Source organism: Microcebus murinus, chromosome 5, assembly GCF_040939455.1.
Source record: "Microcebus murinus isolate Inina chromosome 5, M.murinus_Inina_mat1.0, whole genome shotgun sequence".
NCBI lineage: Eukaryota > Metazoa > Chordata > Mammalia > Primates > Cheirogaleidae > Microcebus > Microcebus murinus.
The window spans coordinates 22,363,923-22,436,011 of NC_134108.1; positions in this window are offsets into that span (position 1 = coordinate 22,363,923).

Here is a 72,089-nt window from a genome sequence, read left to right on the forward strand (position 1 = left end):
TGTGGAGTTATACAAGGAATAGTTACATTATAGAGATGTAATATATTTAATCTGTTAACAAAATTAATATAATTACATCTTATAGAGATTTTCATGTTCAATTTTAAATTTGTTTATATTGGTCTTTATGATTGAAAAATCACTATAATAAATTGTACAAGACAGAAAGAACTTACATGAGCTTTTTGGGGGGAATGTCACTAAATGTCAGGCTGTCAAGAAAAGAAGAAAATTAATATATTTGTGGCTTCACAGTGCTAAACATGTATAGGATGCTTTGGTTAGAGGCATCATCTATATATTGAACTAATTCAAACAGAATTGGGAGCAGACAGGCTATTCAGAAAGCATCCTTCCTTCTTGAATGTGATGGGAGATTGTGTGGTATGGGTATTTCACTATACATAGGAGAGAATATAAATCAATTTTGTTTAGTCTCAACTGGATTTGAAAAAAAGAAATCAATGGCAGTAGTAATCTCTATATGCAAATTAAACAGGAAGGATCTGTGATTTCCCCAGCTTCATTGCCTAACTGGAAAAATTTTAACTATTTTTTAAAAACATTCAGTTTTGGTAATGGATGGTAACTTGGCACAATATTGCATCCTTGGGGTTATGGGTGATTTACATTGTTAAATTTGTACATATCTATATTTGATATGTACTCAGCAATATTTATGTATTTTATAAAGAAAGTAACCTTTTGCCATTTATTATTTAATAATTTCAAGAAAATGATATTCATCACCATTTTGCTAGAAATGCAAAGTATACACATCTGTGATGCATCAATCAATTGGATATACAATGTATAATCAGTATCCTTCCCATAATTAACAAGTGAGTAGACATGTGGTTTAGTAAATGGGAAGTATTCTGGGCTAGATTAATATCTACCACTGCAGATGAGAACACATTGATTCAGTAAACATTTACTGAGTTCCTGCTATGTTCTACACTTCTTAGATGCAAAAAAACCTTTCAGAATTTATTTTCTTTTTTTATAAGTAAAAATCTTTTTATAAGTAAAAAATCTTTGATTTACCTACACTTATAAAAGTGTAGGTAAATTATATAAATTATATAAAGTGAAGGATAAAATTATAGAGTTTATATTCTTAATCTGGTGCCACATCTATCTTTAAGTAACTGTTAAATATAATTTGTATAGGATAGGAGATAAATTCCTTAGATAATGGGGCCTCAGTTATCTTATTTGTTCTAATATTATTGAAATTAATAAAAAAAATTAAGCCATTCTGTTGAAAAACACATACATACATATTTATAAAATGTGAAAATTTCACTTATGGATTTAAAACCATGGATAAAGATTCTAGTTTATGCTACTTACAAAAAATTACTTCAAATCTTTCACCCCAAAGTAAAAAAGGGAGTGCATATAATTTCAGGTTATTTTTTCAGTAACCTACTATTTTAATATCATTTATAACATTTGAAACTGTATCTGATCTCTAAGTTCTATTTAAAATTCTTTGTACCTGTGTTTAAGCACCATGCATATTCATAAGTATGTAAATCCATTTTCAGCAGATTATCTGGTTTACAAACTGCTCTTTTTAACTCCTAGAATTGAGTTTTTTAACAAGCCTAAAATAAAAATGTATTTTCTTACCACACCTTACAATTCTAGTATAACACACTATATTTGTTTTCTGTTACTGTCATAACAAATTACCATGAACTTCATTATTTATTGCCTAATAATTCTGGTGTCAGAAGTACAAAATGGTCTCTCTTAGTTAAAGTTAGATATTTGCAGGGCTACCATATAAAGTAATATATTTATTGGTTCCAGGAATTAGAGCATGGACATTTGGGGGAGTTTATTATTCTGCCTACTACAGACATAAACATCTAAACCTCATTCTAAAACACAAGCCATACTGGGAGAAAATATTTGAAAATACATATCTAATAAAAGATTAATATTTAAAATGTACAATGAACTTTTAACACTCAACAATAAGAAAATAAACAACCCAATTAAAAAATGGGCTAGAGACCTTAATGGTAAATAAATGGTATTTATTGGTAGATGGTAAATAAATGGTAAATAAATGGACCTTAATGGTAAATGGAAAATAAACAACCCAATTAAAATATGGGCCAGACACCTCATCCAAGAAGATATATAGATTATAATCATATGAGAAGATACTAAATATGTCATTATGGAACTACAAATTAAGACAATAATGAGATACTATTGCATATCTATTAATCGTTAAAATATAAAATGCTGACAATATCAAATGCTGGGAAGCAAGAGGAACGCTCACTCATTGCTAGTGGGAATGCAAAATGATGCAGCCTCTTTGGAACACAGTCTGGCAGTTTCTTATGAAACTACACACATTCTTACTATATGATTCACCAATCACACTCCTTGCTATTAACTTATATAAGTTGAACACTTATTTCTACACAAAAACCAGCAATGAAGATTTTTAGCTGCTTTATTCATAATTTTCAAAACTTGAAAGAAATCAAGATGTCTTTAAATAGGGGAATGGATAAACAAACTGTGGTGCATTCATATATCATAATATTATTAAGTGATCAAAAAAATGAGCCATCAAATGACAAAAAGACATGGAGAAACTTTAAATGAATATTGCTAAATGAAAGAAGCCAATCTGAAAGGGCTACATAATATAGGACTCCAACTATATTGCAGTCTAGAAAATGAAAGACTATGAAGATTCTAAAGAGACCAGAGGTTACCAGGAGTTTGCATGAAGGGAGGAAGTGATGGACAGGTGTAGTATAGAAGAATGTTAAGGCAGTAAAACTTCTCCATATGATATTGTACTGGTAGATACATGCCATTATACATTTGTCAAAACCCGCAGAAGATACAACACAAATAACAAACCCTAATTTAATCTGTGAACTGCAGCTAATAGTACTGTGTCAATATTGACTCATCTATTGTGACAAATATACCACACTAATGCACAATAACAATAGAGGGGAGTGACAGCTAGAAAATGGTATATGGGAATTCTCTGTACTCTTTGTTCAATTTTTTTTAAACCTAAAACTTTTCAAAAAATAAAGTTTAATAATCAAAAACAAGATTATAAAATTTTTCATTTAAAAATATTAGTAAGTTAATGCACAAAACACACACTACAAACTCTTTTTCAGGTTAACATTTTTACCCACATTTTGTTGCATAGAAATATTTCGTAAGGTATTAAACATAAGAGAGAAAATCGGGAAATAACTGGCCAGTTTGATAGTAGTTATGAAGAATAATGAAGAGATACATAATTATAAGAAACTTTAGGGTTAGATAAGGTAACTACTTCTCAGTCCCAAACAGAAAAAGGTAAAATTTAGGAATACTTTAACTGCCAAAGACACCTTAAGACCAGTGAACGGATTAGGCTGGTGCCAGTAATTACTTTCATTTGGATTCATGACAATGGGAAAAGAGCCTAAAGTTTTCTCTCCCATCAAAGATTGGCAGGCTCACAAAACCACAGTTAAATTGAGAAGGATAGGCACAAGGGCGACAAAACAAAAAATGTAACAATTATAAGAACTACCTTCAGAAAAGAATTATAGATAGATCTGACATGAATTCAATGGATAAGAATCTTCTTTTTTTCTGAAGGTTATCCCATCACAGAAAATATCCTTCTGAACTAAAGAAGCCATTACTTTTTGAGATTTACAAAGACGCTGGCATCCCAACCTTATAGGCAGACACAGGTTTAAAAAGTTGGTCAGTCACTCTACAAAATGTTTATTCTTCTGTGCTTACTTTAGATAAATTCAATGTAAAAAAAAAATAGATGGAAGAGTCTTCCAGAGAATAAAATAATGGCCTCGGTAAAAATTTAAATACAAAATTACTCCAAGGAGAAAATTGGACCATAATCAAGGAATGTTTTCCAAGTTCAGGATAAAGGATATTTCAAAATTATCCCAACATATTTCACAATTGTTACATATGAGTGACTACTATATGTCCATCTTTTTAAAAATGGAAGAGTTTTGAGAATTCAGAGGGAGTTTTAACTTATTTATTTATTAATTAATTTTAGTTGATTAAAAAATGCTTTGTTTTAGTTCATCAAGAGAATGTTTATATATTTTGTTTATTTTAGTTAGTTAAGAAAAGCCCCTATCACAGATTACCCAGGATTAATAGATTCTGACTTGATTTTGTGATTGGATAGAACTTAAGGTTTGTTTAATCTGAAAAGATACAAGTGATTTTTTTTCTGAGGAACAGAGAGTACAGTGAATATACTGCACCCAGAAATGGAGATCCTGGTAATTATTATGGCTGTTTATGAAATATTTCTGATTCTCCCACTTTGAAATGAATGGTAGCATTATGCTTCCCTGACTGCTTGAAGATTTTTGTGATGGCATATGTTATTTTGATCAATGTAGGAAACGTGATATATCTCACTTCTGGCTGGAAATGTTAAAAGCTGGTGTGCAATTTACCATATTCCCCCTGTCTTAACCAAAATACTGTAGATGCACATGTACAAGTGGAGGGTCCATCAACATCTGTCCTTGAATAACTTGAATAAGCATCATTGAATAAGTTTCTTGAATAAGCAGACTTTTCAAACTGCATTGGACATGAAGGAACGAACAATACATTTTGTTGTGTTAAACAACTGAGATTTTGTGGTGTGTTCTTACTGCAGCATAACCTAGCCCATCCTGATCAAAGATTATTAGATTAATTACTCAAGATGAAAGACTCACTGATGAGTCTTTTCAATATTTATTCCCTTCATTCATTTAATTTTTCTTATACAGATTCCCTTCTATCATAAAGAATGAGTGAGGATTAGAGTGAGTCAAAGTGTAGCAAACAAATTAATAATTTAAGAAAAACATTACTGACAGTTAAATATCATCAGAAGGTAAAATTCAGCATTAATTTTAATGCAATAAAATTTTAATGCAATGGTCTTAGAAAACACACTTCTGTTTAGGCAGTATATTTGTAAAAAATATATTTAATGAACTATATATTTACTCCTTTTTTTAGTGCAATAGGAGTTTACTCTTCCTCTACCTTAAATAATCCTATTGATATGTGAGAAACAGCACTTCTCCAACTATTGTCTTTATTTAGCACTATTTTGAAAAGTTAAATGAAGAATCTACTTTTTTATAAAGTTAAGTATATGGTATATTTTTATGTATATATTTGCTTTTCTTCCCTAATTTATCATGAAAAATTAGTTTATATATCAATCTAAAAACATTTGACCAATAGAAAGCCACATTCAAAATAATAATACAACATCAAAATACTTACACATTAGTTCTACCTTTTAACTTTGAAGTCATAGAGTGTTCTGAATGACCCACTTATAATGATAATCAATACATGATGCAGCATATTCCTACAAAATGTTGTCATAACTGCAGGATTTGGCCTATGTGTTTAGGCATTGAGCTAATCTGCTGTGCTTCACATATAAAAGCATTTGGAGATATTTTCCTATGTATAACTTCCCAGCATTGATGGATGAATTAGCTAAGCATAATAAATGTAGCACTTTAAGCATATTTGTATGTATCAGTTCTGTCATCTTTCATTTTGTTAAAAGAAATTTGGAAGAACTATGTAAAGGGAAGACAGATAAATTCTGGCATAAGAAATTAAACGGAGTTTACCTTTGAGATTTCTTAAAAAGTATTGGCAGAAGATTTGTCCACTCTAAAAAGAAAATGATACTAATCATAGTCGTAAGTCTGATAAGTTTTGTCTCAATTTATGGAAGTTAAAAATTGAAAGAATAAAACTAAAATTATGATTGATGAAAAGTACGTAATTACTATGCTTATTCACCAGACCAAGTAAGTATTAAACATGTAGGTGGTTTAAAATATGTTCTTGGGAAGAACATATGTTTGAGGTTAAATTTATTATATATACTGCATGTATATGTGTTAAACTGTTTATCAACTCTCATATTTGACTTCTTATATCATTAAACAAATAAGTCCCTTTGATAACAAGGGAGATAAATTATAATTCAAAAAGTACCAGTCTGTAGGAGGGAAGTAAAGAACAGGCCAATCTATTAAAATTAAAAAGTTTCAATGCCTATTATTCAGCCTGCTAGTGATTTAGACATGTAGAGCTCTCTTTCAAAAGTTACTTGCTTTTAGGTGTTGATCAGTGAAACCAATTTGATGAGAGTACATGTGGTGCTTATTTTTCCATTTGTAGGATACTTCACTTAGTAGAATGGGTTCCAGCTCTATGCAGGAAAATACAAGAGGTGCTATATCACCATTGTTTCTTATAACTGAATAGTACTCCATAGTATACATATACCACATTTTATTAATCCACTCATGTATTAATGGGCACTTGGGTTGTTTCCACAGCTTTGCAATTGTGAATTGTGCTGCTATAAACATTAGAGTGCAGATGTCTTTTTTATAGAATGTCTTTTGTCCTTTTGGATAGATGCCCAGTAATGGGATTGCTGTATCAAATGGTAGATCTACTTGTATTGCTTTGAGGTATCTCCAAATTGCTTTCTACAGAGGTTGCACTAGTTTGCAGTCCCACCAGCAGTGTAGAAGTGTTCCTATCTTTCCTCATCCACACCAACATTTGTTGTTTTGGGACTTTTTGATAAAGGCTATTCTTACTGGAGATAAGTGATATCTCATTGTGGTTTTGATTTGCATTTCCCTGATGATTAGAGATGTTGAGCATTTTTTCATGTTTTTTGGCCATTATTCTGTCTTCTTTGGAAAAGTTTCTGTTCAAGCCGTTTGCCCACTTTTTGATAGGGTTGATTTTTTTCTTGCTGATTTTCCTAAGTTCTATATACAGTCTATTTCTCAGTTATTTATCAGATATGTAGCATGAAAATATTTTATCCCATTCTGTAGGTTGTCTATTTGCTCTAATGACAGTCTGTTTGGCTGTGCAGAAGCTTTTTAATTTGATTAGGTCCCATTTATTTATTTTTGTTGCTGCTGTGATTGCTTTCAGGGTCTTCTTTATAAATGTCTTGCCTAAACCAATGTATATAAGAGTTTTACCAACATTTTCTTTGAGAATTTTTATGGTTTCATGACTGAGGTTTAAATCTGTTATCCATCATAAGTTGATTTTTGTGAGAGGAGCAGATCCTGTTTCATTCTTCTGCATGTGCCTATTCAATTTTCCCAGCACCATTTATTCAATAGGGATTTTTTCCCCAGTGTATATTTTTGTCTGTTTTGCCACATATCAGATGTCAATATGAGGCTGGTTTTATATCTTGGTTCTCTCAGTACTGTTCCAATAGTCTATGTCTCTGTTCTTGTGCCAGTTGTTGCTGTTTTGATTACTATAACCTTGTAGTATAGTTTGAAGTCTGGTAGATTGATGCGTCCCAATTTCTTTTCTTTTGCTTAATATTGGTTTGGCTATATGGGGTCTTCTCTGGTTTCATGCAAAGCATAGAATTATTTTTTCTAGACATGCAAAAAATGATGTTGGTATTTTGATAGGGATTGCATTGATTCTGTAGATCACTTTAAGTAGTATAAACATTTTAACAATATTGATTCTGCTGATCCATGGGCATAGTAGGGTTTTTCTATATATATACATCCTCTGCAATTTCTTTTCTTAGTGCTTTGTAGTTCTACCTATATAGGACTCTCAAATCCTTTGTTAAATATATTCCTAAATATTTTAATTTTTTGATGCTATTGTGAATGGTGTTGTATCTTTGACTTGATTCTCTACTTGACTGTTATTAGCATACATGAAAGCTACTGATTTGTGTGCATTGATATCATATCCTGGGACTTTGCTGAATTCATTTGTAAATTCCAGAAGTCTCTTGGTTGAATCTTTGGTATTTTCTAGATATAATATCATGATGTTAGCATAGAATGAAAGTTTGACCTCTCTGCCCCCATTTGGATACACTTCATTTCCTGCTCTTGTCTGACTGCTCTGACACGGACTTCTGGCAATATATTGAATAGAAGTGGAGATAGTGGGCAAATTTATCTGGTTCCAGTTCTATGCAGGAATGCTTTCACATTTTCCCTATTCAGTATGATGTTGGCTGTGGGTTTATTGTATATGGCTTTAATAATTTTGAGATATGACTCATCTATGCCTATTTTGTTAAGAGTTTTTATCATAAAAGTGTGATGAATTTTGCCAAATATTTTTTCTGCTTCTATTGAGAGGATCATATGGTCTTTGTTCTTGCTTTTCTTTATATGGCAAATTGCATTTATAAATTTGCATATGTTGAACCATCCTTTCATCTCTGAGATGAATCCCACCTGGTCATGATGAATTATTTTTTTCTTTTTTGATGTGCAGTTGAATTTGGTTTGCTAAGATTTTACAAAGAATTTTTGTATCTATATTCATAAGGGATATTGGTATGTAGTTTTCTTTTTTTGTTGTGCTCTTTCCTGGCTTTGGTATCAAGGTAATATTGGCTTCATAGAATGAGTTGGGGAAGATTTCATTCTTCTCAATGCTGTGGAATAATTTCTGCAGTATAGGTACCAGTTCTTCTTTGTAGGTTTGATAAAATTCAGGTGTGAATCTGTTTGGTCTGTGACATTTTTTATTGCTGCTTCAATTTGTTGCTTGCTATTTGTCTGTTTAGGAATTCTATTTTTTCCTGATTAAGCCTAGGGAGGATGCATGTTTCTAAGAATTTGTCCATTTTCTCAAGTTTTTGGGCATAGAGATTTTTATAGTATTCAAAAGTGATGTTTTGTATTTTCATTATATCAGTTGTTACTTCTCCATTTTCATTTCTAATTGAGCTTATTAAAGTCTTTCCTTTCTGTTTCTGGTCAATCTAGAAATAGGATGTCAATTTTGTTTTTATTTTCAAAGAATCAACTTTTTTATTTCATGCATCTTCTGTATATTTCTTTTGTTCTTGATTTCATTTAGTTCTGCTCTGATCTTGGTTATTTCTTTTCTTCCACTGGGTTTAGGTTAGGTTTTTTCTTCCTTTCCCAGTTCCTTGAGAAGGTTCATTAGTTTGTTGATTTGTTAACTTTCTCTTTTGGATGTGGGCATGTAAGGCTATGAGTTTTCTTATCTGTAATGCTTTTGCTATATCCCACAGATTTTGATAACTTGTGTCCCTGTTTTATTTTATTTCAAAGAATTTCTTGACTTTATCTGGATCTCCTCCTGGTCATTCTGCAATAGATTCTTTAATTTCCATGACTTTGTGTAGAGGTGTTTCTGTTGGAATTGATCTCTAATTTTATTCCACTGTGGTCTGAGAAGATAGATGGCATAATTCAGTTTATTAAAAGTTTTTGAGATCTCTTTTGTGGCCTAAGATGTGATCAATGTTAGAGAGGGTTCCATGAGCTGATGAGAAGAACGTATATTCAGTGTTGTTTGGGTGGAATGTTCTGTAGATGTCTATTAGGCCCATTTGTTCTAGAATTTTGTTTCACTCCATTCTTCTTTGCTAATTTTCTGCTTGGAGAATCACTCTAGTTCTGTCAATGGGGTGTTGAAAAGCCCAGCTATTATGGCATTGCTATTAATCATGTTATTTAGATTAATAAAGGTTTTCTTTATTTACTTGGGTGCTCCTCTGTTGGGTGCATAAATATTTGGGATTGTTAAGTCTTCTTGTTGGATTTTTCCTCCCACAATATATAGTGACCATGACCTTCTTTCTTTCTTTTTATAATTTTTTTTTGTCTTGAATTGTTTTATATGCTAAAAGTATAGCTATCCCCCCCCCCCACTTTTTGGGTTTCAATTTGTATAGAATATCTTTTTCAATCCTTTTATTTTCAAAATATGTGTGTCTTTATAGGTGAAATGGATGTTCAAGAAATTATTCCCATGACCTTTGCCATTTGGAAGGGAATCTGGGAATATAGTGCTTATCCTGAGTCTCCTCCCTCCTCTTCCTCAAGAACTCCTTCTTCCACATCCTCTCCTCCTTATAATTTAACTCAATTCCTGTATTAGTTAGGGATCTCCAGAGGTACAGAACCAATAGGATAGATGGATAGATGATGGATATATGATAGATAGACAGATGTGAAGGGACTTACTAAAGGAATTGACTTATGTAATTATGGATGCTGACATCATAAGACAAGCTCTCTATAAACTGGAGACCCTGGGAGTCAGGTTGCCAGGATCAGTTTAAATCTCAAAACCTCATATCTAGGAAAGCTGGAGGCCTGAGAACCCTGGATGTAGGTGGCAGTGTCCTCTGAGGCAAGTCTTAGAGTCCCAAGCCTAGAGAGTGTGGAGTTCTGATGTCTGAAGGCAGGAGGAGGAGAGTGTCCTAGCACCAGAAAAGAGTAAGGAAGAAAATCCATTTCTCTCCTTTTTTGTTTTATCTGGGCTCCAAGCATATTGGATGATGCCTACTCATATTGAGGAGGTATCTTTCCCACTCTATCCAATGATTCACATGCAAATCCCTCTACAGACACACTTATAGACACACCCAGAAATAATGCTTTACCAGTTCTCTAGGTATTTCTTAATCCAATCAAGTTGACACCTAAAATTAACCATCACACTTCCTTTCCATACACCTGATGTCTACTCCTCCCCACCACCTTCTTCTATTTCTCTTCACCAAATCCCTCCAGTTTGCTCAGCCACCTGTCTTCCTTAAATAGTGAGTCTAAGTAATGTTGACCAAGAAGAAGACATAACTGAGCACAGTGGATTTAAGAATATGGATTTTAAAGTTAAACAATGAACATAACAAATCAATTATCAACCAGAATTTAATTCTCTAATCTTTGCTTTGTCATAACTTTTTAAATATATAACTATATAATAAAATCTATGGTGATTCACTTATCTAGTGTATATTTTACCATATAGCAATTTTATGAAATTATAAAAAGCTTTATATTTAATATTTACTTCTATATACATATAATCCTTGATCAGGTGATTATTCCTGATTTGCCATAAGTAGTTATATGTCTTAGCTAAATATAAGGCCAAGATATAATATTATTCTCATTGCAACATTAATATTTCTGATGGCAATTTGGAGATACTGAATTTGACAGCCTCGGGCAGATTTTTGCCCATGGTCAAAAAGATTCAGCCAAAGTATCTGTTGCCATGGTATTTCACTGTAGGGTATCCTGATATACTGTCTATTTTATTATTCTTGTGGAAGCTAAGTTACTTTTCAAAAAATGAAAAACATTTTGAAGGACCTTGCCTTTGAAAGAAAATAAAAAATAGGTATAGTCAGTTGAAATGACTTTTAAAATACTGAGCTACCAAGATCTTCTTGTCAAAGTGCTACACTCTCTCTCTCTCTCTCTCTCTCTCTCTCTCTCTCTCTCTCTCTCTCACACATACACACAAATACCCCTAAGAAATAAAAATGATATATATTTTGATGATTTTATTTCTTTTTAAATAGCACCCTTTGTCTTTTTTAGAAATTAAAATTGCTTGTTAAATTGCAGACTGTATGTACATATAGATGAAATATTGTTGATACTACACATCCCATTATATATTACAGGTTAGTGAAACAATGAAAACCTTTAAGTAAAATTTATATTGAAATATCATACCATAATAGTACAATACCTATAATAATAGTACAATTCAGACAACATTCAAAGGGCAAATGTATCCATAGAATCAATGCTCAGATCAAGAACTAAAATGATATTTGCACTCTTTCAGTGACTATTCCCCAGCAAAAGGAGCCAGAATCTTGCTGTCTACCAATATTGACTGGTTTTGCTGAGTTTTTAATATATAAGTAGGATTATAAAATATGTCATCTTTGTGTCTGGCTTATTTATTTCAGCTGTATATTTGTGAAAGTAATCAATGTTTCATGTATGACATTAATTTCTCAATTCTCAAGATATAATATTTTATTATATAAATCAGGGTTTCTTAACCTTATCATTAGTAATATCTTTGATCACATAATTATTTGTTGTGGTGTCTGCTTTATGCATTATAAGATGTTTAACAATGCCCCTGTCTCTACTTCTTAGATGCCTGTGACACTGTTCTCCCCCACCCGCTTATGTTTATGACAATTAAAAACATCTTCCACATTACCAAATGCCCCGTAGAGGGACAAATCACCCTCTGTTGAGAACCATTGGTAGAGATATACCAAAGTATTTATTCAATCACCTGTTGATAGACTTCTAGATAGTTTCTGATTTAGGACTTGTATAAATAGTGATGCTATGAAATTCTTATATTTTTCTTATCCATATACATGTATTTTTTAGAGTATATAACATCAACATTGTTGGGTCATAAGAAATGAGTATTTTCATCTTCAGTAGATAATGCCAAACATTTTTTAGAATGATTATACCAGTTTATAGCCTCTCCAGAAAGTCCTAAGTGCACTATATCCTCACCAACACTTGTTATTTTTTTAACATATTCAGAAATAAGTGTTTAATGCAATCTTGTTATAGTGTTAATTTTCATTTGCCTAATGACTTTAACAATCTTTCATTGTTTATTGACTATTTGAATATTTTCTTTGTTGGTTATTTTGAAATGTTAAATTAAGTTTCTTGCCTATTTTGTCTGTTATCTATTGTGTTACTGATTTACAGGAATGTGTATATATTCTGAATATAAGATTCTTTGTTGGATACAGGCAAATGCTTCATGCTGATAACTAGGGCAGTGTTGGGCTTACTTCATTAGACTTCACTAATGAATGGGATATTAGCCCCTCAACTCTGTGTTGTTTTAACATCTCCATATTCCCATTGTTCTCTCCCCAGGTAGCTTTTCTTCATCATAGCTGTTTTCTTTTCTTGTCCTGCACAACTTCAACATTACCCAATGGCTCAAGGACAAAAGCATGGCACAGAGTTTTGACTTACTTTAATGAGCTTCCTATTTTATGGTTTTCTGTCCCCTCAAGTCCTGGATGTCTCAGTTCTCCAATGGTGTTAAACACCTTTATTCCAGTTGTACGTAGATGGAACATTGTTCTTCTACAAGGTACTCGATCATTGTCTGAAGTGAGATTTTATCAATAAGTAGTTCTACAATAGAGAAAGTGTGAATATGAGACAATAACTGATATTCATAAAAATCCTTTCACATAGTTTCCATAATGACATCCATTTTAATGTCAGAAAAATGAGTGACTGTAACAATTCTCTACTCAATGCTCCGGAGCAAATATTTTGGATTTGGATTTTACTGGTTTTACATTATTTCTTTATGGTTTAATTAATTAATTGATGGCACTGGCTTATTTAATGTATTCGACCTTGATATTCCTTGTAAGCTATATTATTTAAGGTAAACACTGTAAGATGGTGACAAATATTACTGTGACAGCTTTAAAGAAAATATTCCTTTTTTATTCTGGTCTTTTTGGAATTCAAAAAAGAACTAACTACTTGTTCTCTTACAGATATCTGATGCTTTTTGTTAGTCCATTGACTGTCTATCATGGATTATGTTTAAATCAAAATATAAAAATAAATAATAAAAGAGGAGAAAATGCATGAACCTTTAATCTTCCTAATGAGTAGAAGAGCATATCAAGATGTATAAATAGATCATTGTATGACTAATCACATTTTAAAATACTAATAACATTGGAAATAAAATGTTCAATGCAGCTTTGAAATTGTATGTTTACTTTTGTCTTTATCTTTTACTTTCCACATCATTCTTTTAGTCGGGGAAATGACTTTCACTAAGACTAAGGAATCCTTTTCCAATTATATAGGTGTATCTTTGAGAGTGCTTGTAATTATTATTGTTACATTACAATTAAAATGAAATATATTAATATATTATGCTATTAACTAATGTACACTGATATCTATTACTGAAACACAAACTTCATAATAATATGTTACACAGGAATGAAATATTATTGATATCTATTTTATGGATAAGTATGGCTCAGAATTTTAAATAAGATGAAACAGTTAATACATGAAAAGGTAGAACTGAAACAAAAGATTGAGTTATTAAGAGTAAAAAAATACATGAAAAAATTATTGTATAATCAGTATATGGTCAAGAGTACTTACACATGCATTTTTCTTATAAGGTGAAATAATTTATGGATAATTTAAAACATTACTCTAAATTGTGTTAGCATATCAAATGCCCTGTTTTATTCTCCATGCTGGGATGTATAATGCGCTAGGCCAACCAAAGGCTTGTGTCTGGTCTCTTTACTTGCTGGGAGGGAAAAGAGAATGAATCGAAAAGAAAAGCTTAGCTTAGGAAAAACATATTATGCTTTTTTACTGTGTGTTACTGCTGAAAATATGATTAACCAAAAATTTAAAAATTCAGGTAATGACAAAATCAAACATAAAAATGCATATAATGATAAACTCTGATACAAATACTAACAATTTTGCATAAACTTTCAAGTTCCTGCTATATCCAATTTTCTCATTTATTTCAATGTGCTCCAACTCCCCCCTCCCCCCAAAATTATAGCATTTCTGCTTCTTTCTCCTATTCATGGGTATTTGGACCCAGTGCTGGCCCAAATTATGCAAATCAGACTCCATTTTTAAAGAAAATTGTATCTAAGCTGAAAAAAGATTTTTAATGGAGAGTGTGACCACTTGAATTGAAGATCTTGCAATGTTGGTGCTGTAGTGTACATCTCCATCATTTGCATACCATGCACATGTCAGTATGATGTGTGCACCATGCAAATAGTCACAATAATAAACCAGAACACCTGGGACTACTACAAACCATTAGAGGTCCACATTTACTTAAAACTCTTTGTGACTTTCTTTTATTGTTAAGAATCACAGATAATTTCTTCTAATCCAGAGCTGCTTACTAAACTTATTAATAGTTTATAATATGATATAGTAGTTTTCAGAAAGGAGAGTTACCTGGTGATGACTATTTTACTTGTCCTCATCATTTTTTCTGCTAACCAGCAAGTTAAGATTTTATATAGGCAACAGTACAGATTGAGTAGCACAAGTTTCTTTGAGAGTTCAGAATAACAGACTGAACTAAATGCTGATTTTTCACAAATAATTTTGAATTGTGTAGGCATGTTGAAGTCCAGAACTACCTTAACATTTTAAAATCATAAATGACATAAATATCCAACATTAAAATGAAACATGAATAAAAAAACAAGAATATACACCTAAATTTGATTCCAGAAACTAAACAAATATGACCTTAAAAATAGTTAATATCTTGTATGAATCATTCAAAAAAGAGAAAATATTGGACTTTTCTATGATTGAAATAAGATGGTATATCAATTCTGCTTCTTACCGAAAATCTTTTCTGTGAAACATAACCAACATTTATATGTGCAATTCGGTATTGGTATCAAGTGGCCTTAATAGTATTTCCTTATAAGTTCTAAATTTTATTATTCTAATTTCCTCTGTTTTATGTTATCTGTATTGTATGTCCTAGAATCTACAAAAAATTTTATAAAAATAATAAATAAGTCTTAACCATGCATTTGTCTAATTTTCTTATCATGTAATTGCAAGATAATCTCTACCACTCCCCTCTCCTGTTCTTCAAAATGAGAAAGCATAATTTAAGTTTGTTAAGGCTTCAAACAACTGAGAGAAAGCAGAAATCATATCAAGGCAATGAATAAAATTACTTGACACTTCAATGGCCCACCTGGGACAATGTAGATATCTAAGAATGATCTTTGATATAGTATATTAGTTACAAGTGATACAAATGAAATACATTTTCTAGTTTTATAAAAAATTATCCCACAAGAAATAAATGCCATTTAATTTAAATTATGTCATTTCATGAAATCATTTAATCAAATAATGACAAATAATTGGTAGTAAACATAAATCACAAGTATGCTCGGATAGGCACAGACTTCTGTGTTCTTTGAGACTCTTGCCTCCAGTTATTCCACCACCCTTAGAAAATATTCATTCACCTTTATTGTCTTAGTCTGTAAAGCATATTGCTTCATTGGATATAAGATTATTCATCTTTTCAACTTTAGCTGTGAATCTGGTTAATTAACAATCTCAGTTCAAATATGTATATGTAGCACATAAACAGCTTGAGAGATGATGGTTAGGTGGGAAGATGGACAGATAATAATTAGACAGAAAGACATGTTCTTTATATGTTTGTTATATATAAATGTTTGTTATATATAAATCACAAAAAAGAAAAATTTGGTTAAATTTTAATACATTTTTTGACATTTAGAATTTATTTTTTGGAAGATGGTTTTGTGGGATACAAATTTCACTTTAAATTTGTTTTCACTTTAACAATGAAAAATAACAAAAAAGATGCACTTATGGTTAAAATATTTGATGTGACCTCTATAGTTGAAAATAGCAAAATGATGCTAAGAAAAATATTGTTTATTATTTATTTATAAATAATAAATACATGTAAGTTTTTATATGCAGAAGAAATAACATAAATGCATGGTCCTAAAAAGCATAAATCTTTTTAGGATGGATACATGTACATATGTACATATCCATGGATATATGGATGGATACATGTACATGGAGGGATACATGTACAAAAATGGATACATGTACATATCCATTTTTGAGTTTTAATAACTTTTTATTTCTAAAACTTGAAATATCTTTTGAAAAAAGCAAATACACTACCCTTAAAATGTTTTAAATGATTATGTGGTAGACTTTTATGCAACCCTTAAACATGTTGGTTATGCAATTATGTAAAGATCTAAAAAATGTTAATGAAATTTAGGTTAAGTGAAATAAAAAAATATATATTATGTTTGCACACAGCATGCTAATTCTAGCCTTCATTTCTTTGCTTTTGATTTCATTACACTGGAATCTTGCAACTGACACTACTTTCAGCCTAGATAATTTCCACACACACTTTAAAACTTATTTCAAGAATCAATCACTCTTTCTGAAATTCTTATCCATTTCTATTACTATAATACCTGGTGAAGAATTTATTATTATACTTGTCACATTGCATGGTAATTATCTATGTAAAGTCTCCCTTGCTTCCAGGATATTACTTTCATGAAGGTTGTAATTGCCTTTTTTAATATTTGTAACCTTAGTACGTAACACAATACCTGACATGATCCAAGCATCTGGGAGATAAATCCATTAAATAAACCACAGTTTTACCAGTGCTGACCTCTGCAAGAACCACACTTCTGGCAAGCAATGGTACTACTGCTACTGCTCTTCCAAGTGATGTTAGAATACAGAGAGAAGAAACAGGAGATTACTAACCTACCCCCAGCTTCATCATCAGGTCATTCCCAGAAAAGTTCTTTTGAAAACTTTATAGTTAGTCAAACCCACAGTGTATCACACCCCTACAATTTTGTCATGACCCAGATGCAAGATAAAAATAGAAACCAACGATTAAAAAAGATTACTTGAAAAGATTAATGAAGTGATAAACATGTATCCATACACATTTTTTAAAATTTGTTCATAATAGACTTATTTATAAGAGTCAAAATTAGAAATAACCCAAATGTTCATTAATGGAAGAATAAATGAATAAATTGTATTATATTCATAAAAGGAAAATGATATATAAGATAGATTGAAAGGAACAGACCACAAACATGCAAAAAATGGATATTCAAAACATAATACTGACAAAGAAACTGACAAAAAAGTACAACTTGTATGACTATATTTTTATAAAAATCCAGACAAAAAGAAATCCTTCTATGTGAAATAAATCAGAATATTGACAGCCTCCTGGGTTAGAGACAAGAATTGCTTGGAAACGGGACTAATGAGCTTCCTGAAGTAATGAAAATGTTCTGTATTTTGAATGATTTGTGGGATACATATACATTTGTCATAACTCATCAATTTTCTGTGACTTTACTATCTACACAATGCATTGTATGTAAATTATATCTAAATTCAAAAAATGAAAATAAAATCCAAGTGTACTTGATATAGAGAACTTGGAATGTTTATTCTAAGATTTATATGGAAATGTAAAAGATCTAGAATACCAAAACAATATTAAAAATGAACTTGTAGGACTTACACATGTGATTTTTAAGAAGCACTATAAAGATACCATGAGGAAAAGTGTAATTGTAGAATAAGATAGACAAATAGATGAAGGGACCAGAATAGATAGTTGAGAAAAAATGCACATAAGGATGGTGAATAGATATTTGACAAAGTCATCATGGAAATTTACAGGGAAAATGAACATGCTTTATTTTCAATAAATGCAATGGAATCGCCAGCATATCTGTATACAATAACTATGAGCCTAAGCCTTACTTCACTAATATACAAAGAATAATTCAAATGTGAACCTAAAAGCAGACACAAACATTTAAGAAGAAAACTTACACAAATATTCTTAATAACTTAGAGTAAGTAGGCAAGGGTTTCTTATAAAATATAAAACAACGCCTTAGACATAAAATAAAAAAGCTAAAATTTCTGTGCATCAAAAGACATTGTTAGGAAAATAAAAACGGCTTTACAGACTGCAGGAAAATATTCATAATCTATATAGCTGACAGAACACTTGTATACCCAGAATATATGGGGGCTTCCTAGAACTGAATAATTAAAATAAAACAAGTCGATAAAAAATAGAAAAAAAGACATGAAAACACTTCACAAAAGAAGATAATTAAATGGTCAATGAACAGGTGGAAAGGGGCTCAGCACCATTAATCATCAGGGAAACTTCAGTGAGAAGGCATTTCACATCTTCCAGAATGGCCAAAGCTAAAATGACTGACAACAAGTTGGGAAAAATGCAAGGTAATTGTATTTTTTTTAACAAATTGTTATAATACTTACGAGTACAGAAAAATTGAGTTTTTTAAAATAAAATTATGCATACACAACATATGACCTAGAAATTCTATAGCTACTTATTTAACTAAAAGAAATAAAAGTTGGTATCTACAAAGAGACACATAAAAGATTTCTACACAAAGACATGTACAAAGATGTTTATAGATTCTTTTTCCATGATGCCAAAATAGAAAAAAATAAAATGTCCATTAACACAAAAATAGATAAATTTTGATAACTAGTAATGACTTCTCTTGATGCTTCCATTGATAATAAATAGAAATGGTTTCAAAAAATACTGTGATTAAAAAAGTAGGCACAACAAATATCTTTATAATATGACCAAGAACAGGCAAAACTAATAATGGTAGATATCAAAAGTATAGTCCCTCCTGATAATGGTGGAAAATGGCAGGGAAGGGACATTAGGAAATTTCCTGTGGCCAGGGAAGTTATTGATCTTGCTTTATATGGTATTTATACAGGTGTATGCACTCATGAAAACAATATATAGTACACTAAAATTTGTATATTTTATTGAATGTAAAGTATACGTTAATAAAAATATGCTTAGGGATTATACAATTTTTATTTTTTTCTCTGTAGAATATGTTTAGATTCTCTGACAATATTTTCTTTCAATTATTTTTTTAAAGAATAGATATAGTCTCATTGAACATTTTTCATTGAAAATGATAAGTGGATTATCTTTTTTTCTCATCATCATCCACCCTGATCCTCCTGGAGGCCACTTTTATTTTCTTAAATTTAGTGTTTCAGTTGATATAAACTGATGTTACTCTTTCAAAGTTTAGCTGTAACTATGATAGTCAAGGCAAGATTAATTCTTCTCTGTGGTTTTTTTTCTTTTTTAACCTACATGATGGTTAACTGTTATTTTTATCATTTAAGTGTCACACTGCAGTCTCCAAACAGAGTGAACTTTTGCTCACACTTTTATCTGCTTGCACAATGGATTTTCTTTGAGAGAACTCAATACTTCACCAAACTAATTAGAATCAAGATAGTATGGAATTCTTGGTGAGTTAGCTATGTGAGGGCGCCACAAAGGAGTAAACGCTGCCAAAATGACAGAGAAGGAAGCAAATGATTCATAAACATGGGCATGAGACAAATTTTGAAAACGGGAAGTTTTTTATTAAGGAGATTTGAATGCTTGGCAATCATTGTAAGGTTATGGAGTGAATATACATTGTCTGTGGAGTCTAAAAGAGTTAGATTTAACCTCAGTTTTCTCATTTATTAATCATGTGACCTCTCTCTGTTTCAGATCTGTTGATTATACATTAAAGCTAGTAATATTCCTATTTTATAACTGTGGATATTGAATACAATACAAAATGTAAATTATTAATAGTTGGCACAAATTAGAATTTATTTACATAATTCCCTTTTCTTTTACCAGGGTGAGAAGTCTGGAGTTAGTAGGGAGATGACAAATAAAGGCACAAGGTGTGGATCTACTGTTAGGCAGGAGATACTGAATATAAATAGATGTACTTAATTTAGCCAGGAGTTGAAATTGACAGTAATATAATCAGATGGATGTACAGGAGATAAGTATAACAAATCATTGGCCTAAGGTTTTCTTTCCATCTCTGGTTTCTGATTTTTAAAATAACACTGAAGCTTTTATTTTTAGTATAAATTTAGACTAGGGAAAATACAAACTATAAAATATTCAATGGGTTATTTGAAGTACTGGAAATAAGTGCCAAAGTTTTTGAAGTAAATTATGGCTTTCAAAATGAGCTTGGGTTTAAAAATAAAGATATTTTGCACCAGAACTTCCAAGCAAGTCCTAAAAATCCACAAAGCCTTTCACTGCAGAATTACTTTTGGCCACATTTGCCAACACTACTTTCTCTTCCTTCTATCCATGCCAATCTTCTCCTTTTGATTTTTGATAGCTTTCTACATTAGAGGATATTCTTATTTATTTCATAAAATGAATTCCCAGAAAAAGAGAATTCTTAGGACAGAGAAATAAATGAGCTTACTAAAGTTCACTGCAGTAATTTGCGTTGGCTCAGAAATCAGTCATTCTTGGTCCTTAAACAGTGAGAGGGAGAAGCAAGAAAGGGGATTGGATGTGCTCCAGTTTCCATGGCAGGGCAAACATAGGTGAAAATGATCTGGCTATAGAGATGCCAAGAAATGGGGACTGGGACTACTTAAGTACAGTATCTATAGAAGTGTATCCATGGGGCTATTTTTTCACAGCCTATTATGGACTAAAGTGTTTGTAAAATTGAAGAGACATCAATTATAAAAAATGGCCATGCATATAAATGTAATGGCAATGTCAAAATGCTCTAAATCTTCCCAAATGCTCATGCTCAATTACTGTACTTATTCTAGGAATAAGTACAGTAAGAAACAGTGAAATAGTAAGAAACAGTTTAGTGATGAGCATTAGTCCATGGGCCACAATTTGAGTAGCACTAACCTATATAAGATATAGCAGTCTTCGCCAATGGTAATAAAACAGGCATTCAAAACATTTTTCAAAGGCAAACAAGACAAACTAAAAACCTGATTTGTAGTGTTTGCTGATTCTTATAATGATAAGCTTCTTTCATGGCTGATTTCAAGTTATATAATAATATGATGTTACTGAATGCATGGTTGGGGAGAAAAGTGAAGAATTTACCCTCGAGCCTCTTAAGGATATCACTGGTTTAATATTAATTCAAGTAAGGGTCAGCAGAACTTTTAGAGCCTATCTGTCATGTCCCTGAGAAATGTGGCTGGCAGTCCAGTTTTTAGCAGTAAGATCCCAAGGCACACAAAATTTTTCTGGGGAATGTGTTTGTTCTTAGGAGATTCCATCACAAGGCAAGATACTGTGTGCTATCCTGGGAAAGAGATTGAGAAATAAGATCACCAACTGCATTTGGAAAGGGATCAAATCAAAGAGTTCAAAAGCATTTTAATATTAGAAGGGGATTAGGGTTATTCATTACAGAAGTTAGGTCAGAACAACAGAGTATTTTATAGTGACAGATGTATTCTATTCTCCTAACATACAAACTCTTATTTACTCTTGCCTTAAAATATGAGATAGATATTGTCCTCATTTACAGAAGGCTAATTCAAAACAACTGGGATCTGCATAACTTGTTCATAATCTCAAAGCCAGAAAATGACAAAGTTAGGATCTCAAAGGTGGTCCGTCTGACTGACTCCTAACCTAACATCTTGACCTGTTTATTATAATTAGTTCTAAGAGTGTACCCTGTAAAGGGAGAGCAGTTGAGGGGAGGATTTTTGGTTTATAAGTGTCTTTAGTTCTTAAATTTCAGTGAAGATTCTTCAAGGGTCACATGAGAAGCCAGTAAAAATGGCCTTTTATAATTCACCAAAACCTAGGTTAAGTTACTTGCTAAGTGAATTGGTTATTATGTCACCTCTATATTCCTTGTTATCCCATCAGTAAAATGGGGATAATAAATATAACTATATTAAAGTGTTGTTTTAAGGTTTAAGTAAGACAATAATTGTGCATATCATGTAAGTTAAAAATTAATAAATATTACTTTTTAATCGTTGAATCATTAGGATAATTATCAGCTCACAAATTAGGCTATTTTGATCCTATAGGTGAGGTCCAATGGATTTAAGTACAAGGTGCAGAGAAACCATAGGTAGGAAAATGAGTACTGTTATAGCTTTCGCATTGATGTCATAAACATCCAGTGTTTGATATATTTTTCCAGTGTTTTTTGCTCACATGCATCTAGTCCATATCATTGTGTTCAGATAAAAACCTACAATGATAGAAATAAAGTAGTTGTAATTTTCTCAGTAGCTCAGTCTTGTTCTTCATTGTATATTGTTAATCATAAGCATGATTTTCTAACTAACTGAAACTTGGGACACATGGAATTATACTAGTTTAAATTTTGAGTTATATCAATAAACATATATGATATGATTAATGTATTCATATACACTAATGTAATAGTATAGAACCAAATCAAAAGAACAAATTAAATATGATATGCCAACGTCTTAGAGTCACAAAGGTATATTTTTAAAATTATCACTATTTTTGTGTTGTTTTAAGCTACTGAATTTGTGGTAATGTGAAGGAGCAACAGAAAACTAACACACTGTAGAAATAACATAATCTATCTAACAGCCCCTTTACTAATAAACTTACTAAAATCAGCCCTAAGCCTTATATTAAAGTTTTTAAAAAAGTTGCTTAATTTCAAGCTTCTTTTCTTTATATCATTTTTTTCCAACTCCCGTCTTTCAGGTGCCAGGTGCTCTCCTGACAAAAGAGTGCCATTGAAGGAAGTTTTCTATTGGAAATTGATTTTCTAAGAGCTTTTAGTTTCATATAATTAGCAGATATTGGGTTATGTCTCTCTTGGTATAATTAGACACATTATATTTTGATCCCTCTGTCAGTTCATAAGAGAGTCAAAATCTACAAAGCTCTGCATAATCATCACTTGTTTTTTTTGTGTGTGTGGCTTATTTCAAAATCATCATCATCATAATACAACAAACCAAAGATTCATCTTTAGATGTGTATAGGAGGGTAAGAAAAATATTATAGTTATTACAGGCACCATACCTTTTTCCTAGAAAGGATTCTTTTGGTTGAAAAGAAAATCATGATAGACTTTTTGGTATGGAAGTTAGGGCTCAGAAGGCAAGGCTGAGCCACATGCAGGAACAGTGTTCTTATATAGAGGGACAGAGTAAACACATGGTAACCCAGTAAGGTGAGGGTCAGTGGGATAGCTACCCTCCTCTATTCCTCTGCCACCTTTGATTTCCTGCTGATAACTCCCATAGCTTAAAGCCAGCTAAATAGCAGAGAAAAAAGGAGCCCTTGCCGGCAGTCCATATACATTAGACCCTCAGGATACCAAGCAAGGTGACAAAGGATGGAGATGTATCAAATAGCAACTACAAATTAAGAGCTAAAAGCTACAACTGGCAAATTAGTAGGAATGTGTAAGTTGGGGCAAGTAGTCCAAAGAAATGTAAAAAGAAAGTGCAAAATGGAACGTGTACAAAATGGGAAATACCCCTAGGCTTTTGGGAACTGCTAAAAAATTGGGCTAATAAGAAACATCTCACAGTAAAGTGGCTAAAGGCCTTGTAATAATAGGGATATATAATATTTATTTTTGCATTGTCAGCTTAGCTATTATGTAACCTGCCTTCACTGCCACGACCATGTTACTATATGCATCTTAAGTTAAAATCTGTCACGTAGGCTTTTTTAAAAAAAGCTCCCAATGTGGAGCAATTAGAAAATGAGAAAGGAAGGCATTAGATGATAAAAATCAAAAAACAAAAAACAAAATTAATAAATATGAGATCCCAGAGGCACTCCATGCTTTGTCCCTTGGAGAAACAAATCTCTTCAAGAATTTTCTGAGATGTGGAGAGGGATATTGCTGGGTCATGCATCCATGTGGAATGGAGGTTCAGATTAAATTTTATTTGACTATCAAAGGACAGAGTGAACACAGTTGGCATGTAAGATGCACAGGGACCATGAAAATTCACATCACTATTTTCAGGTATACTACATATTCTGATGGTTAAAACACTATCATCTTTTAATGCAAAAGAGAGAATATAAGTAAGAGTTTCTGGAAAAAATGCAATCACATTGTTATATCTAATAATTTGTTAAACTTTAAGAATGAGTTAAATATTAATATAGTAAATATTTGGCTTATTATTATTTTCCTTGAGTACAGGAAAATGTAGTTTAATGTAAAGTGAATTTTACCTACACAAGCAATTTTTCAGAGCTTGTAACACTGGTAGCTATATTTATACAAATTTTATTTATAGAGTTGGTAAATTAGTTGTGGACTTCTTCAGGTTTCATACAAATATGTATTACATTTTGTTACACAGTTGTGATCAATGATATAATAATAAGATTATTACATTTTTATTAGCTTTTAAATGGAGAATTAAGAAAGTTTCTAAAACAAGATGCATAAAACACCCACATTCTACTTCTTAACCCACTTGGCTTATGTACTTCACAGTAGATGTAATAGATTTTTGTGTCTTGTGCTACTCATTATGAGTCTGATGTTTTAGGTAGGCTTAGTACATAAATAAATAGAAGATAATATCAATATGAGGCCAGCTGACTCTGTAGTCACTCAGAATACAAACTGCTTTAATGATCATTTCACACAGGTGCAGAGTAATCAAATATATACACCTAATAGATTGGCAAAATGTGGTTGTTTCTAAAATTGCAGAATTTATTTGATGAAATGGTATCTTTAATCTTGAGAGTTTATTAGCATAAAGCAATATACAGAAAGTTTTATATTAAAATCATCACAGCAATGATACATAAGCCAAGTCAATTTCCAGAGGAAAACAATGTTTTTAAAATCAATGATTATCAAGAAAGGGTATAGAAGTTTAGTTAAATAGTAGCGTATTAATGACATTTTATTTTATTGAGTAGTGAAAAGCTGTTCAAATGCCAAAAATGTCTTTCTTTTCTTTTTGGTTATTCTAGGAATATAGATTTATTTTTCATCTGGTTAAAAAAATACAGCCATTTTGACATGACTTACTGAATGTAAATGTTATAAAGATGAAAGATGATAGCTTTATTTGGAAAGTATGATCAACATTAAAATACATTAGATATGAAGTATTAAAGATAGTGATTACATAGTTTTTTCTTTGCCCCCCTTCTGTTCTTACTTTATTGCTATCTTTTGGTTAAATGGATATTTTTCTAGTGTACCATTTTAAATCTGTTGACCATTAATTATGGCCATTATACATCTTAACTTATAAAATTTTACTTTAGAATAATAGTAACTTAACTTTAGTAAAATAAAGAAAGTTTGCAATATACTCCATTTCTTTACTCTTCTCTTTTTATATATTACATATTTATATATTTTAAATATAAAATACCTTTTTATTATTATTGATAATCATTTTATATCAAATAGAGAAGAGGGAAAAATACATATATTGTCTTTTATTTTCTATGATATGATTACCCCTATGAGTGCTACTTCACTGTTTAGATTGTTATCAATGGTGTCACTTCCTTTCAGCTTGAAGTTCTTCATTTAGTATTTTTTGTGAGAACACTTGAGACACATCACTTTCCCAGTCTTCTTTTACCTGAATATATCTTTATTTTGCCTTCATTTTATTTTTTAATTTTGGAAAAATACTTTTGCTGGATATGAAATTCTTTACTGAATTTTTATTTTTACTAAAAATATTTCATACCACTACCATCTAGCCTCTCTCCATTGTTTCTGAGGAGAAGTTAACATTTAATCTTTTTGAGATTCACTTTTATACAATAAGTAGTTTCCCTCTTGCTACTTTCAAACATTTTCTCATTGTCTTGGGCTTTCAACAGTTTGACTATGATGTGTCCAAGCATGGATATTTTTGAATTTATACTAATTATAGTTACTGATCTTCTTGAGTATTTAATACTTTCATCAAACGTGTGGAATTTTTCCCCAGTATTTCTTCAATTTTTATTTTTTTGACCTTTTTTTTCCTTCTCTCTTAACTTCTCTCCTAGAACTCTCACTATGCCTATAGTGACACTCTCAATTATGTTTGCAAGGTCTCAGTGGCTCTGCTAATTTTTATTTATTCTGATATGTGATTGTACTTTACTCTTTTTTGACATGTCTCATAACTTTTGCTTAGCATCTCAGTGTTTTATATATATGTATATATATATATGTATATATATATATGTATATATATATATATATATTATGGTAATTCTGGATTTTGTCCACTGACTTACTCAGGTATTATTGTTTCTTTGCTTATTTTTTTCCTATTATGTTAGAATTAATTTTGTAGATTCTGTCTTCCCCACAGTGGATCACCACTGATGTGTCTGTTAATTTTCTTGTTTCTTGTTTTTATGTTTATGTTTGACTTCAAAATGTTATCCTTGGATCAGTATAAATTAATGATAAGCCAATGGCTGGTCAAAAGTTTTTTTAAAATACTTTGATTCAATAAATCTTCCATACTTTTTGAGATGATCTATGGATAAGACAGTGATTTATTCAGGATCTTTACCTCTGTATAATTGTTACCTTTGTCAAAAAATGATGAGAAAAAATATTTTTAGTCTATTATCTTAAATACCTTGATTTTAAATCATTTTTGACAAAAGTATGTATTTTAGTAGTTTTTCTATATCCATAAATTTTTTAAAGAGTGCTGAATATTTATTTACTTCAGTTACTTTCTTTTTTTATATTTTTCCTTCCTTTCTGTTGTCCTGTGCATGTGTTTCTTTTCAGTTTCCATATGCTTTTGAGTTTTTTGAGTGAATCAGGTAGTTGTTTCCTAAAATTTCATCTGTTTCTTATATCTATATTCTTGACCAGTATTTCCTTTTTCTTCCTTACATTTTACTTATTCTTGAACTACTACTACATAGAGGTCACTATTACCCTTTCTACATGTATGGTAGGTTATTGTATTTCTTCCTTACTTTCCTGTTTGGTTACTCAGATCTATCTGCACGTATATAAATTGGAGATTAAGGTTGATACCTATTTTTCTTTGTTTAATTTGAAGTGCCTAAATTTTAATTTAACGTAGGTGTATACTAAGTTATAAGAAAAGCTGCTTCTGCTTCAGCCATTGCATTACATACTAAAAAAGCAAAATTCAAACTAATATTCTTCCTTACCAATAATTTTGTATCAGTTTGTTTTATCTGAATATTTATTATTTCTGTAATGGTATTTCGGATCTGGCCTGCAGGCCTATGACTTGAGCTGCACAGATAAATCCTGACCCGGGCAGGGAGAAGAACGCTGGTCTCAAGTCTCCCATGGGTGGCCAAGCTGGATGAATGTCTCTCTGTCTTGGGGTTTGTCCCTCTCTCCTGGAGTCACCAGGAAAACAGCACCAGGGAGGGCTGGGCGGTAGGGAGCTCATAATCTGAGTATCCCTCAATCTGCTTGCTGCAGGGCCCCAAGAGGAAACATTTGGACATTCCCTATAGAAGCCTCCTGGCGGTGGCTAAATTGTGTCTCTCAGCAGCCTTAGGTAGTGGAGGGGGAAAGCGTAAGGGAAAATGCATTTGTGTAGGCACTGGGTTTCTTAGGTCAAACTAAGATGACTGCCCCAGCGTTTGTTCTGGCCTGCTCCTCAGCTAGCAGGCCTTCTGAGGAGGCATGAGTCAGCTTACTTATGTAACCAAGGCTTTATCTCCTGTGTGAACCCATGTGATTACGCTTTCCCATAGCATGTTGCCCCTACTGTTCAGAGCCATATATAAGTGCTTGCTATGTTCTCGGCCATGCTTTTCCGCGCTGCTGTATCCTCTGACAATAAAGAGCAGATCTCACCTGTCAGCTGCCACTCCCCTTTTCTTCCAATTTCCGAAGCGGGCTCGGGGAGGTGTGCTAGCCGCAGAGCTTTCTCCTCACAGAACGGGAGAATGACGTAACATGGCACCTGCTCATTGGCTGGGATCTGTGAGGCGGGACGCGCGCCGAGGGAACCGGGAGTCCAGTGCCCTGTGTGCCAGAGGCTCCCCGCTCACTGGCCACTGGCGGCAGTGGTCTCTGGGCTGGTGGCAGCAGGTCTCTCCAGCAGCTGGGAGCCCACCAGCGGTCTGAGATAAAAGGGAGGAGAAACTTAACCGCTCCGCCTAGGCGCTGGTCTCCAAGGATTTAGATCCTGCTGATGCCTTTCCCCTTCCAATTCTGCTCTGGAACTCTTCCAATGGAGTCTCCTGTACGTTCAGGCACCCTTCTTTCTGACCCTCATTGATCCAAGTTTGTTTGCCTGTTTGTTTCTTTCACTTTCATCTAAAATCTTTCCTTCTTGCTGAGACACTCTGACTGGAGGTGTCTCTCGTCCGCCATCTTGCCTCTATACCTTAAAAATTCATATTAGTCAGGTTTACCTACTATCATTTTACTCAGATGTTTATTATTACAAATTTAAATATCTGAAGTGAAACTATAAGCAATGATTCCCGTGACTTGATGAATGAAGGGTAATTTTCTAATGTCAGCTGTCCGTGCTTTCTACTTAGGCAGTTCAGCCAACGTATTCTTGCTGAGCTGGACTATAAACTTTATTTGAATTGTCTGCATTTGTCTCTTATCCTATTTTTTTTTGATCACTTAAAATATCATTTTCAAGTTCTATGTTCACTTTTCAAATGTTCGCAGAATCCAGGTCTGTGAGGAGGAAGCTCTGCGGCTAGTGTGTGCTCCGGTGAAGCCTTTGGAATTAGAAGAAAGGCGAGTGGCAGCAGGTAGGTGAGACATGTTCTTTATTATGGGGGGCGTGGGGGTAGTGGTGGATACATCAGCAGTCAGAAAGCATGGCCAAGAACATGGCAAACGCTTATATATGGCTCTGAACAATAATGGCAACATGCTATGGGAAAGTGTGATCGCATAAGTCCACATAGGAGATAACACCTTGGTTACATAAATGTGTTGACTCGCGCCTCCCCAGAAGGCTGGCGAGCCAGGCAGCTTGGGCCGGAAAAAACACTAGGGCAGTCATCTTAGATTGGCCTAAGAAACCTATTGCCTATACAAATGCATTTTCCCTTACAAGATCAGTCTCCACTTAGGATGGGTCAGCTCAGTTTGGACAGTTTGACTTTATAATGGATTTATTGGGGCATCACCCATTGTAAGTCAAGGAGCCTGTGTAATGTGTGAGACATCATTTACAAAAGACTTATTTTGAAAGTTATGCACTTGAAGTATCTGCACATTAATTAGCTGAACTAGCCAAAGAAAATCTAACTTCTATCAAATTATATTCGTTTAATTGTAAACTGTAGATATTATGTAACTGTTCTGTTTATTATTTGCAATGATGTGTTTATCACAATCCTTGATACAAAATAGATGCTTGAGAACCCAATGGAAATTACTCTCAAGAAACATCTTTCCTGATACCATTGGATTCATTATTTGAAAATAATACTTTCAGATTCTTAATTTCCAGATTTTAATTCTCTTTTATAGTTTATTACAATTATCTATAAGTTTATCACCAGTTATTTATAATTTTAAATGTCTTTTCATTTTCTGCTGTTTTTCATTCTAATAAGGCACATTCTTCTTGTGATTACGGCTATCCTTCTTAATTTCCTCCTAAACCTAATATGGTATCTTTCTCTCTGTTGGTGATTGAAATATTTGTAGACTAAAACATAAATTTGAAGTTTATCACTTCGAGTTTATCACTTCCTTAATCCCTTCTTTCTTTTTTTCTTTTTTATTTCCTTCTGCATGCATTATTGGTCAAATTCCCTGTTTAATAATACTTGTTTAATAATAATTAAACCCTGTTTAATAATACTTTAAATATGTAGAATATTTTAATTTAAGAAAATCATGTACTTTATTATATTGATTTTCACTTTAGTAACTCATATCTGACAGTTTATATATACACACACACAAATGAGGGAAAATGTAGTGAGATATTTTTTGTTTATGTTGTAACTAGATAAGACAAAAAAGAGACCAGGAGGAGCAGCAAGAAGGCAATTATAAGAAGGAGAAGGAAAAGAGAGGGAGGTGGGAGATGAGAGGGAAGAGGAGGAAAGAAGTAGAATTAGGGAAACAAAAAGAAGATAACCTAAAGAGCTAAATAAAACATGGACCATCTATGATAAGACAAATTTTTTTCCTTATAGAAATGTTCTTAATGCCGTAAATAAATTAGATTTAATGTTTTGCAGAACCATCTGAGTTAAAATGCATTAATTGCGTATGAATATCACACAAAAATAGTATTTAGAGATGTTCAAAGATCATGCTAAATAAGGATGTAAAGTTTAACCCAACTAGAAGAAATTACTCAATGTCATGATTTATTTTAATTAATGTAATTTGAGAATATTTTTACTTAATAATTATGGGATAAAGGTTTGACCTCATTGATTAAAAAATGAATAACAGTTTTATAATAGTCAAAGAATATTATATGGTGTGATTATTCCTCTTAGGAAAGGATAACAATTGATACATGTGTCTGCATTTACTTTTCAATAGGATGGATTTCTTTTCACCATCTCCAATAAACATAAACAACACAATATCCTAAGGACTATAAATGTTCTCTTTAATAAGAAAACAATTTCTTCTTCAATTACAATAATTTAAATAGACCTCCTGCTTTAAAAATATGAGGATGAAAATATAATTCATAATTGCCTAAATAAAAACCCAGAGAAATTTTTATATGACCTTCTTTAAAATAAAATATATATAGATTTGTGATAGTATAATGATTTTTCTAATTTTGTAATCAACATTATTAAAACTAAATATTCCCTAACTATAGAAAATTAGAGTTAGGTAAATTGCATCTGTATATAATCTAACCTTCACCATGACTCCTTTACCCTTTTGTACCTTATTACCTTTATTCTGTTTCTTCTGAAGCTCATCTGGCAGATCAGATACTAAACAACTATAATGGAATAGGAACAGGAAGTTGATCATGTTAGCTCAAAATGACCATTCAAAATTTATTTACAACTGCTCCACTGATAGGCCTGACCCTTTGAAACCTCTTGTGTAGGTGAAAAAATATTTTTGTCTTTTATAGCCTCTGTCCAATAGGACTAATTAATGCCAATTACAAAGGCTTCCTTTGCTTGAGATAGTAATTTTGCTACTGGAATATAGGCCACTATGGTTATTGTAGTAATTGTTTTTATTCAGCAAATTTTAAAAAGGTAATATTTCAGGCATATAGAAATATTACACTCATCAACTTGGTGGGTAGACTAGTAAATGAGTCACACTGAATTAGAACAAAAGCCTACAGTTGATAAATTATTTAGGGTCAATAAACATTTCCCTAAATAAAATTATAGATACAAAATAAAAGTTATAATAAAATTATAAATTGTGTAAATGGATATTTGAGAAGACTCCACTCTCACTCACAATTTGTGAAGTTTTTTCAAATTTGTGATCTGTGCAATCTGAGTCATATAGATTTATGTTGCTCAATATGTAGGTAATCTTAGCAAATTTCCACCCAACTCTTCCAGTCAAAGAAACACAGCCTTCTACCTAGGTTAGATACATAATTAGCCCTGACCAGTGGCAGCTGCCCTAAACATCTCTGTGAAAAATATTGACAAGAATCCCCACCTATATTTATTAACAATTTATAGTTCTCTAATAATAACATTCAAGGAAATATGACAACCATTTTGAAACAGTTCTAAGTATAAGGCAAATAATTGAGTGCATACTTTTTGGCGCATTTACAATGTCTGTTGGAAAATTTTCAGCCATGTTAATATAAACATAATGCAGAAAGGAAACCATAGATAAATGCTATTACCTCACATTTTCTATTTGAGGAATGTAGCTGATGATCACTTACTGCTCTACACCACAGGAAATTTACTTGAAAAGTGGTTTTTAAATGCTTAAAGAAGGAAAGTACTGAATAATTACAAGTTTAATTAGTTAAAATATGTAAAGACAAATCTTTTGCATTCCAAAACTGTCAGCTCTCAACTAACTTAAATTTCTTGATTGGGCTTGGAAAGCAATTAGGCTGAACTCTTCCTTATTAAGCTACATTTACATGTTAAATTGCATTATGATCTATCTTATGTTAAGAATATTTGTGAGAGAAATAATATTTCCACAAGGATAATATAAAATTATGGATGTGCTAATGTAACAAATAAACATGATAAGCTTTTAAATATTGTTTCCTGGGACAGTCCAAAGCTTAAATGTAGAAATATGTGTTGAAGTCTAAGATCCAGCAGAAAGAACAGTATTTCCTCCTTTTGGGGTAATATGGCTCTTTCTGTCAAATTCCCTTTAAAATGGATTTTTTCTTTGATGATGCAATAGCCAAACTGAATGACAAGGGACCAAATTTTAACATTCTTCTGCTTAGCAAAGATTTGATATGTGATCTTCTGCTAATTTAAAAATTATTTTTAAAGTTGAATACTCACCAATAGGCCTGATTAGAGAGAGAGAGAGATAGATACAGATAGATATAGATATTTATAGATAGATAAACATATTTTTACTATATAGATATCTATATATACATTTCTAGGTTGCCTGCTTCTTTGCCTCCAACTCTAAGACATATGAGCTAGGAAACTAAAATACTCTCTTTCTCTCTCTCTCTCTCTCTATATATATATATATATATATATGTATGTATACCTCATTTTATTATGCTTTGTGTTATTGCACTTCATGGATATTGCATTTTTTTTGCAAATTGAAATTTTGTGGCAATCCTGAATTGAATAAGTCTATCAGCACCATTTTCCAACAGCATGTACTCATGTGCACACTTCATGTCTCTGTGTCACATTTTGGTATTTTTTATAAAATTTTGAACTTTTCATTATTACTATCTTTATTATGGTGATCTGTGATCAGTGATCTTAAATGTTAGTATTGGAATTGTTTGGGGGAATCATGAATGGTGACCACATAAGACAGCAAACTTAATAGATAAATATTGTACGTGTCATTACTTCTTCACCAACCAGCATTTCCTCTTTCTCTCTCTCTATCCTTGTGCCTCTCTATTCCCTGAGACTCTGCAATATTGAATTTAGGCCAATGAATAACTCTACAATGGCCTCTAAGTGTTCAAGAGAAAGGAGGAATTTCACCTCTCTCACATTAAATCAAAAGCTACAAATGGTTAAATTTAGTGAAGAAGGCATGTTAAAAGCCAAGATAAGCTAAAAGCTAGTTTTGTTGTGCCAGTTAACCAAGTTGTGAATGAAAAGTATTTGAAGAAAATAAAAAGTTCTACTCTAGTGAACCCATGAGTGATAAGAAGGTACAACAACCTTATTGCTGATATGAAGAAAGTTTTAGTGATCTGGATCGATCAAACCAGCCACAACATTTCCTTAAAACAAATCCTAATCCAGAACAAGGCCCTAACTCTCTTCAATTCTAAAAAGGCTGAGGGAGGTGAGGAAGCTGCAGAAGAAAAGCCTTAAGCTAGTAAAAAATGATTAATAAGGTTTAAGAAAAGAAGCTATGGCCATACCATAAAAGTGCAAAGTGAAAAAGCAAATGTTAATGCAGAAGCTTCAGCACGTTATCTAGAAGATTTAGCTAAGATAATTGACATAGGTGGCTACACTGAACAACAGATTTTCCATGTAGACAAAACAGCCTTCTATAGGAAGAAGATGCCATCTAGGACATGCATAGCTAGAAAGCAGAAGTCATTTGTTGGCTTAAAGCTTCAAAGGGCAGGCTTGCTCTCTTGTTAGGGGCTAATGCACCTGGAAACTTTAATTTGAAACCAATATTCATTCACTATTTTGAAAATTCTAGGGCCTTTAAGAATTACACTAATTCTATTCTGCCTGTACTCTGTAAGTGGAACAACAAAGTCTGTATTACAGCCCATCTGTTTATAGCATTGTTTACTGAATATTTTAAGCCCACTCTTGATAACTACTCCTCAGAAAAAAAAAAGATTCCTCTCAAAATATGGACAGTGCACCTCCTCACCAAACAGCTCTGCTGGAGATGTACAAAGAGATAAATATCGTTTCCATGACTCCTAACATAACAGGCATTCTGCAGCCCGTGGATCAAAGAGTAATTTGACTTTCAAGTCTTCTTATTTAAGAAAGACATTTCATAGGGCTATAGATGTCAAAGATAGTAATTCCTCTGATGGATCTGGGCAAAGTAGATTCAAAACCTTCTGGAAAGAATTCATCATTAAGAACATTGTCATTAAGAACATTCATAATTCACAGGAGGAGGTCAAAATATCAATATTAGCAGGAGTTTGGAAAAAGTAGATTCCAACTCTCAGGGATGAGTTTGAGAGGTTCAAGACTCCACTGGAGGAAGTAACAATAGTTGTGGTATAAATAGCAAGACAAGAAGAATTAAAAGGGGAGCCCGAAGATGTGACAAAATTGCTGCAATCTCATGATCAAACTTGAATGAATAAAGTGCTGCTTCCTATAGATGAGCAAAGAAAGTGGTTTCTTGAGATGGAATCTACTTCTGTTATAGATGCTGTGGACATTGTTGAAAGGACAACAAATGATTTAGAATATTGCATAGACTTAGGTGATAAAGCAGCAGGAGGCTTTGAGAAGATTGACTGCACTTATGAAAGAAATGCAAATTTGTGGATAAAATGCTATCAAACAGCACTGAATGCTACAGGAAATCTTTAGTGAAAGGAGGAATCAATTGATGCAACATCTTCATTGTTATCTTATTTTTAGAAATTGCCACAGCCACTCCAACCTTCAGCAACCACCACCCTGATCAATCAGTAGCCATCAACATCAAGGCAAAACCCTTCACCCCCACAGAGGTTATTACCAGATGAAGGCTCAAATGATCATTAACATTTTTTAGCAATAAAGGGTTTTTAATTAAGATATAGGCAGTTATTTTTTTAGAAATAAGCTATTGCACACTTTACTAAACTACAATATATTGTACATGTAACTTTTATATTCACTGGGAAACAAAAAAGTTTATGTACCTTGCTTTATTGCAATACCCACTTTATTGTGGTGGTCTGAAAGTGAACCTGCAATATTTTCTAGGTATGTCTATATGCCTCTATATCTTATGTAGGTATTTGGTAGTTATAAATTAAATTAATATGCTATTTAACACAATATTTTGATATTCATTTTTTTAACAAAATCTCACAAAGACCTAAAGGATGAGTTTTACATCTAGGTTTCTCATGCTCCCTGTCATGATAGGAATTCTCATGAATTCCCTGTCAGATAATACTAGTGTGTGCAGATGTGACTACCAGATACTGTCCTGCTCCTTTCCTTTTCCCATTTCAGACTCTATGACATACTGTGTGTCGTGTTTCACATGTGGTTAGAACCACAACCCATATGAAAGTCTCAATCCACATACTGCAAAACCATATGCCCCTTGACAACTCTTTGACCTAGGAGTGACATAAGGCATTTCTGTCTGTCCTGTGGGTACAAAGTACACATAAAAGCCCTGGACATTATATGTAAAACAAATAGTAGAAGATTCTGAAAGATGGCCCAAAGAATGCAGACCCTATATGAATATCAGGACACAAGGAACAACATGGTAGTGAGTTTTCTGGGTTTCCTAGCTCATATTTCCTAGACCTGGAGCTAAAGAAGCAGGCAACCTAGAAATATCAGTGGGCACAGAATAAAGCAAAAACCTGTTCTCTCTAGCCAAGGAACACTGGAAGGGCATCCTAGCAAATCAGCAAACTTTTACATAATAACCACTCTACTCTAACCAAATGCCACAAATAAACAAAGTTTTTTTTTTTTTAGGCAGGATGTTCTGACAGGGTGAGATCTTCCTAAAGCATAGGATTCAGACAAGGAGTTCCTCCTACATTGGTTTAATGGCAGAATTAATAAGCAGTTTTCAGTATTTTTTTTGTTTGTTTTGCAGATTATCAATGTCAAGATCAACATCAATGTGTTCCTTTTGGCCTTCTACTTGTGGCTGAAAGATGGCTATGGCAGCTCATATTATTACATTCCGACAGCAGGAAACATATTGCAGTGTGTGAAAGAGAATTTATCCATCTGCACTTTATTATTATTAGGGAGAAAAAGCTTGTTCTGAAGAGTCCAAGAAGACATTTCCTAACATTTTATTGGCCAGAACTAGATGGCCCTAGTCCAGGTGCTGGAATTATTTCCCCTAGAAATTAAGAAGTTTCTGATGAATAGAGAGAAATTTCTTTTGCTAGATGAAAAAACTTGAGAGGATTAGGAAAGGGTGAAAGATAGCTTTTGGTATAATTAAACAACAATGTCTACAGGCTGTATTAATGCAGTGTTCTATTCTAACCATTACATACGTTTTTCATCTATTGTGGTCCATAGTTAATTCTGTAAATTGATGAGCTTCTGAAATAGCAAATTCTATTTCCAGCTAAGAGGGCAGGAGTCCCTGTACAAAAAGATCAATCATTCAACAATTTTTTCTGTAGGTCTGCCAGCTTCATGGGGACTTAGATAACACATAGGATCTAATCTCTATTCACCAAGAGAGGATACATGCATTTATCTCTAATATTCCAAGTATCAAAGCCCCAGTGGAATATATATTCTGATATACTTAGTGGTGTCACAGTACTTTCTTACTCTGCCAAGAATCATGCACTTCCCCTACTCCCAACTTTTCCCACTGTGCCTTGTGGAGTCCTCAAACTGATGCAAATACATTATCCTGTATCTTCAGTATATTCACAAACACTACCTTTTCACTCTTGCCTTAAGTTGAACCTGCCCTATCTTTCCCCTAACAACACCACTGTTACTGCTCATCACTTTTCACAGTGGTGATATTTTCCTAGGTCTGTATTGTGAAATTTTTATATAATTCAGTTTTGATCCATTTAAAACATTTTCTTTAGCTTATGTCAATTGAATATGCTATCTAGCCTACTTCATTATTGCTGACTATTACATTTCCAGCTATATTTCATAATGTATCGAGCCTTTAGCATCTGGGCAATAATTGTTTACAATTCTACAGTTCACATCAACATTTGCTATTCCTTTTTAATGTATTTAAAATAAAAAAAATCTCTGTATATTATATTTTGAAAGAGGTAATGCATGTACACATAGATAAAAATCATAGCAGTAGAGAATATCTAACCAGTTCAGTCTAACATCTTACAGGTACAAATAGATAGATTAATTCTTCTCTTTGTATTTGCTACACAAATTACCATAATATGCTAGAAAACAGATTTACACATCTTTTTTTTTTTTTTTTTTTTTTTTGAGACAGAGTCTTGCTTTGTTGCCCAGGCTAGAGTGAGTGCCGTGGCGTCAGCCTCGCTCACAGCAACCTCAAACTCCTGGGCTCAAGCCATCCTCCTGCCTCAGCCTCCTGAGTAGCGGGGACTACAGGCATGCGCCACCATGCCCGGCTAATTTTTTCTATATATATTAGTTGGCCAATTAATTTCTTTCTATTTATAGTAGAGACGAGGTCTCGCTCTTGCTCAGGCTGGTTTCAAACTCCTGACCTTGAGCAATCCGCCCGTCTCGGCCTCCCAGAGAGCTGGGATTACAGGCGTGAGCCACCGCGCCCGGCCTACACATCTTTTTTGAATTATCAACTTTAAATTAAATTGGCATGTTAAAAATATAATGTTAATTGCTACTTCTGTTCCATTGATAACTCAGGAACTTAGAACATTTTACTCCCATTGATATCACTCCAATTTACATATAATTGTGTCATATATTTTAATTATTTACTTAGAACCCATTAAAATATTATAGGTATTACTGTATGGAGACACTCTTATATTTTATTCTTTCTATTTTCCTTAATTTTTTGTCAGCATCTCAGAATTTCCACCTTGGAATATTTCTCTTCTGCCCATAAAATAGTCTTTAATATTTTTTTGGTATAAGTCTTTCGGTGATAAATTATCTATAGTTTTGTCTAAAAATGTTTTATTTCATTTATATTTGGAAGGGTATATTTACTGTCTATGTAATTATAAATTGGCAGTTATTTTTTTTTTTGTTAGCACTATGACATTTTTCTTATGGCTTTATTGTTTCTTTTGAGAAGTCGTCTGAAACTCTAATTGTTATTTTCTTTGAAGTTAAATTGTCATTTTCAGGGTGGGATATTGGAATGTATTTAGGAATTTGATAGTTTTTCATTTTTAGCAGTATCATTATGATAAGGGTAGATTAGGCTTGTAATCATTAATCCTGTTTGAAATTTGTAGAGCTTAAATCTGTGGTTCGATTTCTTTTATCATTTTTGAAAAAGAAATCCTATTCATTATCATTTCAAATATTGCTTAGGCCCCATTCTATTTCTTCTCTTCTTCAAAACTCCATTTAAACCTCAATTAGACCCTTTAATTTATTGCTCATATCTCATATATTTTCTTCCTTTATTTTCATTTCTATGTAATTTGATAAAAGTTCTATAAATTGCATTAAACCATTTGAGATGCACAACGAATGCTTTCATGTTTATTTGTTTTTTTGCTAGTTCCCTCAGAGTTTCTTTTAAAAATTAAAGTTTAATTGTAGTAATTAGTCATTAAATACTGTTAAATATATTCAGCTTCTGTGATACAGATGAGTAATAAATCTAATTTTGAAGCTTTATTATTACTCTAGGCTAAAGAAATATTTTTCTCTTATGGAAATGATAAGCTCATATTACTAAGATTAAATTTAACAATAGGAATGTTCTAAACTCCTACCACATATAAGAAATTATTGTTTCACAAGGGAAAAATAATTAAATATGTCCCATGTTTATGTATATTTAGTATATTTAATGTCAGTAATAGCTTTTGTGAAAAATTATTGATTCCTGTCCCCTGTTTTGAGATGACAAATTGAAGGGAATTTCAAGCTCTTATTATTTCTAATAGTAGTTCTTTGATTTTTCTAGTAAATATACTCTACTTAATGCTTTTTGAAGATCTTATGTAAAATATATACATGGAAACATTTAAAAATCTAAGCATGGAAATGATTCCCAGGATCTATTTTGCTTTGTGTACCTTATTTCTTTGTATTATTGAGAGTCAAGAAGTCATTCTGATATTCTGTACCTCATTCCAAATCTTGCTCCTTGGTTATTATGGTTCTTTCATTTTCACTTCTTATTCTTCTTTCTGCTTGAATGGAACCATGTAGCAATATTGGCACTCAGAGAGTTCACTAAACACGTTAATCACAACTCCTTTTTTCTTTTTTATGTTAAATTTGGTTATTTTTCTATGTCTGCCTTAAGCTATAGAAACCTGTATTTGCACTAAAATAAAGAAGTCTGAACCATGAGTCTAAAGGAACATTTTTTGTAAGTCCCAGATCTCACAGAAATGCTGTTCTGACTCTCAAACTCATCATCTATATAAAAGAGTAATAAAAAGGTAGATAAAACTAATATTTATTTTATTTTCATCATACTCTAGGATTTATGATTTCTTAACATACTATTTAACTCAATGTCACATTAATTCTATAAGATAAATGCGAGTATATCCATTTTAAAGATGAAAAAGGAAAGGGAATGGAAGAAAAGAAAAATAGGTGCGTTTTCTATTATGTGATTCAGGATTTAACAATGGATAATAATTATAAATGTTAAAGTTTGCCTTGTTACAAATAGTATGGTGGTGTTTCATTTTGTTTTGTTTTTTGCATTTGTTACCCTCTGAGTCTTTCCTGGTGTTGGTATTTATAGTTACCATTTACTCTCTGCCTCTTCCTTTGCTGAACTCTTAAAATCCATGGTTAAAAATTTAATAATGAGTTCTTGTTATATAATTTGGGGTTTATCATTTGTTCATTTATAAATGAAATTTAAATTTAGGTTTATTATTGGATTAGAAACATTGTTTAATATTTATATATTATAACATGTTACTTATTCTATGAAAAGAATACATATAATACAACTTTTTACTATTTATTATATAGATTCTTCAAGAAATTCATAATACAATCATCCCTCACTATTCACGAAGGATTGGTTCCAGGACACTCTCATGAATATGAAAATCAACAGATGTTCAAGTCTCTTATATAAAATGTCATGGTATTTACATATAACCTGTGCATATCTCCTGTATACCTTAAAACATCTCTAAATTACTTATAACACCTAACACAATGTAAATACTATATGAGCAGTTGTTATACTGCTCATATAGCATTTACATTTTATTTGTATGTTTTTGTGTTTTTTTCCAAATATTTTCAATTCCCAGTTGGTTGAATCCATGGATATGAAATCTGGAGATATGGAGGGCCAATTGTATAATTATGCATCCAGAAAAGCATAGTTTTAAATGAGACAAATAATCTTGATATTTAAGTGTAGAAATGACAAATTTGTTATTGAAACATCCTTTTTCCTTTTTCCCAGATAAGAAATTTATTATACAAATGATATTTTTATTATAAAATATTTCTTTAGTTTTAGTCTCACAGCAAAACTCAGAACATAGAGAAATCTTTCAAGTTTACTTAATAATGAATTATTTGGACATTTTTAAGACCATAAGGAATAAATGTATAGTCAATGGATTCTAGTTTATTCAAATTATATAAATATACATCAATTTATATTTTATTACAAACCAGTCATTTAAGATGTATAATACACAAAGGATATCACTCAAAATAAAATGAACACATGCATACACATACACACACATAATACTATTATAATGTACACTGAGAAGCACATGCATACACATGCATACATGCATAAAGGCATATATATAATTATGTACATATAAAAATACATATATATTGTGTAATGGCAGTTACTAAAAAGTTGAAATCTAAAGTCAAGCCCCCTGAGATTAAATCCTAACTTTATCACTCACTTTTTCACCTGTAAATTTGGACCATGATAATTTTTACTTCAATAGGTTTATATTAATATTAAATAAAATAAGATTTTTAGAACAATGCTTGGCAAATCTGTGAGAGTGGGACTGGATGGGATGGGGTCAGGGTGCATCTCGGGGGTATGGTGTATAAGGCTTTCACCACACCACAGAATTGTGCCAGTGTTTTTCTTTGGACAGCTTGCCAGATTTAACAAGTGCTTCAATATGATTTGCTCAAGCAAAATGTGTGCACTGGCTGGATCAAGCCAGACTTCTAGCCAAGGTGAGTTTACATCTCCATTTTTTTCCTCTCCCACTAATTTGTCATCACAGTGCAAATGATAGGTAGGTCTTAATGCCTCAATTTGTAAATCAGAAAACTGGTAATTGAAATAGTTATACAAAAGCATAAAATTAAATTTGTGTGGTTTTCTTAGTCCACTTTCTGTTTCTTACAACAGATACCTGCATCTGGTTAATTCATAAAGAAAAGGAAATTATGTCTTGCAATTATAGAGGCTGAAAAGTCCAAGGTTGAGGGGCCACATCTGGTGAGAGCCTTCTTGCTGGTGTAGAGCTCCCGGGTGGCACAGTGTATCACATGGAGAGGCAGTTAAGCATGCTAACATGATAGCTCAGGTCTCTCTTCCTCTTCTTATAAAGCCACCAGTCCCACTCCTATCATAACCCATTAATCCATTAACCCATTAATTGATTGATTGATAAATGAGTTAATCCATTCATTTCATTCATGAGGGCAAGCCCCGATGATCCAGACACCTCTTAAAGACCTCTCAATACTGCCACACTGACAACTAAATTTTAGCATGAGTTTTGAAGGGGACATTCAAATGATAGCAGTGGCTTTGCGTTAAATTGAAAGTATATTATATAAATTAGTGGCAAATATAAAAATAAAGAAGGAATTATAATTCCAGACAATGGTAGGTTGTCCTTGGCCCAGTGGTAGAAGAAGTTTCCCTAACTACTATATATATAAAATTATTTTATATAGGACAATATTTCAAGTGATTCTCTCCCACCATATTTATATAGTAGTTAGAGGAAAGCTCTCTCTAAGAAGGGTCTTTTAAATATATGCCTGATGAGATAAGAATGAGTCAAGTATGTGAAGAGGCATAGAGATAAGGCTCTAGGGGAGAAAAGAAGTAAGAGGGGCATCTATCAACAGAGAGAGGGCTGCCACAACTATAGCAGAGACAGTGAGGAGATCAATGGCATAAGATGAGGTTAGGAAGTTATGTGAGTGCTAAATAATTCATGGTTTTATAAGCTATGATCAATCATTTAGGTTTTATTCTAAATTAAATAAGAAGCAATTAAATTATTTTAAACAAAAGAGATATTGGTAATTTTCATGTATTATAACTTCCATTCTGCTCTTGTGTGAGGAATACATTGGTAGTTTGCAAAGGTTAAATTTAGGGGAGCAGTTAGGGGCCCTTTAAAGGAAGCCTGAACATAAATGATATAGGCTTGGATACAGGTTGTAGAAGAGGACATGGAAAGAAATAGAGAGGGAGAAAATACATTATGGAGGTTGTGCCAACAGAACCTGTTGATTTACTGAATATGAGATTTGAAGAAAAAGATGCCTAACTGAAGAAAATAGCTAACTGGTTGAATATTGGTGTTATATATCAATATAAGAATGACTGAAGAAATATTAAGTAGGAGAGTGAGAAATGCAAGAAAAGTGAATTAATAAACTCTCCCAAGTCCAGAAATTGCCCTTGCAATTCATAGGAACACAGAAAGAGTTTGACAGTTTCTTTAACAAATCAGTAAATTAATGATTCATAAAAATTATTGACATAGCATGACTAAATATAGGTCACTTATACTGTGTGGAGATTTTAAATGAAGTTCTAAAACTGAAGATGATACCAAGACCCTAACATTCTAATGGCAGCACAAAAGTGTTGCCAGACACTCTGACCAGAGCTTAGCATTGGCCATGACCGTGAGAGGCTTTTGACTCACGCCCTCACTTCAGCAGAATAAGCATTAGTTGCAAGGAATAGCTAATTTATACTATAAATTTTTTTTTTTTTTTTTTTTTTTTTGAGACAGAGTCTCACTTGTTGCCCAGGCTTAGTGAGTGCCGTGGTGTCAGCCTCGCTCACAGCAACCTCAAACTCCTGGGCTCAAGCGATCCTCCTGCCTCAGCCTCCCGAGTAGCTGGGACTACAGGCATGCGCCACCATGCCCGGCTAATTTTAGATATATTAGTTGGCCAATTAATTTCTTTCTATTTATAGTAGAGACGGGGTCTCGCTCTTGCTCAGGCTGGCTTCGAACTCCTGACCTCGAGCAATCCGCCCGCCTCAGCCTCCCAGAGTGCTAGGATTACAGGCGTGAGCCACCGCGCCTGGCTATATACTATAAATTTTTAATTGTGATATCTTTTCTCTACAAATACTAGCCCACCAGCTAAGGGAAAGAGGGCATTGAATAAGCTTCATCTGTGGAGCATGATGCTGTGTGGAGAAATGGCAAACCAGCATTTCACTCTCCAGATGGCCACTTAGTGAACTGTAGAATCACAAGGATTCACCCTGGTACAGGAAAGCAGAGTGTGGTAGGAAATCTCTTCAGAGGGTTTGGCATGTGTCACCTGGAATTTGAGAAATCATAGTGAATGGTGTCATCTTCTTAACCTCGGGAGATTCTAAAAATGGGAAGATAAGCAGTGCCATCCAATCAACAATATCACCAGAAAGAACAATGTCCAAGCATATAGTGCGGAAGAGAGAAAACAACTCTAAACACAGTAAGACTACAAATGAAAAGATATAGATACATAGCATAAAAATACTAACCAACAAAAATTATTTTAGCTGTATAAACACCAGATGTGATATTGTCAAGTAGAAATATAGAGAGATGCTTCATAATTTAAAAATTTTGAATTTATTATTTAGATATGATTCTAAATTTATAACTGTAGTTAGAAAGAAGCTATAGTTTTTAAATATGTCATAATGAATAATTTGAAAATCAATGAAGTAAACATAAATCTAAATTATGTAAGAAACATAAAAAATTAAAATCAAATACTATAGTCAATCTTAATGTATTGCACACTTAAAATATTTTTAAAGGATAGATCTCTTGTTAAGTGTTCTTGCCACAACAAAATTTAATTTGAAAATAAATTTATAATTGAAAAATTATTCTTAAAAATAAATCTTTAACTCAAAAAGTTTATCATCAGTTTCTACCAAAATGTATTAAGCAATACCAATCTTACACAAACTGTCTCACAGAATAGAAAAAGAAGAAACATGGAACAACTCATTTTAAAAAGCCTTCATAACCCTGAGACTACAACCTGATCAGAAAGGAAAGGAAAAGTATAAACCAATCTCACTTATTGGAATAACATCATACTCTAAAGAGATTGTAATCCAACTTTGTTAAAACAGCATACATAATTTATTTAAAATGAATAAATACAGCAGGACAAAGTTGGGTTTATTCTGAGAATGCAAGATTCATTTAATATTTTTTAAAAATATGATTGGTCACACTAACATAATAAAAAAGAAGAAAGAAAGAAATCTCCTCAGTGGCAAAGAAATCATCGATGGAGTTCAAAATCCATTAAGAAAAAATTTTAACAAGTTAGGTAAGGAAGGTATTATTATTCTGATAAAGGTTATCAAGTAAAATCTCTACAGAATATCACTCTAAATGATAGAATGTTGAAATCATTCCCTCTGAAATCAGGAAAAAGACAATGACTACTGTCACTACTTGCATTAACATTGTGTGAATATAATAAAACTAGAGAAATAAATAGAAATAGAAGATATTAAGATTGGAAATTAAGTAAAAATCATGTCTCATTATGAGACATGTCTCAATATATTCTTCAATATAATCATTCTCAATATATTCTCTCATGTCTCAATATATTCTTAGGTCATTAAATATGAAATGTCCAATTTCCAATCAAAAGTGTAGTTTATTATATTTCAGACAAGAAGCAGCACAACTAATCAAAGTATAAGCCTAAACTATCAACACAGTGTTGACATCTTGACTGTAACTTGTTTATGCCAGCAGCAAAGAAGCCTGGAGAGCCAGTGGCAGTGAAATCACAAAAGGCGTTTTCCACAGCTTGTTGAGAATTGAATATTTTTCCTTGCAAGAAGTGGTCCAAAGCCTGGAAGAAATGGAAGTCAGTTGGTACAAGGTCTGGTAAATATGGTGGATGACAGAGTTTCCAAGTCCAGCCTCTAGTTTGAGCAGCATTGTTTGTGTGACATGTGGTCAAGCATTGTCTTGCAAGAGGAATGGCCTGTCTCTATTGATTGATCTTGGCAGCTTAATCACAAGCATCCTTATCATTTTGTCCAGTTGGTTGCAGTAGACATCCTTTGTAATCAGTTGAACAGGTTTCATGAAGCTGTAGTGAATAATACCAGTGCTGGACCACCAGACACACACCATTAGCATTTTCTGATGAATATTTGGTCTTGTACTGTATTTTGGCACTTTGTCTTTATCTAATCATTCTGCTGAATGTTTGATATTGTCAGAAAGAATCCATTTTTCACCACACGTAACAATACGCTATAGAAATGGTTCACCTTTATGTCATGACAGCAAAGATAGGCAAGCTTCTAGACTATTTTTCTGCTGACACTCATTTAAATTCATGCGGAACCTATCTATCCAGCTTCTTTACCTTGCCCATTTGTTTCAAGTGGTCCAATATTGTCAGGATAGTAACATCAGATCTCGCTGCTAATCCACACCTAGGTTGAGATGGATTTGCTTGCACTACAGCTTTCAGCTCATCATTATCCACCTCAGGTCACCCACGTGACTCATTTTCAAGATTAAAACCACCAGATTGGAACTTCTTAAACCACTGATGTACCATGCGTTCATTGGCCACATCCTTCCCAAATACTTCCTTGATATTTCCAGCTGTCTGCGCTGCATTGGTTCCACAAGGGAACTCATATTTGAAAATAATGCAAATTTTCTACTTGTCCATGGTTTCACAAAAATTGCTCTAAAAAAATTTTGAAAGATAATCACAAGCAAAAGCATGCATTTGAAAGACTGAGGCTGTACATGCACAATAAAAATAAAACAAGAGATGTCAAAGTGAAATGTCAAAGATATCAACCAAGAAGCTCAGTACTTAAGAAAATCAGACATTTCATATTTAATAATAACCAGATAATTAGGAAATTCAAAAGAATCTACAAGTATATTATTAGAATTAATAGCTCATTTCAGCAAGGTTGCTTCATTTGAACTCAATACTTTTAAAAATTGTGTTTTATGTACCAGCAATAGAATAGTGGCATTCAATGTGTCAACATCTATATAACAAGTCTAATGAAAATTACAAAAAATCTCTTTAGAAAAAAGTATATTTGACAGAAATTAAAGAAGTCCTAAGTAATTGTGAGTTACATTATGTTTAAGCAAGAAAAGTTTAAGCAACAAAACAGATAACATAGGATTGGATTATAACAAAGCATAAAATAAATTCCCATGGGTCCATAGTGATATAAATAAATGTTTAACTAAATAAATGAGGTATAAGATTGAAAGAAGCCAAGGTGTAAACTTCTGTCTCATCTACTGTTTCAGTGCTCTCCCTAGCACAATACCCAACATAATCTATTTTTTATTGTGTCTCTAATTGTTTGCTCATGATAAATATAAAATATAGTACTTCAAGAATACCTAAGACACACATTAAGGAGATCTATGAGTTTGGTGAACTTGCTCTACCAGATACAAAGATTTCTTTTAAATCTACAATAAATCAGTTAAGATAGATTTGTCAAAGAATCTAGAGAATAGAAAAGTGACAAAATAATATAGAATGCCCAAAAAAGAAGACTCACTGTAAGAATTTGGTATCTAATAAAAAGTAGTAATCCAGAAGAGAAAAAAGTAATGGGATTTTCAATAAATTGTGCTGATGTGTTTAGATTTCCATATGAAAAGACGTAAATCTTGACCTCTATCAAACCATACACAAAAATGTATTCCAGTTGGATTACGGATCTAAATATGAAAGGGCAAGAGATAGAGTTTAAGAAGATAATACAGAATTTTTATTTATGATCTCAAAATAGGAAAAGATTGCTTAAGTAGGACTCAAAAAGAACTAAACATAAAAAGATAGGTAACATTAACTGAAATAAAATTGAGTATCTCTGCACCAGAGAAGAAGAACAGAAAAACACACACAGAGAATATTTTCAAAATATATTTTTAAAAAACCCCAAAAGACTGCATCATGAGTATTTTTTTAATTCCTTCAAATCAGTAAAGAAAAATATACAACCCAGGAAATGAACAAGACAGTTACTTCAATAAATATTTCATAAAAGAGGATTACCATATCCAACATGTGAAAAATTGCTAAGCCTCACTAATTATTAGGGAAGCAAATTAAAAGTACAAAAAAGTTACATTATTTACCAGTTCACAAAATTTAAAAATTGTTGAACAATCAAATATAGTAAGTATATAGAGCAATGGACTCAAAATTATAATTTAATTAAATAAGTTTGACAAATTTATTGGAAGTATCAACTGAAAGTGAACATAAGAATACGCTATCCATAGGCAGATACCTAAGTAAAATGCAAACTGGTGTGTACCAAAAAAATATGTACAAGAATATTCCAATAAGTGCTGTTTGTGAGAATCCCAAGCTGTTAACAACCGATTTGTCAAGTAATAATGATACTTAACTCTGTTCGTATAGCATGAAAGCAGCCTTACACAATACATAAGTAAATAATTATATCTGTGTTCCACCAAAAAGTTATTTACAAAACAGGAATGAGCCAGAATTGGCCCAAAGTCAGTAGTTCGCTAATCCCTACCATACAGCAAAAAATAACAAACTGCATCTAAGCACAACATAAATGAGTCTTACAAATAAAATGTTGAACAGAAGAAGACAGACACGAAAAAACAAAACAAAACAAAAAACTATAATGCTAATAAAAGAAACTATGTCTCTTTGGAGAAATGGCTGATTCTAGGTCTGAAGAAGGCAATATAAAAAATGTGTCTGGAACATCTTATAGTGTTAGAAAGTATGAAAGTACTCAAAAAAACAAAACAATGGTGGAAGGATTTATCAAAAGGACACAGAAGTCAACTGAAAGAGCTCCCAATGACCAAAGCTAGAAAAGTTTTAGCAACAAAACAGAAAACATAGGATTGGATTATAACCCAAAGCATATAATAAATGCCCGTGAGTCCATAGTGATATAAATAAATGTTTAATTAAATAAGTGAGGGATAAGAACCAAATCTCCCATGCAGAATTCCAAATAATTTATGCAGATCATCTGCTATCAAGGAAATGCAGCCTAACTCCCTACACTTTAAAAAGTAGGCTGCACATAATGACTTCCTTCCAAAAAACACATTTGGGAATAAGGTGAAAAAATACCTTGAATAACTTTAAATAGGCAAATCCTGACAAACCCTACTTCAGCTGGGCGACTAAGCCTAACAGCATCACTGAATAGTCATGTTGTTGACAGTATACCCCTTTGGTATGATGCTATGTGAATAGCACTTCACCTCTGTGGGCTTTCTTTCCAAAACCCTAGTTAATCATGAGAAAATATCTCACAAAACAAAACTGAGGTGCATTCTATAAAATCCTTGACTGATACTCTTTAAATCTGTCAAGGTCATCAAAGACAAGAAAGTCTAGGAAAGGGTTACAGTCTAAAGGAGCCTAAGGAGACATGATAATTAAATGTAATGTAGTTTCCTGGGTGGGACCCTGTTATAGAAAGAAAAAAAGGGACAGTAAGTAACAGTCAAAGAAATGCAATTGAAATATGAACTTTAGTTAATAATAATGTATTAATATTGGTTCATTAATTGTGATAAATTTATCATGCAATGTAAGATCTCAACAGCATGGGAAACTAGGTACAGGGCATATAGAAATGATCTATACTATCTTTGCAACTTTTCCATAAATCTACAATTATTTTATAATACAACGTTACTAAAGTAATTTATGATTCCATTTATATAAAGTTCCAAAGAAGCAGTCAACACCAAACTATAGTGTTTTGATATACATGCTTGAATGGTAAAATATAAAGGAAAGGAGAAAGTGATTTTTCTTAAAGTCAGGTTAATAATTATCTTGTGTAAAAGGAACAGAGAGAAATTGGAGGATGGAATGAAGTGGGTTTTTTGGATACTGGCAATGTTCAATCTTTTGAGATGGGTGGTGGTTAACAAAGTATTTGCTTTGTAGTAAATCATTAAACTGCATATTTTCCCATATTTTTCTATATTTGTATTCCTACTCCTTAAATGTAGTGTGCACATAATGACTTCCTTCCAAAATAGACATTGTGGAAATTGGGTGGAAAAAAAGAGTAAATTAACATAGGAGAAACCTGACAAACACTTCCACAACTAGGTGACCAAGACTAACATTACAAGTGAAAATCATGTTGAATGTGTGTCCCATTATTATGATGCAAGGTAAATTGCACTTCACCCCTGTGATGTCTTTTCCAAAACCCATAATTCAAGTCTAATCATGAGAAAAACACCTGACAAACCAAAACTGATGGTCATTCTATAAAATGCCTGACTAGAACTAGTACTCTTCAGGGAAGAGTCCTTGCAAAGACCTTCCAAAGTAATTCTGCCTTATGATTCATTAGAACTAAAAGGTGAGGGCTTACTGCACAGAGGGCATTGAAGAAGATTATAAAAATATCATCTAAGGAAACTCCTTTTACTCCTTTCTCTTCCTCTCCTTAGTTGTGATCATTGAGAAGCCAGTTGCAGGAGGAAAAAAAAAAAATAGATAAAGCAGACTGAAAAAACAGACCATGTCCCTTCTTCCCAATGAGGTTTCCAGCTATGGTTCAGGAATTTTCTGGGGAAAGGGAGAATATTTAAATTAGATATAAGTTTGGTGTTTTATAATTAGACCACACTAGACTTGTTAGCCATGAGATCTGCACCTGATATTGTCAAGATTTTGAGAAAAGATATTTCCATGGCATGTTTAATTAGATAAAGGTTAAATCTCTTCTATTTGTATTTATTAAATTCACCCCACTAAAAATGGCATTGCAATATACATTAAGCATATATTTTGACTTACAACACAGATATATGCACAAATACATCCATTTTGAAAAGTAGAGCCTAATAATAGAATTTCTATTTTCTTTCTTGCATAAACCTTATTCATAATAAATTTTCTATTATATTTTTTTCTATATTTGGTTCCTTTGAAATTTTAACAAAACTAACAATCCTAGAAATTACATCTTAGTTTTAAATCCTTCTTGATGTCTATAATTTCCCCCCAGTCATTTTCAGCTTCATAATTGATATGTCATTAGGTAAGTTGTTTTAGCAACTCACATTTGTCCAGTTTTTCCAAACCTTGAATGTTAGTTTTCATTAAATGATAGCTTCCTTATATTAATATTTCTTTTTTTTTATTTTAGCATATTATGGGGGTACAAGTGTTAAGGTTACATATATTGCCCATGCTCCCCTCCCCCCCTCGAGTAAGAGCTTCAAGCATGTCCATCCCCCAAACATTGCACCTCTTACTTATTGTGGTTGTATATACCCATCCACTCCTCCCACCTCCTACCCTCCCTACACCTAATAAATGTTACTCCTATATGTCCACTTAGGTGTTGATCCATTAATACCAATTTGCTGGTGAGTCCATGTGATGCTTGTTTTTCCTTTCTTGAGATATTTCACTTAGTAGAAAGGGTTCCAGCTCTAACCAGGAATATACCAGAGGTGCTATATCACCATTGTTTCTTAAAGCTGAGTAGTAATCCATGGTATACATATACCACATTTTATTAATCCACTCATGAATTGATGGGCACTTGGGTTGTTTCCACAGCTTTGCAATTGTGAATTGTGCTGCTATAAACATTCGAGTGCAGGTGTCTTTTTCATAAAGTGACTTTTGATCTTTTGAGTAGAGGCCCAGTAGTGGAATTGCTGGATGAAATGGTAGATCTACTTGTATCTCTTTGAGATATCTCCATATTGCTTTCCACAGAGGTTGAACTAGTTTGTAGTCCCACCAGCAGTGTAGGAGTGTTCCTATCTCTCCGCATCCATGCCAGCATTTATTGTTTGAGGACATTTTTTTTTTCCTTTAAAATTCTTGCTTTAATTTTAACATCTTATCTTGGAGATAGTACATGAGCTTTAAGACTGAAATTTACCCCAAAAGCTGATAAATTAACCTTTATACATAAATACTTAAGTGCCTTTTCAAAACATCAAACGTTCTGCTCAAAGATAATATAGTATTAAGGCCAAGAAAAGGGTACTTTAAATAATTGGAAAAAGCAGACTATTACAAAGCATCTATTAACATCTTTAAGACTGATACATAGTAAATTTTTATGCAATGTAATTAAAAGGAAAAAATAATGCAGATTAAGCATTAGGACTAAAAAGAGTGGATGTGTGCTCTATGCTCAGAACAAGTGTTTAAAACTAATGAACAAATATGCATTCAAAAAGATTTGGTAGCTGAGAAAATTAAAAATGGGTTCTGAATTATTTCTATTCTAGATCATCTGTTCCAAGGCCCTAATGAAGTTAAATAGTGTAATTAAAATTGTAATTTTAGTTGGATGACTAGAATTTTGTTTTTTAAGTACACCTTTGTTGCTGCAGTAGTTAATTAGGCTAAAAATGAAGGAGTTGACTGAGGAATGTGGAAAAATAAATAGGAGTATCAAAAATAATAGATGTTATCTAAAAAGCTTTTTCAGGCTATGTCTTCATGTTGTTAATATATTTTTAATGGAAATTTTTATTATTATTAGTTCATCCTTAGCCAAAATCTCTGCATCTAAAGTATTTTATTGTCTGTTTCAGGACTATGAGAGGCGATAGAATGGTAAGACCAGGCAAGGGGCTGGATAGCCATTCTCATTGGAGTTAAGTGATATCTCATTGTGGTTTTGATTTGCATTTCCCTGATGATTAGAGATGTTGAACATTTTTTCATATATTTGTTGCCCATTGTTCTGTCTTCTTTTAAGAAGTTTCTGTTCATGTCCTTTGCCCATTTTTTGATAGGGTTGTTTGATTTTTTCTTGCTGATTTTCCTGAGTTCTAAATAGATTCTAGTTATCAGCCCTTTATCAGATGTGTATCTTGCAAAAATTTTCTCCCATTCTGTGGGTTGTCTGTTTGCTCTCTTGACAGTTTCTTTGGCTGCACAGAAGCTTTTTAATTTGATCAGGCCCCATTTGTTTATTTTTATTGCTGTTGTGATTGCCTTTGGGGTCTTCTTCATAAATTCTTTACCTAGGCCAATGTCTAGAAGAGTGTTTCCAACATTTTCCTCTAGAATTCTAATAGTTTCACACCTAAGGTTCAAGTCTGTTACCCAGCGTGAGTTGATTTTTGTGAGAGGTGAAAGGTGTGGGTCTTGTTTCAGTCTTCTACAAGTGGTTATCCAGTTTTTCCAGCACCATTTATTGAATAGGGATTCTTTTCCCCAGTGGATGTTTTTGTCTGCTTTGTTGAAGATTAGTTGGCTATATGAGGATGGTTTTATATCTGGGTTCTCTGTTCTGTTCCACTGGTCAATGTCCCTGTTCTTGTGCCAATAAAAAGCTGTTTTAATTACTATAGCCTTGTATAGTTTGAACTCTGGTAAATTGATACCTCCTTTGTTTTTATTGCTTAGGATTGATTTTGCTATACAGTGTCTTCTCTGGTTCCGCACGAAGCGTAAAATTATTTTTTGTATATCTATGAAAAATGATCATGGTATTTTGATAGGGATTGCATTGATTCTCTAGGTCACTTTGGGTACTATAGACATTTTAACAATGTTGATTCTGCTGACCCATGAGCATGGTATATTCTTCCATCTGTTTACATCCTCTGCTATTTCCTTCTTCAGTATTTCATAGTTTTCCCTGTAGAGGTCTTTTACCTCCTTAGTTAAATATATTCCAAAGTACTTTATTTTCTTTGTTGCTATTTTGAAGGGAATTGAGTCTTTGATTTGGTTCTCACTTTGACTGTTGTTGGTGTATATGAATGCCTCTGATTTCTGTGTATTGATTTTGTATCGTGAGACTTTCCCAAATTCATTTATCAGATCAAGGAGTCTCTTGGTTGAATCCTTGGGGTTTTCTAGGTATCATGTAAACAGAAGCAAAAACAAAGACCACATGATCTTCTCAATAGACGCAGAAAAAGCATTTGACAAAATTCAACACCCTTTTATGATAAGAACTTTTATATTCATATTTCTTATGTTTTTATAACATGTACCTAAATTTCAAACCTATTTGGAAACAAGTATCAATGCTATCCTAATCATTGACAAGTTTTCAGTTAGCTAGTGTGGAAGATTTATTTCAAGCATCCATTAGCAGTTTCATGGAGTTAATAAATATGAAACAAATTTAGCACGTCACAAATGGAAATTACTTAAAACGTTTCTACTATCTGAAGTTTTAGTTATTAGAAGCTTCCCAGTGGTAATGTCATGGATGCAGTTTGATATCTCTGGAGCTCTAGAGGAAGGTGTCAGATATATGTATAAACTTGGGCAATGCCCGCACATAGATATATTAAGCTATGAGAACAGATCAGATTACCCAGGAACAGAAAATAAAGAAGTAAAGAAAGCCTAAGAGCAAAGCTCTGAGGAACAAAAAACATTACAGTCAGCAAAGAGTAGGCAAAGTCAGAAAAGTGGAAAAAAGAGCAATGACTGACATAGGAATAAATCCAGAGTAATTTAATATCAGCTAAAATCAGAGGGATTATTTTGAGGAGACAAAAATGAAAGTTATCTGTGAAGCATGCTGCCAAGATTTCAAGTATGATGAAAACTGAAAAGTGACCATGGGACTCAGTGCCCTTGTGAAGATGTGATCCAGATAAAAGTTCCGAAAGATAATGAAAGAGAGGGAAGTTCACATGGCAGTGTAATCTGCATATTCAAGCCATTTTGATGAGGAAGGAACAAGAAAGTGGCTAGCAGAGGAGAGAATGAGAAATATTTAAATACATACATAATTTTAGGGTAATGATATAGCAGAAAAACCCCAGTTTAAAATGCCTAAAAGAATACAGATAATAAAAGAAACAATGTCTTCTATAAAGCATAAGAGGGAGTACTAGCTTTTAGGGAGAAGTTTAGTTCCTGATAACAAGAAATGAATGATAGGATGAGCACACTTCCAAGAAAGATAGTATATTTTGTGGAAAGAATTTCTAGGAGTCTATATTTAATGGTTCCTATTTCTGCATTAAATATGATACAATGTCATTTGCTAACAATGATTGCGTAGGTCTTGGTGGTGGAGACAAAGGATGTATAAAAAGTTGAACACAGATGAGAGAAGGAATAAATAAAATTGCTTGTTTAGTGATCAAAAGTAAGCTTCTGGGGAGATATTTTAGGACTGCAATGTTTAACACCTGTTTGAGGTTTGACATCATGTATTTAGAGTGAAGCTAGTTGGTAAGTTTCTTCTGTAAAGTTCAACTGTTTAGTTGCAAGCGAATAGAAAACAAATGTTTGGTTCTAGACAGAGTATGTTTTTTCCAGACTCTGTCTGGAAAATTTCCATTTGGAAATATTTGGATATTTGTAAGAGAGAGATTATGATGGTGAACCATAGACTATAATCTGTACAAGAGAGACAGTGGAGTGCATTGTTGGGTTAGGAGAATATAGTGGAGTTACTGGATTGGAGTTTAATATGAAATGTTTTAAAGTAAAATACTTTAAGACAATCTTCTTACTATTCCATACATGAGAACATACACTTACCAAACTGACTTTTTCAGAGCATCAGGGCCAAAACTATTTATTATTCAAATATCTTCCTTCCTTTCTATTTAAATGGGTGCTAAAATACAACTTAAACCATTATGTGAACAGGTGCATCCATATAGCCCCATTGTAGATATTCATCCATTTAAATGAGAATGCAGATTCATGAAACATGTCCAATACTGCCTAATGTTTGACAAACAGGGCATGAATGGGTATGAGGGTGCTTATACTTGAAACCAGAAATTATTTGGAGCATTTTTTGGTAGAGAAGTTTAGTCAAGAGGAAGATGCCATTAACTGCTTGGAAATATAAATGTTGCTATCATAGTTTTAGTTTTAAAGATTAGCTTTTTGGTTATAGTTAAATCAATATTAAAAAGTCATAATATTGCTAAGATAATGTTTGATTTGGAGCAGCCCTTTTAAATTTGTTCATATTCTCTCCGCCTGGAGCATTGAACATGGTCTAATTGCAGCTCCTTTTGCTTCCAATTGTGTGTTCCCATTCATTTTTTTTTTCTACAGGCAGCTTTCAGCCACATGCATAATTGTATCTAATTTTAAGAGTCTCAAATTCAGATTGCGATGACTAAATGAGATCTTTTGTTTTTTGCTTGGTTAGTCTCCCCTCCAAAATTTCTACAAATAATTAGTTGTTCTTTTTTTTAAAAGAAAAAAAAAGGGATCGTTTTATATATTTAAAGCTCAATGCATACCAAGGTCCAACTGAAATATCACTTTGGAGCTGGAACAGCATTTATTGCAGAATCTGCTTCCACATAGAAAGACCAATCATCTTAGTATTTCTAAAACTATTAATTAAAATGATATAAGATATGTAGCTTTTGAAGGAGACAAATTTGAAGGACATTTTTCAATAGTCCCCTAGATTAAGCCTGTCGTTTCAGTCTTTGTAATACTAATCACACATCACATATTTAGGGAAGGAATATCCAGGCATATGGATTTGGTACATATGTCATCCTATAAAATTACTGTCAAAATGCAAGATGAGAATTACAAGAAAAATGCACCAAAATAATTTCAAAAAACAGTTATCTCTCCCAAGATCCTAGGCAGTCACCATAGAGCTTCCTGGCAGCATGAAGCAGCGGGAGCCAGTTAATGAGGCAAGTCATCCGTTATCATTGCTGTGCTTAGTCTGATTTAGTTATCCGAATCAAAATGACAGATTCAGGAGGAAGGCTCCTGGGAACTTGACTGCAAATGTTATGTTGATGTAACCATGCATTGATCAGTCTAGTGGAGTGCTTCTTAGTCGTCATGCCAACAATAAAAAAGAAACAGAAAATACTGGGTTAAAGGGCATGCTTTAGGAAAACGGATATTGGGCAAGATATTTTCTTTATAAACAGGCTGAGTTAAACATTGAAATAAGCTCCATGCCCTGACCAACTCAGGGCTTCTCAACACATAAGAGGTTTTATAAAGTAATTTCAGCTTGTCAGGAACAATTTTCCTCTTTCCCTTTAGGATTACTTAGAACTTTAGCTTTTGCAACTATAACCCATGTTATTGGCAGCCTATTAACTTTATTCTGGTGTGAAAACTCAAAGAATTAACTCTTTCCATCCTTTCCTAATCCTCTACTGTTCTCCAAAGCCAGCAGTAGACAGCTGTTTTTAAAGTGCATTTGACATGCTAGGCATGAATTTAAGAGGCTTGATAAAAGAGGTACTAAAAATAAGACAAAGAAAGAATCCAAATTACCTGAGGGGAATACATGCTGTTGACAAATAGCTCTGTCTGCTAGCCCTCAGTTTGAGGAAGATTTTTGGTATTTTTGATCAGTGGGCTAGACATATTTTTCTCATTATGGGCAAACTATCAACATTCAGAAAATAGCATAAAGGGCATATTAAAAGCCACATATGATGAAGAAAAGATTGCTCTTCTAAAGATAGAATAGCTCATTGCACAAACCTCATTCAATCAAAGATAATAGAACTGAAGATGGTTTATAAAAAAGAAGGTTTTTTTTTTGACATATGCACAAGTTTTTCATTATAAGACATGAACAGAACCAAGAATAGAGAAACTCACACATATTCCTCCATTTGATGTGTCTGGTTTATTTTATGCTAAAGAGTGGAAATGTATAAAACATCTTTAACTACTCCCCTGGAGTCATTTAAGTTGATTTGGGCATCACATTAGGATTTAACAATTTTCTAAACTGATCCAATTTAATGCTTTTTAAAGAACTCACTTCCTTGGTCTTTCAAGCAGCTTCTCTACAGCTCCAAAACAAAGTGCCCAGCTGTATAAATGAATGAAATAAGGACCTGCAGGAAGCCGAAAGCCTAATTTTAACCACATGCTGAAAAGTAGGAGAATTTATGTGTTTCATCCAAGTTTTTCCTCTTTCTTCAATGGGAACTCTGCTTTTGTTGGTAGTTTTTTCCCCTGGACCATTAACTCATTATTTAATCTAGACTGAAGACACTAAGAATAATAAGTTAACAGTACTTCATCTATTACACCTCTTTCCAGGATACCCTTCACAGTGGATACTTACAGGCCCTGTCTTCCCCATATCTAGTCATATAGCAGGGGTCTCCAGGCATCCTCTGAAAACCATTAAAAATATTCAGGCTTTTGGGCAAATTCTAGGGCAGGGAGTGGTCTGCTCTAAGCCAGAGGTGGGTCAGATGGATGTTGATAAGTTACGTTGCTCTGCATCCTGTTCTGAGCGCAGGTTTCCTTGTGGTGGTCTGTCCTGACTTCTGAAGTCCATCTCTTCAGCTGCCAATCACATCCGCATGCTGTAGGAAAGGCTCATGCGTCCTTGGATAGGAGGATCCAAAATAAGCTCTGAGGAATCCTATCAGGCTCCTCTGTGTGATTATTCTCTTAAAGACCTGCTCATTTCCTATCATGGCCATAATGTTTTCATTGTTCCTCTTTATTTTTTCTCAGTTTTATTAACTTACTATTTCCTTGCCTGACTCTCTCTTTACCCAGCTTTCATTATAAAACTCTCTCGTAAATCAACGGGACTTGAAGGCTTTCTCAAAAGTACTTTAGGACAACTAGTTAATTTTAGAAAACGTTGATAAAACACATATTATGTGTCCTTTGTGATAGTAATCAGGGAAGGAACTGAAAAATATTGAAGATTGGTTTCCTGCCCTGAAGAATAATCCACCAGGTAAGCTAAGAACTATACACAATGAGTTATGAGACAGGAAAATATAGAATAATGGGAAGAATAAGATAAAAGGTATCTTCATTTCTGAGTTCCCCTCAGATGCTTATCAAGCATTTAAAGCACAGAATAAACCTCAAACTAAAGCAAACAAGTTCGGGGGTGGGGGAAACTGGAGCCGGTGCTATTTCTGCTTGGAGCTTATCACACAATGCAATGAGTTTGAGCATCTACAAGAAAACATTCAGTTTCAGGCCCCAGTGAAGTTAGCTAACAAGTAGAGAGAGAAGGAAGGATAATGCTGCATGTCCCCAAGCTCCATGGTGGCCTCTATAGGAATTCTTCAATTTAACAGATCAAAGAATACTACAATTTTAAATTCAGAACTTTTGTCTTTGATTTTTAGGAGAGGAAGTGTTTTCTGAACTTTAACAATTTTTTTTAATCCTTCCGTCAGGTCTTTTCTAAGGAAGAATGTTTTTTCCTACTCCCTAACACAATCTTCATGTCTCCCTTCCTGTTCTCATCTCTAAATCCTTTATTACACCATCTGCAAGAACAATAGCCAAAACAAACTTTGTCTTCTGTTTCCATGAAAGATTAATAGACTTATTCCTCTTAGAGTTTATATTTAAATGATGAATGAGAAGTCATGCTGCAAAATCGTTGGAATGTACACATTTTGATTAAATCCTAGCTCAAATCTCCACGAGTATCAGCAATTCCAAAACAACCCAAACCTTTAAGAGTTATGATTTCATGCAGGGATATTTTACAGAGCCACCTGGTCTCTGCTGGACAAAGATAACTATGGAAGCTTCATTGTTTTAGGTTTCTTGTAGATTTATGTTTTTTATGACAGCAAATTAAAAACCATCACATATTTTTATCATTGCATTTCATGTGGTATGTATTTAAAGAGATCCTCACTTTGACCCCAATGATCTAAACACTGTACAAAAAGGCATACCACCCAAAATACAAACTGACCTGATATATATGCTGATAAAGTGAAAATTGAATTCATATTTACTTTTTAAGATGATTCTCCAAAGGAACACGGTGATCAAAAGCCCCATGAAAAAGCATTTGGAGTTTCAAACATGAACAATTTAAAGCACTTTTTATTTATAAGACAAAACAAAAACCAAAACTATTAATAAACACCAATAAAATAAATGAGAAGCCACCTTGATTTATTAAAAGAGGAGAAAAGAAGTATTAATGCATTGCCAGCTAGATAAGAAAGCTCCCATGGGATATGTGCAAAATGTTAACAAAAAATATTCCAAATCTGGAGACTGGCTGTTCAGACATAACTTTTTTTCCCTCTCCTCTCCCCTGTCTTCCCCTCTTCTGTCCTTCCCTTCCTCTCCTTCCTTTCCCTTTCCTTTTCTTTCTTTCTTTTTTCCTTTATTCTTTCTTTCTCTCTTTCTTCCTTTCTTTCTGTCTTTCTCTCATTTCTTCTTCCTGTCTCTCTGTCTCTCACTTTCACTTTCATTCTTTCCCTCTTTTTTAGAAAATGTCAACTCAATGCTACCTCTTTTAGAATGCTAGTAAACCAGCCTAGATGAAGAGAAAGAATTCCAATGAAGAACTAATAAATTCTACCCTAGTTTGGGAGCTTCTGAATTTTTGAGTATGATAGTAACTGAAAGAATTATGCATTCCCCTTTGAATTTTTTTTCTAAATAGATACTTTGAAAGAAATCATAGTGCCAAAAGTTACAACAGCCCCAAAACACTTTCCAGATGTCTCCACTTGCCAGACTCATGTCCAGATGGATTTAGCCATTTTATGTTAAACATGAAATTTTTACACTTAGTAATATTTAATTGTTTTTCTTTCTTTTAGATCATTTGGGAATGTAGAACCCTTACCTCAGAACAACATAAATGTCTAATGTAACATAGAAGAATTTATTGAATTAAACAGGAAAGTTGTTATTCAATCTCTCTTTTCTATGATACTGCATGGGGATACTTGAAGTTAAGTCTGAGTCTATTTTGTATCACCTTCCAGATATGCTAAAAGCACTCTATATTCCTTCTAAAATAATGTATTCAGTTGCAACTTGGATCAACAACTGATTTTATATGTGACTTTTTTAAATATACAGCTGACTTGGCATTCCTTTCTATATTCTTAGCCACTCCTTATAAAAAAGAAACACTTGTTTTTCTTAGATTGTTCCAATGCTTGTTAACTCTTCAGATTCAATCTAAGAATTCATGTTTTGTAGTCAATATTCTAAAAGGGAAAAGGAAAAACATCCTGACAGATTATTTTTCCTTGGAGGATTTTGGTTTAAGCCTTTATGAAAAGAGAATACTAGATCGGTGATAGCCGAGAAGTAAGAAATACTCTTTCTGGTCTCCGAGCAATGAAAATGACACATGATAGTCTGTGGTGTTATGTAGACTCCTCAAATCTCAACAGAAATTCAAAGACTTGAAGTCAGCAGTGTATGGCTTTTTCTACTGCATGATTGTCATTTTAAGTATTCAAATTTGATGGTTCTCTACCAAGAAACACCATTTTAAAGCTTTCTTTTATCCTTATATGTGAAAGAACCCAAACACAGCAAAGATAAAAAAAGTTCTTTGGAGGGTTATGAAGAGCCCAAATTGTATTGCATATATATTTTTATACACACACACACACACACACACACACACACACACACACACACACACATATATATATATACACATATTTTTTTTTCAGCCTCAGCCCCAAATATGAAAACCATTCATTGTCTAGTCTTGAAATATTAAAATATTATCTAGCCTTTTAGGACAAGTCAACCCTACACAGCAAGCTTGGCTGATAGTTTTCATGTTGTAGAATGAATGTAACCAATTGATAGTGGCTTGTGAAGTATAAACTAAGAACATTTTGAGGGCATATCTGTGCTCTGAGAGAAACGGTGCTAACACCAATTAGCTTCACCTTTCTGTCTACCTGAATATAAAATATTTGAGCAAATCTGTGTAATTATAAAACTTTTTAAATTAACTTATTACTACTATCCAAAACTGTAGACTTGTAGCATGGTGATAAGAGAGTAAGTCTTGTGACCATCGTGCTCGTTCTGGATTCCTGACTCCAAATTTCAATATAAATTGAAATTCATATTTAATATGATGATAATGAAAGTAATAGTCTAACGTCACATGATTTTTATGAGGATTAACTGAGTTAATACATGTAATGTGCTTAGAACAGTTCCAGGTACATACTAGCTAACACATTCATATTCAGAAATTGATATCTCTACTATTATTTTAAGTGGTTGAAAATAGGAATAAATTTTAAAATATATGAATATACATGTTGTTCCTTCGCCTTTCCTACCAATGTTATAATTTCATGAACTAATGCTTACATACTTTTAGAAATAGTTTGATTAAACTAATAAAATCACAGACATGAATATTATAGTATAAATTGCATTATTAGAAGACAGAACAAGATGTGGTTTCCTGATCCCTTATATTGTTGGCATGAACTATTTTTTATTTCATAAGATATCAAATATTCCTTACTAATACTGCAACCTTAATCCTTCTAGCTTTAAAATTTAAACAGATAGTTTGACCTCCTCTTTCCCGATTTGGATGCCATTTATTTCTTTCTCTTGCCTGATTGCTCTGTCTAGGACATTATTTAGGTAGAGGAATATAGGGCTTAAGGATGAAAATAGGCCAGGCGCGGTGGCTCACGCCTGTAATCCTAGCTCTCTGGGAGGCCGAGGCGGGCGGATTGCTCAAGCTCAGGAGTTCAAAACCAGCCTGAGCAAGAGCGAGACCCCGTCTCTACTATAAATAGAAAGAAACTAATTGGCCAACTGATATATATATAAAAAATTAGCCGGGCATGGTGGTGCATGCCTGTAGTCCCAGCTACTTGGGAGGCTGAGACAGAAGGATCGCTCGAGCCCAGGAGTTTGAGGTTGCTGTGAGCTAGGCTGACGCCACGGCACTCACTCTAGCCTGGGCAACAAAGCGAGACTCTGTCTCAAAAAAAAAAAAAAAAAAAAAAAAAAGGATGAAAATAATGGGAATTGTTTTTAGAATAAAATAATGAACTGAACTGGCATATACATGTTAAGGGCAAATTTCATTTTTAAGTAAAATAAATATTTGGGGAGAATACCACTGAGAAGTTGAGTAAAAGGAAAGAAATGTTAGGTTGACTGTGGAAAACATTGTGCTTGCTTTATATTATCCAAGAGCTAGACTTTCTAAAACAAAGTTTCCTTTTTATGTAAATTTCTGCTTTCCCTCCACTACACCTCACTTTCTGTTATCAATATTTCTGAGATATTATTCAGTCCATTCCCAGAAGGCATATTTTTATTACTGCAAATCAGGCAACTCAGATACTGCTATAGTAAATTTTTGTGTTTGCTCTTCAATATTTTATCCAATCAAAATTATCAAGTTCTACATCAGTCACTCATTCTTAGATATAATTTAGTCACTTTAGTAAGCTATTAGAAAAACCCTGAAATATGGCAAGCAGATTAGGATTTATCTGATTGTTCTCCCTGTCAATAATATGATACTAGTACTTGTGAAAGAAATTAAATCTAAATGTATAATTATGATTTCAAATGTTTAGACAAATGTTCAATATCTACAGGATGCATATCAAAGAAGTAGACATTTACCAGCCTATTAAACAGTACTTCAAAGGTTAGAATTACTTTCCTTTTGAAATTCCTCAGTAAGAGGCAAATCACTCTTTGAAGAAAAATAAAAATTAAAGCAGATTCCTCATAGGCTAACCAAATAATTTATGATAATAACTGAGTTAATTTAAAATTTAACAAAGAGTTATTGTTTAATAAGTAATATTTTTGTCTGTAAATTATTATACAAACCAGTGTAGAACTAGGAACTTGTCAGGAAGTCACCAATGAAAATCTGTTCTCAACTCTGGTAAGTTCTCCCATTTTATTCCATTTTCATCATAAGGAGCTGAGTTATCCAGTTTGGTCTCAGCCAATGTATCATAGAGTAAAGCATACATACAGTGCATGAATTCTGCAGTATGAAACACTTGATAACATATTCCACTTACATGTTCTTCAGTGATATGTCTCAGCCTTTATGGATTTACTCCTCATCCTTAGTCTTCCTGTTTACATTATTTTACTTATCAACCATTCATTCCCAGGGTAAAACTTTTGCGTTATAAACTGTTACATAAAATTATTGTGTTTTTGTTACTCATTGTTTGTTCGATAAGTTGTTATTAAAGCCATCTATATACCAGATATTCGTGTCAAACTTTGAAACTACAAAACAAAGAAGGTATTGTTTTGACCTAAGAGTTAACAGTTGATGATTGTGAATACTTTTATTGAGTTACGAAAGCCATTTAGAGAACTGGTTAGAAATATGGATGCCACATATAATACCAACTTACAATTAGATCTGCTTATGGTTGTTGACCGGTCATGTTCCGTAGAACACTGTATCTCACATGTGATTCTTATAAGAGTAGAATGGTCAGATAAGTTTAAGAAATAGGTTATGACTTTTCTTGATTCAATGTCTGTAAGAAATCTTGTAGCATTAAACACTTTATCTAGAGTTCCAGTTGCAATTTAAACATGTAAAGAGCTTAGGAGTCATTATTCCTATCCCTATGAGAAGAAAATAGAGAAAAAACTAAAAAATAATTATTTTTTTGGACTCATCATAAAATTGCAGTCTCAAGGAAAACCAGAATCCTAACATCTAATACAGACAAAACAGAGTATCACTGATGAGATCAGCTTAGCTAGAATAAAAGTTACTAGAACATAACGATATGAACACAGTGGTAATTTTAATGAAATACTGGAAGCTGTTGAGAAACTACTCAATGCCACAGTTTTAAGGGCATATACATGTTAAGGCAAATCCCTCACACTTTTGTGGCTTTTATTTGTAAGATATGCCACCAGGTTTTCAATGTGTACAGCTAAGAAAAGTCTTATCTGGGAGAGGGAGTGAAAAAAGTAACCATTTTGAAATACACCCAAGGCATTCTACATGAAAAAAGTATTACTCTTCATGGCAAAAGTCTTTGCCAAAGCTAGAGGGAAGGGTAATGACCCACTTTCACTGCTTCTAGTTTTCCTGTCTCATATAACAGAGGAAAATAAGCTAAGAAAATTCTATAGCATTATAGTCCAAACACTGAGTCCCACTACAATCCTGCGATACAATTATAATATTATAGAATACATCCCTTTTCACATACTTCCCCACAAAATAAGCAGTATAAAAAATGGATAAAGTTCAAAGAACTGCAAGGCACATACTCTATTTGGGAAGAAGTACTTAGGAAACCCCATAGGCAAAAGAGGAGACAAAAACTAGGTCACTAGTGGAAATTGATGCCACAAGAACTTACAACTAGAGGAAACATTTAACACAGACCAATAACTAGCCAGGTTAACATAAAAACTTACATGTTGACCTTTTACCTATTACCTATCATCATTCCTTGTCCAGCTTCAACCAAAAATGATAAACCATACTAAAAGACAAGAAAAATACTGTCTGAACAGACAAGACAAGCATCAGAGACAGACTCAGATATGACACATATTTTGGAATTATCAGACAAGGAATTTACAAAAAAAAAGCAGCTATGATTAATATGTTAAGGGCTATAGTGGAAATAGTAGCAACATGTGAGAACAGATGGGTAATATAAGCAGAGTTGGAAACTCTAAGAAAAATTCCAAAGAAAATTCTCAAATTCAAAAACACTGATTCAGAATTGAAGAATGTCTTTGATAGTCTCATCGGTATATAGTGGACATGGCCACGGTAAGACTCAGTGAATTTAACATGTCAATAGAAACTTTCCAAACCGAAATATAAAGAGAAAAAAGAATGCAAAATCAAAACAGAATATCTAAGAACTCTATGACATATGATATACCATATGCTTAATTGGAATGGGAATTGTGCACGGTATACCATATGCTTAGTTGAAACACCAAAAAGAGAAAACAGAGCTGAAGAAATATTTGAAGAAGTAATGACCAAATTAATTTTTCCAAAATTAATGACAGACACCAAACCACAGATGCAGAAAGTGTAGAAAATGCCAAGAATGAAATTACTATATAATCTGTATGTAGGCATAGTATATTTAAACTATAGAAAGCCAAAGACCAACAGAAAGCTTGAAAGAACCCAGAGGAACAAAGCTCCTTATCTAGGTAAAAGTTATTCAGAGAGAAGAATAATGATATAGGTCAGAAACTTGAACCTACATAAAGAATGGAAAAGCATTAAAGAAGGAAACGTGCAGGGAAATTAAACTTTTTAAGATGTTTTAACTGAGGTTAGACATGGAGTTCATGCCTGTGAAACTATTAAAACTGATAATGAAGAGAACATGGTATATACAGAATAAAAACATAAACTAATGAAACAGAAAGAATAGTTCAGTCAGAAATAGACACACTCACATATAGTCAATTGATCTCTGACAAAGAAGCAAAGGCAACTCTATAGAGAAAGAATAACCTTTTTAGTATTAATAACTAATGGCTGCACATTTGGATGCCTGAATATTTTTTAAAGTGAACATATTCCATTTTTTTCACTATAAATCTTACAGTAGACATGCTTTATAAAAAGCAATTCATAATGGATAATTGGCCTAAATGTAAAATATAAAATTATACAATTTTTATTAAATAAAAATTTAATACTTTAAAAGAAATTCTACATGACGTTGGTGTTTAGGTATAATGTAGAAAAAAACTCATATTAGAAAAAAATGATAAGTTAGACTTTATTATATTTAAAATATTCTATTTTCAAAAGACACTGTTAAGTGAATATGAACAGAACAGACACAGTATCTATGTATATAATAATGGGCTTGTATCAAAAAATATACGAAGAACTCTTAAAAGTCAACAATTAGAAAAAATACCCTATTTAAAATTGGTTAAAAGATCTGAACAAACACGTCAACAAGCAAGATATACAAATAGTAAATAACAAGATGCTCAACATCATTTATAATCAGAGAATTGCCAATTGAGGCCACAATGTATACCACTACACACCTATTAAAATGTCTAACATTAAATTTTTAAAAATGTAAATACCAAATGCTGGTGAGGATAGAGAGCAATAGGATTTTTCATTCATTGCTGATGGGAATGCAAAATGGTGCCGCTGCTTTGAAAAACAATTTGGCATTTTTCTACAAAGCTAAATAAAGCTTTACCATATGACCTAGTAATTTCATACTTATGCACTTACCTAGCTGATAGGAAAATATATGTCCACAGAAAACTTGCAAGTGAATTTTTGCCATGGATTTATTCCTAATCTCCCTAAACTGGAAGTATCTATGATGTCCTTTGATGGGTTAATGGATAAATAAACTTTGGAATATCCATACAAGTAAATATTATTTATTCAGAAAGAGTAATGAGCTATAAATTCATTACAAGATAGAAATGAAACCTAAATGCATATTTTAAAGCCAATATAAAAGACTACATAGTGCATGATTCCATTTATATGATATTCTGGAAAAGGCAAAATTATAGAGGCAATAAAAAAAATCAGTGGTTTTTAGAGGTTCAGAAGAAGGAGTGTAGGTTGAAGAAGTGAAACATGGGGGGACCTAATGACTAAAGCTGGAATGATTTGTGCAAAAACGAACCAAAACAAAAACAAGTATAATCCAATAGGATTATAACCTAAAGTATAAAATAAATTTCTATGAGCATATACTTATTATGCATAATTGAATAAATAAACATATAGGGGAATAGATAAATCTCCAATGAAGAAAATTCCAAGTACTTTATGCAGATTCTCTTCTCTCAAGAAAGAGAGTGTGTAGCTCCCCACCCCTTAACTATGCGCTCCTGGGTCCCTTCAAAGAATACAGTGAGGAAAGGGGGGGGGGGGAATAGAAACTTTGCACTAGAGAAACCTGACAAACTCTACTTCAGCCAAGTGATTAAATCCACATCAAAAGTGATAAGGCATCTTCATAATACAGGCCCTTGATATGATATAATATAAATGGCATATTGTCTCCGTGGTCTTCCTCCTCAAATTCCATAAAATCAGTCTAATCATGAGAAACACATCAGAAAAATTACAACAGATAGGCAATATGATGCTTAATTTTATGCATCAAATTAACTGGACCACAAAGTTGGCTAACCATTATTTGATCAAACACCCAGATATTTGGTCAAAGATTATTCTGGGTGTTTCTGTGAGATTATTTTTGAATGAGATTAACACTCATATTTGTAGACTGAGTAAATCAGATTGCTCTCCATAATGTAGATGGGCTTTATGCAATCCCTTGAAGGCCTAAATAGACTAAGAGGCTGCCTCTCCCCCAAGTGAGAGAGAATTATCTTGTCTGAAAGCCTTAAAACTGGACTGTCAACTCTTCCTATTTCTAGATCAGCTTCCAGACTTCAGAATCAAGTTGGACATCAGTTCTATAGACTTTGGACTTGTCAGCTTCTATAATTATGTGAGATTATTCCTTATAATAAATTACATATGATTTTGGCTCTGTTTCTGATAAATAGAACCCTAACTAATATACAAACTATATAAAATACCTGACCAGCACTCCTCAAAACTGTCAAAGTCATCAAAAACAAGGAAAGTTTGGGAAATTGTCACAATCAAGAGGAGATTAAGGAGACAGGGCAACTAAATGTAATGTAATACCCTGGATGGGATCCTAGTACATAAAAAGGACATTAGCTAAAGCTAACAAAATCTGAAAAAACTGTGGACTTTAGTTAATAACAACTTATCAATATCTGTTCATTAAATATGCTGTACTAATATGTTAATAGGCAAAATTGGATTTGGGGTATATGAGAACTCTCTGAACTATCTTCTCAGGTTTTCTATAATTTTTTTTTCAAAAAAATCCTATTAAAAACATTTAATATGATTTAAATTTTCCATAATTTGGGGACCTTTATTGACATTAAACCCATTAATATCTGTTGGACATTTATTCCATCAAATATATCAGGCTGAAAAATTCTCAAAGTCAAGTTAAGCAGTAGGTCTAGCATTCATTCTCTCCCTTTTTTAGGAATTTTACACAAGGAAATTTAGGGACCATCTCAAATATTATTGTATTAAATAAATATAATACTTACAGACCCTTTGGGAAACAAACAGGTTGTAGTAGAAGGAGCTTTATCTTAGTCTAAACATGCCACTCTAACAAAAATACTGTAGGTTGATTGCCTTACACAATAAGCATTTAATTCTCACCATTCTGTAAGGCTGGGAATGACAAAATAAAGGCGCTGACAGATTTGGTGTCTGGTGAGGGCCTGCTTCATGGATCACAGATGGCTATCTTCTCACTGCATCCTCACATGATACAAGGGACAAGATATCTCTCTAAGGTTTCTTTTATGAAAACACTAATCCCATTCATGAGTGCTGAACCCTCATGACCTAATCACATCCCAAAGATCACATCTCCATTACATTGGGGATTAGGATTACAAAATACAAATTTTAGGGGAGCACAAATATTCAGTCCATAACAATCCTTACTAAAGGAATATTCATAGTGTGATTCACAATATTTGGACTGTTTAGGATGACTGACCATAAACCGACCTAGAAATAGTAGATTTATAGGACATGGAAAATACCACATAAGCTGTGTAACTAACTAAAAAATGGAGATGTTTTATCAACAAAATGTCTCCATCTTGTGTAAAATATAAAACCCCATACATTGATTAAATATCTAATATGTTAAATCTGAGCTAGAGAACTTCTTTTTATGACAAGACAGGACCTTGAGAACTAGATTGGCTTTTTCAGTCCTTCCAATTCTTTGCCTGTGCTTGGAGATTATTTTATAATTTATTAGTGAAGCTTGACACTAGACAAAATCTTTGAAATATATGCCTTTGCTTTGACAACTTGATCCTTTGTGTTATCTCTCACACTGGAAAATTCTGAATTATATTGTGACAAGTATATAATTCTTTGTTTTTCTTTTATTAATCTAGCTTGATGCAGCCCTTGTTCATCTCTGGTCTGGACTATTGAAATTAACTTCTGATTTTGTTTGTTTTGATTTGTTTCATTTTGTTTGCACCCAGGCTCAGCTGTTATAATGGTTAATTATATGTGTAAACTTGGCTAGGCTATAGTGGCCAGTTGTTTGTTCAAATACCAGTCTCCATATTACCATGGAGATGTTTTTTAGATGTGATTTGCATTTATAATCAGTAGACTTGGAATAAAGCAGGCTACCCTCCCTAATGTAGGTGGTCCTCATCTAAATTAGTTGAAGGCCTTAAGAGCAAAGACTGAGCTCATAAGAAAGTTTCCATAAGCAAAAGCAATTCTGCCTCAAGACTGAAACACAGAAACTCTACCTGAGTTTTCTAGCTGCTGACTTGCCTTGTGTATTCTAGACTCAAGACTACAACATCAACTCTTACTTTGAGTTTCTAGCCTTGCCAGGCCACCCTATAAATTTCAGACATGCCAGCCCCCACAATCACATGAGCCACCTGTCCTAATGTCAGTCAATCCTAAACCCTTCAATGATATTCCTCCTGAATTAAAATTAAGTTCCTCAAATTACATAAAAGACTTATTTCTGTACAATTGCTATCTACTTCTTGATATTTAACTTCTGATAACAGATTTCATCTTATTCTTTAACATTATTGAACTATATGTGATTCCCTAAATAAATCAGTCCATTTTATTTATCTCTCAATAAGAAATTGATATTTGTTGGCTACCATTTACTTGGCAGCTTGTAAAGGAATAGCAAGAATAACTAATAGGAAGAATAGCAAGGGAAATCAGAAACTGTCTGATACCTAAAAACCTTTCAGATTGCTGAGAGTATTTTATTTCTGGAAATGTTGTGAACTAACTAGACAGCCAGAAAAGTCCCTATTGTCAAAATTTAAAATGCTCCTTAAAACACAAACTTTTTTTTTTTTTTAGCTTCATAACAGAATTCAGAAGGGAGTACTGGTAAACATCCAAGGGTAGCAAGAGAAAAATTAAAAATTTGAGTTGCTGGTAAATGCTAAGATTTTGCCTACCCTTGGGGACTCTCTTGGATCACTGTAACTAAGGGACTTGGAAATGAAGGGTTGCACAACGCAGGAGAAAGGCCTTGGGCAAATTCAAGGAAGAAGTTGTAATTGAAAAGACCTTTACAGGAATCCAGGATATGTGAATAACATGTTCAGTGAAAGCCTACTGAAAAAATGTCTATCATTAGGAATGAGAGATGAGAAGAAAGCTTCTCTGACTTGGCTTGGTCTGGGTGCTAAGAAAAAAAAAGAAAGAAAGAAAGAAAAAAGAAAAGTATTTCTCAATCATTTGTAAATACTCTTATTTGAGAGTTTGGTTTCCCTGTGGTATTGAAACCCATAAAATGAGAAAATAACCTAAGAAAGTTGTTCTTTTTGCAAGTATTTTAAGACATCTAATGGAAACAAATGTAAAAACATCTCTGGAGGGAGGGAATCAGGGGCTCACTGTATTTGCAGAGATGAAGCCCTGAGGAATTTCTAGTCTCAACATGTACAAAATGTTAACCAGAGCATACAAGAGCCTGCAGCAACATTATTCTTGTTGAAAGGTCAGATGATTATCTCAGATAAAGATTATATAAAAGCATATTCAATATGATAAAATAAATATAAAATTATATTAATATTTTTGAAAGGAAAAGCTATCAAATTGCCAGGAAGATGCAAAAATAACCTTAGAAAAGTTAAGAGTATAAAAACAGAGTATTAATAGAAACTGAAACTTCAATGGATAGTTCAAACAGAAAAATAAACATAACAAATGATAGAATGAATAGACAAATTAGAGCTAAAAAATTACTAAAAATGTAAACATGGAAGCAAAATAGATGTAGTATTTCATAGTATATGTACCACATTTTCTACATCCAGTCTCCAGCTGGTGGGCACTTAGGTTGATTCCATATCTTTGCAATGGTGAATTGTGCTGCAATAAACATAGGAGTAAGGTGGTATCTCATCACTGTTTTGTAGTTCTGCTTGTAGAATTCTTTCACCTGCTTGGTTAAGTATATTCCAAGGCTTTTATTGTTGTTTGTTCATTTGTTTTGCAGCTATTGTAAATTGGATTGAGTTTTTGATTTGATTTTCAGCTTGCTTGTTGTTAGAGTATAGAAATACTACTAATTCATGTACATTGATTTTGCAACCTAAGACTTTACTGAACTCATTTTTTAATTCTAGGAGTCTTTGGAGGAGTCCTTAGGGTTTTCTAGGTATAAGATCATAACATTGGCAAACAAGAATAGTTTGGCTTCCTCTTTTTAGATTTAGTTGCCTTTATCTCTTGCCTGATTGCTTTGGCTAGGACTGCCAGCACTATGTTGAACAGAAGTTGTGAAAACGGGTATCCTTGTCTTGTTCCAGTGCTTAGGGGGAATGCTCTCAACTTTTCCCCATTTGGAATGATGTTGGCTGTGAATTTGTCATATATGGCTTTTGTTAGTTTGAAGAGAAATTATTTTTATAGAGATAATTGGGACTTTATTAGAACTAATGGGAAATATGCATCCTCAGGTTTAATAATCTTACAAAATTATCAGAAATGTTATAATAAAACAACTAAATGTAGTTCACTTGTCCCTTAGTATTTACTGGGGCTTGGTTATATACCAAAATATGCACATACTCAAGTCCCACAGTCAGTCCAGTGGAACCTG